The 60,948-nt window shown below is 36.1% G+C and overlaps 4 protein-coding genes across 10 annotated transcripts; 3 read left to right on the top strand and 1 right to left on the bottom strand.

Moving 5' to 3' along the window:
• The first annotated feature begins 217 nt into the window (after positions 1 to 217).
• Positions 218 to 1,972, top strand: Aatf (Apoptosis antagonizing transcription factor). The gene is made up of 2 exons (XM_073965070.1): positions 218 to 1,669; positions 1,732 to 1,972. Exons 1-2 carry the CDS (start codon positions 345 to 347, stop codon positions 1,832 to 1,834), a joined length of 1,428 nt encoding a protein of 475 aa, XP_073821171.1. The 5' UTR covers positions 218 to 344; the 3' UTR covers positions 1,835 to 1,972.
• A 2,152-nt stretch (positions 1,973 to 4,124) lies between these two features.
• On the bottom strand, positions 4,125 to 8,033 carry homer (protein). The gene is made up of 8 exons (XM_073966703.1): positions 7,857 to 8,033; positions 7,042 to 7,330; positions 6,911 to 6,971; positions 6,481 to 6,850; positions 6,340 to 6,418; positions 5,994 to 6,272; positions 5,783 to 5,923; positions 4,125 to 5,365 (listed from the first exon to the last, which is right to left on the bottom strand). The coding sequence occupies exons 1-7, from the start codon at positions 7,859 to 7,861 to the stop codon at positions 5,816 to 5,818; spliced, it is 1,191 nt and encodes a 396-aa protein (XP_073822804.1). The 5' UTR covers positions 7,862 to 8,033; the 3' UTR covers positions 4,125 to 5,365; positions 5,783 to 5,815.
• A 6,974-nt stretch (positions 8,034 to 15,007) lies between these two features.
• Positions 15,008 to 24,442, top strand: Liprin-alpha (PTPRF interacting protein alpha). Of its 7 annotated transcripts, none has more exons than XM_073966697.1 (17): positions 15,008 to 15,209; positions 15,757 to 16,033; positions 16,101 to 16,202; positions 16,269 to 16,508; positions 16,571 to 16,633; positions 17,862 to 17,963; positions 18,053 to 18,220; positions 18,319 to 18,438; positions 18,527 to 18,655; positions 19,118 to 19,854; positions 19,916 to 20,096; positions 20,158 to 20,780; positions 20,843 to 21,045; positions 21,114 to 21,221; positions 21,288 to 21,607; positions 21,690 to 21,806; positions 23,173 to 24,442. In XM_073966697.1, exons 2-17 carry the CDS (start codon positions 15,785 to 15,787, stop codon positions 23,260 to 23,262), a joined length of 3,552 nt encoding a protein of 1,183 aa, XP_073822798.1. In that variant the 5' UTR covers positions 15,008 to 15,209; positions 15,757 to 15,784; the 3' UTR covers positions 23,263 to 24,442. The 7 variants fall into 7 exon arrangements, with proteins under 7 accessions (XP_073822798.1, XP_073822801.1, XP_073822796.1 ...); XM_073966695.1 differs by having other exon boundaries at positions 15,020 to 15,209; positions 18,527 to 18,667; XM_073966699.1 differs by having other exon boundaries at positions 15,026 to 15,581; positions 15,696 to 16,033.
• A 12,656-nt stretch (positions 24,443 to 37,098) lies between these two features.
• LOC141393574 (uncharacterized) lies at positions 37,099 to 53,751 on the top strand. The gene is made up of 12 exons (XM_073966689.1): positions 37,099 to 38,945; positions 47,025 to 47,210; positions 47,272 to 47,500; positions 47,557 to 47,758; positions 47,840 to 48,270; positions 48,329 to 48,845; positions 50,748 to 50,930; positions 50,991 to 51,310; positions 51,379 to 51,923; positions 51,989 to 52,428; positions 52,493 to 52,576; positions 52,987 to 53,751. Exons 1-12 carry the CDS (start codon positions 38,635 to 38,637, stop codon positions 53,133 to 53,135), a joined length of 3,597 nt encoding a protein of 1,198 aa, XP_073822790.1. The 5' UTR covers positions 37,099 to 38,634; the 3' UTR covers positions 53,136 to 53,751.
• The last annotated feature ends 7,197 nt before the right edge of the window (positions 53,752 to 60,948 follow it).

Raw genomic sequence — 60,948 nt, 5'->3', positions numbered from 1 at the left:
AGCAAACAGTCCCCAGAACATTATTGTATCAAATAAATTCGTAATACCCATTATGGCCTATCACTGCACAAATGTAATGCATTTCTCCTCTCAATTTTACATTTAATTTTTGAATTTCTTTAAAATTCCTGCATTAACTTTGTAACGGTTACACAAACAAGTAATCGTTACTTGCAAACAAACAAAAGCCCAATCTGGCATCACTGATAAAAAAAACGTGTCTTTTCTCTCTCGAGAACATCTGTTATTGTTTTGGTTCATTTAGGAAGAGTTGAATAAAAACTAAAATTAATTAAATAAAAATTATAAAAAATTACAGTAACTTTCATAAATTTCACTTAAAAATGCTAAAGAAAACTAAAAGCAAACAAAAATCTGTGGCAGAGAAAGTTGCTGAAATAATAGCCCATACCAATCAGAGTGATAGTGACTCGGAAAGTGAGGCATTGTCAAGAGTGCGTGTGGAAGAATTTGATGAAGATGAATATCAATTGCCCGAAGCTGGAACAACAGAATTTAGGAAACGTAATGTCAAACTACTTTCTGAGCAAAGTTCCAAATACAAAGGGAAAATAGCATCAAGGAGAGATTTTGAGAAAGAAGATGATGATGACGAGGAAGATGTCAGCTATGAAGAAAGTGATGATGATGAGGAAGCACTAAAGAAATTTGGTGATGCCCTGAAGAAGGGCCAAGTTGGGTATGATGATAGTGAAAATGAAGGAGAGGAAGATTCCGGAGAAGAGGAAGATTCCGGAGAAGAGGAAGATTCCGGAGAAGAAGAAAACGAGGAAGATTCCGCAGAAGATGACGACGACGAAGAAGATGATGAGGAAGATGAAGAAAATGAGGAAACCCAAGTCATCAGCAAAGTAAATCGTGATGCTGAAATACAAAAAGGCTTTTGTGTACAAAATCAACTGAAACTATGGGAACGTCTCTTGGAAATGCGTATCAACTTTCAAAAAATCCTCGCAAAAACCAATCAGTTGCCTTCACCAACAGAGCTAAAGGATCTGGAGTCAAAGAACGACCAAAACAAGTCCACAACACAAGAGGTCACCAGGCAGACACAAAATTTACTACAAAATTTGTTAACCCTGCAAGACACACTCTATGGACAATATTCTGAATTGAGTAAAACCATAAAACCCACTGCCACCAAAAGACCGTGGCCATTTAAGCAAAGCAATGCCAATGGAGAACCTCCCATTAAACAAATGAACAATTATCTGCAAGAACGTTTTGATAACTTTCAATCATATCGTAACAGTGTCCTGCTAAAATGGGATGATCGTACCAAGCTATTAACACCCGGTGCTGGGGCTAAGAAGAAATCACTGAACGAAGAATTCGATATTATCAAAAAGATCAACAATACCCTAATGAATAAATCACTGCTAATACAAAAATCCCAACAAATCAAAAACAATCAACAAAAACCAACCAATGTGGAGGATATTGAAAATCAAGATGCAGAATCGCGTAATGTAAATATTTACGATGACAGCGATTTCTATCATCAACAGTTACGTGAACTTATAGAATATAAGGCCAATACCACAAGTAATATGAGTGAAGTTACCAAACAATATTTGGAGCTGCAAAAGTTAAGGCAGAAAATGAAAAAGAAAGTCGATACCAGAGCAAGTAAGGGCAGGAAGCTAAGGTAAGTTGTAATGTTTAACAATTCTTTGGTAGATTATTGTGTGCTTAAAATTTGCTTTACAGATATGTGGTCCACAATAAACTTATTAATTTTATGGCGCCCCATGACAACAGCACCTGGAATGATGAATCCAAAGATGAATTGTGTAAATCATTATTTGTTTGAGGAGGGAAAATGGGTGAATACGTTTTTTTAAGTAAAGAAATGTTTACAAAGCAATAAAATACCTACAAAGTTGATACACTAAAAATGTATCGGAAGAACTGTTTAGAGAATAAATTAAAAGTGAGAGGAATTTTTTTATATTACAATTGTTTTACTTGCAATTTTAAGTCGGTATAGTAATTCACTTTTAGATTCAATTTGTGAAGAGTTGTGGTACCTTGTTCGCGAGATCTTCAACTAAGGTGAGATTACACTTGGGAAACCACATTACCGAATAAGATGATGTTATCAATGCACAAAACGGCTGACAGAAATGGGCAGATAGTGAAAATTTTAAACGGCAGCTTTGTGGTAGTTACCGCTCCAAACATGATCAGTTCTGAGCAAAAAAGAATACAAGCTATCGCTAAATAAAATTTACACCATAAAAAATCTGATACATAAACCCTGTCCAGTTCTACGACTCAGAACATGGGTACTTCTTACTCGATTAGACACAAAATTTCCATTAAAAATCGATGTCATAGGAAGCGTTAGCTATCGCCTAATTATAAATGCTCACTTGTGGGGGGGAGGGGGGAATTTCTCAATTTTTCGTCCTATTACGATTGAACAGGGAAAAACAAAATAAGAACAAAAACTTAAAATTTAAATAGTGACCGACCAACGGTTACCCACGAAACGGTATCCTACGAATTATAGATCCCCTAACGCGGGAATGTCAGTGGAACTAGTGCCTATCGGCCATCTCTACGCAGAACAGACTTCGTTGTCTTGTCCTTGTCATGGTACTAAATAGCTATTGTCATGGTGAACCTCCGACTATTCCCCTAGAACCTTTTACATGACTTGGAGAAGAACTACTCTAACATACGTAATTATGAATGTACCTCTCTGCTGATTCAACTCAAAGGAGGGTGTGAGAAAACTCACGGGGAGTTGATATTCATGATTGATATTCATGATTTTGATAATTTACCGTTATACTATGCATTTTCTTGTCAATTTGTTTACTCATCGTTTCTTATCTCATATATGTATTACTCCTACTCGAAGCCTTATCCCTTGTGTTAAATAACAACACCTCATTTTAATATTTAATAATAATTAGTTTTATTTTCATTCTTTTATTATTTAAATAATAATCAACTAATAAATAAGTTATATTCATTCACATGTTGCGTTCGTAATACGCCCAAAATGAATGAATAAAGTCGTTCCAATGTTCTGTTTTTACGCCATAATTTCTTGCATTTTTCCGTTTCCTTTTTATTTTCATAATTTTTGTTTGACAAATAAGAACGTTTTAACTTGTAAACTGGTTGCACAATTTATAAAAAGTATTTAAAAAAAGGAAATTTTAAAGGGGAATGGTTATTATTGCTTTCTTTTGAATTAAAAAAGAATTCAGGATGTTAAGTAGAAAAAAAGTAAAATGTTTAAGGTTTCTTTTCGGGATTATTTTAAACGGTTTCTCTTGGGTTTTGTGTTTGTTTGTCTGCTTGCTGGTTTTGCCTTTTGTTTCATTTAGGTATAAATAAAAACTTAACAGTTTTCTTTTTCATTTCGTTTAGGTTTACTACAAGTATAAATATTTTATGTAATTATAGGTTTTGTGGTTTTTTGTTGTGTTTTTTATTGTTGTTATTATTAGGGTTATAATAATATTGTAGTTGGGTTTAAGGTTCCTACATTATTTTTATATTTCTTGTTTTTTTTTCTTTCTTCTTCTTTTAAACAAACAGTTGATGATGACGGTTACATTTGTTTTTATTGAGTTGTTGTTTTATGGGTGTGTTGTTGATGTTGTTAATGTTGTGAGTATAAATGTGAGTTGCTTATTTGTTTTCTTGCGCCTTTGTGTTGTATGTTAATTATATAAATACCATTATTATTTTCTATTTAAATTAATATTACTTTTTTATTCGTCGTAATGTTCTCAATAATATTATTTAGTTTGTCTTCTTCTAAACGCCACCACCTGAGACACCAATTTTCATTTATGGTTGAATATTAGGGTGCCTAGGATTTACCTTTTTCGTTTACATTTGAGTGAAAAAAATATTAGGGTGTTTTTTCTTTGTCGTATAAATCACTTATTTAAATGAGTTTTAATGTTGAATGATTTTGAATTTTCCATGGTAGGTATGATGTTAGTGGGATTGATGACCATCAAACAAACACATGTTTCCATTTTTTTAGTTTGTTGCAGCAAAATGTTGAGTCTTATTAAATGCTAAATCAAATATAAATAATATCAATTTTGTTTAATTTTCCTTTTGCTTCTTCGTTTTCGTTAGTTTTGATTAGTATTTGCTAATTATTTATGCTATAATCGAGCAATTATCAATTTGTTTTACACAATACACAATAACGTATATATTTTTTGCATTTAAATATGAATTGTTTTAATAGTAAAAATAAAAACAACATAAAAAGTTTTATCGAAATATATAAAATAAATTAAGGCTTTTTTGTCGAGAGATTCGTTAAGCAAATAATTACAAATTGATTAAAAATAGGTGCTAAGAGACTGTTATAGAATCAAATGAATAAAATTGTTCACAATTTCCTTAGAAAGTTTATGAAATTTCCAATGGCTTTGGTTCTAAAACAGATCCCCTTGCATGTGATGACTTGTAGATTTGTTGTTTAAATACATTGATGAAAATAATGAGGCATATATAAATTAAAAAATAAAATTTCGAGTATATAGGCGAATACTTTTGGTACACAATACACAAATATTAAAAAATACATATTGCACAAAATACTAAATAAAAAATATTCGTTTTTTAATAAATACACTAAGAGACATAAAAAAGTATATATAATAGTCTAAACATCGTCCTTTTACAATGTTTAGAACATACAAATATATATATGTTTTTTCCTTTAATTTATATAAATAACTATAGCACAGAGATATATTCTAAGGAAAATGTGTGTTTGTCGTCTGAGAAACTGGGCAGCGGCAAAAATATCGAATTCACTGATTGCATGTAAAGACCTTTTTATCAAAGAAGATTTATCTCATTTTGTTAAACGCTATCCTATGTTTTTCTGGGTTTTGTTTTTAACTGTGTCCTAATTGTTAATGGAATTTTTTAATAGCAAAGGTAAACCGGTTTTGGTTTTCGATTTTGAAACCAATATTGTTGCAGTTTTACCCGTACCACCTGCACCACCAGCGGCACCACTGCCAGATACCACATATGTACCTGTATTACTGGCTAAATTAGGTTTTTGTTGTAAATCTTGCAAAAATTGAGTATGCTTGTCAAGAGCTTTTTGTAAATTGGAGGTTTTATCACTGGTTGCAGCACTGCCAGCAGCAACAGCGGCGCCGGATGTTGCAGGGTTTTGTGGACTTTGATAGATTTTCATGGGATCATGACACGTTTCGTATAATGATTGTAGTTGGGATTGTATGGATGTGATATTTGATAGTGTACTTTCTGAATCTGCCAACGCTAAACCAGATGTAGGCTTTAAATAATTACGTATAGATGCAGCATTTTCTTCAGAAATCTGAAAAAACAAGGTAAATTAATAAATAAATATTTGCTGGGAGTTAAAAAGAGGCATAAAAAAGGCTGAAGAGAACTTTCAACATTTGTTATCACACGAGAGCCAAACCAATGTGTGCACGTAGCGCATTTGCTGGCCAAAAATATAATGTTTTTTGGTGGACTTCCCCATAAGTAGCCGGTATAAGCTGAAGGACTGAATCACTCCAGAGAATTGCGTTGTTCTTTTCAGAAATTCAATAACTGGCCTTTTGTTTTCAAGGCCAGCTAGATACGCTGATCGTTGTACAACGATGGCGCCCTAAGAGGTACATAAATCGCAAATTTGTCCAATTTGTCCACGAAATATTTTATAACTACTGGTAATCAGCACATTGTTGCAGGTACTTCACAACATCCAAATATACATTCCACTTACCTTTTTGTAATAACTTGGGACTGATTCTGTATCTCAAGTACTTTTTGGAGGATGTATAACATTTTCCATATCTTTTTGCACGGCAAATAGTTCCGACAAGTGCTTAGCAAACAAAACATTCAGTTCACTCATTTTGGTCATCTGGAAAAATACAAACAAAACAAATCATTGTTTATATCATTTATATACAGAATGTAACCCCCCGTCTTACCGCTTGATCATTGCATTTCTCTCTTAAATTCATATTGGCTGTTTTAAGTTCCAATTCTTGATTCATAAGCTCATTTTGTAATGATTCATTGCGTGCTTTTAGAACGGCCAATTCACGTTTTAGCTCCTCAACCAATTCACTGCTTGCAGTTCCAGCCACAACCGAATTTGGTACTGGTGCACCGGAACGAATTAATTCAATTTCACGTTTTAAACGTATATTTTCTTCCTTATATGTATGTAACTGACGTTTCCATTCATCAACATTGGCAGTTGATTCCTAATCAAGAAACAGACAAACATGTGATCAAAAAACTTTTGAATTGCATCACACAGTTGTTACTAACCTGAAGGGCGCTGGTCAAACGTAGATTATTGTTTTTCAAAGTGGCCAATTCGATTTCCCATTTCTTGGCATTAGCACAACTAAAAAATATAAACAATAAATTAATAATCACTATTTTAAGTGAATTGTGGATTTTGATTACCTTTGAGCCAAAGCCATTTTCAAACGTTCGTTTTCGTATTTTAATTGCTGTTCACTCGTTGCTGCACCACCACCGGTATGCATGCCAACCACACTACCTCCACCGCCACCACCACCCGCACTAACATTTACCATAGGAGCAGGGGAGGGAGCTGATGTCACATGCTCTGGCTTTGAGTCTGCAGCAGTTGTTAATAATTTGTGTGATGGACTATCCGGATTTGCATTTTGAGTGTTGGTATTTGACATATTTGGTGGCTCGACCGAATGAGGATCAACCATGGCGGCATTGTCATTTTGTTGCATGGCTGCAGTGCGTGAACTAATGGGCGATGTATTTGCTGACGTTGTTGGAGTTACAGCTGTAGAACCTGTCGGGCGAAGTAATGATAACTTTAAATAAATTAATAGCCAAGAAAAAGTAAACTTACCATTGGCCGATTTTAAGGCATTCTTTGTGGCTTCCTTCACCTCTTGGAACTTCTCCACAAACTAAGGAAATTCAAGAAAATGTAAATTAAAATAAATGAATATGTACTTTCTTTCACATACTTTCACTTACCTTTGTCAGTTCCGCTTCTGAAGCGAATCCCAAACCATAAACCGTATTCGCTCGTACATCCGACCATTGGCCAAATTTCTGAGATGTTTGTGTAAATGTCATGTTGGGTGTAATGGTTGAGTTAATCACCGCCTTTGTACCCTCAACACTTATAATGCGATAGAGGTTACGTGAAGAATCATAGAAGAAGCTAACATTGACCGCCTTCATACTGGCTGTTATCCAGGTACGCTTGGTCTTCGGATCAATATGGAAGACATGCGCTTGACATGTAAATATCGGTTGTTCGCTGGAAATGAACAACAACAAGGGTACATAGGAAACTTAATTAAAAACATGGAAATTATTAATTATTAACAAAAGAAACATGAATCTTTCTTGAAACGCACACACATCATCACACACACACACTCCATTCTGCCAGCTAATGCAATCCAAGCAACTCATTAAAATTTGTAGTTGTTACATATTCCGAGGGGACACGTAAAAATCTTTGTCAACATGAATAGGCTTTCGGTGTGAAAAAATCTAATTAAAGCCTGAAACAACAACGACACCAACAAAAAAGAACAATGCCCTACACTCTAGAATTTTTGCACATTCCATTCCGTTCATAGTGTCTTTTAATTTGATGAACTGCTGTTGGCGTTGTTTCTCCCATTTTTTGTAATTTCTTTGACTTCAAACAACTCCCTTACCCCGTCATTTTTTCTTCTTTTCTTAAAGATTCTTATGTTTACACTTCTTGAGTTTTTGGATTAAAATCGCCCAAAATATCAATTGATCTCCATGTTCGACACTCTGGATAAACTTACCCCATTTTTTTAAAAATCAATTGTATAAATTTTATGCAATTTTTCTGTCTTAAAAAGTGGTTCTGAAGTTTTGCAAGAACAAAATTCTACCCAACCAATTCGATTTTTGCTGTCGACGAATCTATTCTGCCACTGCTCTGCTTGGTATTTGCTCTTCTTCTTCTTCTTAAAGTTGTCAATTCAAATATCAGGGTGGAAATTACACACTGAAATTGGTGTTGCCACACTTATGAAAAAATAGGGATCCACGATCCACATTTACAAGGTAGTTGCACAAGTGAATAGATTGGCATTTTTTAATTTGCTCTTACACGTATGAACATTAGGTCTGTTCGATAACCCAAAAGTTTGCACAAATTTGTACAAACTTTTACAAAATGCTGTTCGATATCAAACTTGTTGAGTGACAGAGAAATGAGAAATACTAGCAAGTACATAGTTGCAAGAACTTGCAAGTACTTTTACTATTTTAAATGCCAAAACTCTACAATAGAACCTATACATATATACCAATAACGCGCTAAAATAATTATTTTTCTCCACCTCATACATCATACACTATCAAATTAGCTTGTCCAGCCGATGAACTCCTTCTGGACGTGTGTGCCTTAAATCTGCAACCGAAATTTTCAATTTTTCCTCTAAAAATTAATGAACTTAGTGTATGGGCCGCTTAAAAGTGTCTTAAATGTAAAATACTAAAGGCCTGGGTACATAAGCTGCTTTGCTTGATTGCCTTGCTTTCCTGCTTCATTTTTGACATAATACAAATAAAAGAATAAAGGAGGCCGAGCAAATTTCGAACTGGGTTGCCCTTTTCTTTTTTATGCCATGTTCATACTAGTACTATAATTACGTTGTTCGTTCTCAAAATTATGTATACGAATTAATCCGTTCATACGACATGTTACATACTTCATACCAACATAGTTCATATTTTCATAAATTTTGTTTGCTGATTTTAAAGGAAGTTTCAACCAAAAGCCATGCAAAATTAGTTGATATGAACTGGAAAAATAATTGTCTTTCCTTCAAACATCTATTTTATTTTAAATTCTATTCTTTTCATTCATGTTTTCTATTTTTTCTTAAAATTGTGGTGTTTTCAATACATTTTTCAAATTTTCTATTTTCAAAATTAACGAGAGGGAGACCTGCCAAAATAACTTTTTGGTATACAGACTTTCAGGCAGGCATTTGATTTTAGTTTCTAGATTTGCACGCGAATTTGAAACAATCGGCAAGAAATGTAACTGCATTGAAAGAGAAGACAAAATTTACTATGCTTTATATGTATACTAATCGTTCCACCGTTTACATTTTATTCATGTTTTACAGTTTTTCTACAAATGTTCGTGTTTTTCATAAATTTTTATAATTTGAATTATGTCTGTCATAATTAATTTATTTTGATAAATACTCTCATTTGCTAGAGATGGGACATATTTTGTCGTCATTCGGAGAGTAATTTAAATTGAACAATGTACAAAAATAGTTCTTCGTTCTCAGAATTTTGTATGGAAAATGAAGTAATTAATACATTATTTGGCCTCGAACAACGAATAGAGAGCGAATTACCGTCAGTATGAACAAGGCATTAAAGGCCTGCGTACATAAGCTGCCTTGCCTGCTTACCTTGCTTACTTCTGATAAAAGAATAAAAAAGAAAAGGGCAACCCAGTTCGAAATTTTCTCGGCCTTCTTTATTCTTTTATTTTTATTATGTCAAAAATGAAGCAGGAAAGCAAGGCAATCAGGCAGAGCAGCTTATGTACGCAGGCCTTAAGGGGTGAGTACATAAGCTGCCTTGCCTGCTTACCTTGCTTGCTTCTGATAAAAGAATAAAAAAGAAAAGGGCAACCCAGTTCGAAATTTGCTCGGCCTTCTTTATTCTTTTATTTTTATTATGTCAGAAATGAAGCAGGAAAGCAAGGCAAGCAGGCAAGGCAGCTTATGTACGCAGGTCTTTATTCTTTTATCAGAAGCAAGCAAGGCAACCAGGCAAGGCAGCTTATGTACGTAGGCCTTAAAGCCCTGGGTACATAAGATTCCTCGCCTGATTGCCTAGCTTTCCTGTTTCATTTCTGACATAATAAAAATAAAAGGATAAAGAAGGCCGAGCAAAAAAAAAGAAAATATAAAGAAATAGTTGTTTACCCTGCGTTTACAAATGCCAGTATTGGCAAGACAATAGCAAAAATACAAACCTTTTTCACTAATACATTTATAAATTTTTAAATATGTATAGAGAAAAGTATGAATGTATTGGTGAAAATGGTTTGTAAGTTTGCTATTGTCTTGCCAATACTGTCTGTGTGTAAACCAGTGTTCGAAAATAAACACTATGATATCGTACCGTACCGTTCTGTACCGTACCAAGATGGATAGGTACACTACGATAGTTTACCGCTCCGGAACACAAACACTAAAAAATATTTTAGTGATACTGTACCGGAACACAACGATAATCGTAGTGTACCGCATGCCGGAGCACTAAAAATCGTAGTGCTCCGACTGCGGAGGACTAAAAATTTTAGTGCTCCGACTGCGGAGGACTAAAAATTTTAGTGTTCCGACTGCCGGATCACTAAAAATCATAGTGCACCACGTGTTGGAACACTAAAAAATAATAAAGGTATTATGTTTTCTTAGGAAAATTAAATATTTGGTTAAATTTGATCAAATAAAAATTAAGATAAATTGTTACATCCATGTATGATTAAATTAATTAAACACATTGCGAAATTTGGTCAAATTATGAAAAAACAATATTCAGTTTTTGTGGAATGAAGAACAAAGATCGTCGTGCCGGAGCACTAAAAATAGTTTTGTACCACGTTTTGAAACTATAAGGTAATGAACCATACATTAATTTATTATGATTTCTGAGGAAATTAAATATGTATATATTTTTTTAATAAATAAAAATTAAAAGAAAATGTGAAAAACATCTGATTTTTGGTTTGGACAATGGAGCACTAAATCGTAGTATTCGACTGTGGAGCACTAAAAATCGTAGTGTTCCGACTGCTGGATCACTAAAAATTGTAGTGTTCCGACTGCCGGATATCTAAAAACAATAAAAATCGTGGTGTTCGGTTGTGGAGCACTAAAAATCGGAGTGTTCCTACTGCGGGATCACTAAAAGTCGTAGTGTGCCGACTGCCGGATAACTAAAAATCGTAGTGTACCACGTGCAATACAATAAGGTAATAGCTTCGTTCCAGAACTAAAAAGTTTTTACACATTTAACACATTTTTCCCCAAAATGTGTTCCCGTACACCAAAAAAGTTGCAAAACGTTCACTTCTCTTTGAACAAATATGGCACTGAGTAGCTTTCTCTTTAGAAACTTTTTACACGACAAATTTGGGCGAGCAAAAATGTGCAACATGTTTGAAGGCTTCTGATTGGCTGACATGTCGACTTTGACATTTGTTCCAGATTTGTGACATTTCTGCCATTTTTCCGTTCCCGTACATTTTGGAAAAATGTTTATGTTGGGCTCATTTTCGACAGTTTGCTCTTTTGACACTTTTATTATTAAAAAAGTACTGGAACGAAGCTAATGTACCACACATGAGTTTATTATAATTCGTGAGGAAAATTTAATATTTTATGTTTTTTTAATAAATACAAATTAAGAAATAAAAATTAATAGGAAATGTGAAAAACACCTGACTGGTTTTTGGACAATGGAGCAGTAACAATTTTACTGTTCGACGTTTAGGTAATCATCTGTTTATTATGATTTATGAGGAAAATTAAATATTTGATGGCTTTTGGGTCAAGTAAAAATTAATAAATACAAATTAAGATGAGCATGTTATATCCATGTACTAAAAATTAGTTACAAAATTTGAGAACGTTAGTAGAAAATATAACAAGATGTATTCGGTACAAATTTTTATAAAATACTATTTATTACATTTTTTGTTACATATAATCTAAAATATTACACGTTACTGAATATTATATTATATATTACACGTAAGTATATACGTATCAGAATAACAATACTTAGTGTCATAAAGATGTACATATTCGTATAAAATTTGTCTTCTTGATCTTCATGAATTACTTAATTTTTTTAATGTGAACAAAAGAAATAAGGAACGGAAAATATTGATAACAACACAATGTTTGCGGAAATTGTACCTGTAACTTTTTGTATCAAAAACAAAATTCCTCAGTGAATGCAGTTGAAGAAAGTATGTGGCTTTTCCCAAGTAGACTTGTACGTTTGAAGACACTTATTATTTTGGGGAAATTGTACCTGTTGATATTTGTACAACAAACAATATCACTCAATGTGAATATGCTGATTTTCCTCAAGTAGGATTGTACATTTAAAGTAAAAATTATGATTTCGGGATAAATACAACCACACACTTATCATTTTGGGGAAATTGTACCTGTTGCCATTTGTACAAGAAACAATATTCATCAATTAATGATGATGATTTTTTTTCTAATTTTCTACTAAAGCTCTCAACGTTTGTAACTAATTCAAAACACGTACATTTTATTTATTATTTTTAATTTTTACTCGTCCCACAACCCATAAAATATTTAATTTTTATAATTAAGAGCGTTTCGATTTTTAGAGACCCGGCAGTCGGAACACTACGATTTTTAGTGATCCGGCAGTCGGAAGACTACGATTTTTAGTGCTCCGCAGGCGAACATTACGATTTTTATTGTTCCATTGTTTCGATTTTTAGAGATCCGGCAGTCGGAACACTACGATTTTTAGTGATCCGGCAGTCCGAACACTACGAGTTTTAGTGCTCCGCAGGCGAACACTACGATTTTTATTGTTCCATTGTTTCGATTTTTAGAGATCCGGCAGTCGGAACACTACGATTTTTAGTGATCCGGCAGTCGGAACACTACGATTTTTAGTACTCCGCAGCCGAACACTACGATTTTTATTGTTCCATTGTTTCGATTTTTAGAGATCCGGCAGTCGGAACACTACAATTTTTAGTGATCCGGCAGTCGGAACACTACGATTTTTAGTGATCCATTGTCCAAAAATCAAATCAGGCGTTTTTCACGTGTTTTATTAAAATTCATTTTTTTAATTTTTGTTTATTAAAAAAGTAAAAAATATTTAATTTTCGTCACAAATCATAATAAACTCATGTATCCACAGTCAGAACACTACAATTTGTAGTGCGCCATTGTACAACAACCGAATCAATGTTTTCCATATTTTCTACTTAAGTTCCCAACGTTATTCATTAATATGTATACACACATGGATCTAAGAAGTGTATCTGAGTTTTTATGTCCTAATGTGTGTGTGGTACATTATCATTACGTTATTTTTTAGTGTTCCGACATGTGGTACACAACGATTTTTTAGTGCTCCGACTGCGGAACACTACGATTTTTAGTGTTCCGACTGCGGAGCACTACGATTTTTAGTGTTCCGACTGCGGAGCACTACGATTTTTAGTGCTCCGACTGCGGAGCACTACGATTTTTAGTGTTCCGACTGCGGTACCCAACGTTTTTAGTGTACCAAAATGTGGTACACTACGTTTATCGTTGTGCTCCGGAACAGTATCACTAAAATATTTTTTAGTGTTTGTGTTCCGGAACACTAGCGCTAAAAATATTTTAGTGATACTGTTCTCGGAGCGGTACACTATGTTAGTGTACTGTTTATTTTCGAACTCTGGTGTAAACGCCTAGTTAATAAAACAGCCAAGCAATGTTAAAAATAAAGGCCTCGACACATAAAAAGTATGGCATTCTTGCTTAAGTCATATCTGATAAAAGACTAAAGACGAAGTTCGACCTAATTAAAAGATTTCAGAATCACATTTGAATTAAGTCGAACTTGGTCTTTAGTCATTTACCAGATATGACTTAAGCAAGAATGCACCGCTTCTTATGTGTCGATGCCTTTAAGAAACATTATTTTTTACGCTCAGTTTTATGTAAAAGATTAAGGGCCAAGTACTACCTAATTCAATGAATTAAGTAGTACTTGGCATAAAAATCCTTTATTTTTGTTTTATTCCACATTCATTTATTTTGCAATTATTTAGTTGACACAACAAAATCGTGTACTTATCCTTTTTGCCCTTTGTTATTGTTGTATCCGATCGATTTCTGCATTTATTGGCTTGACGTTGTTATTAACAGGTAAATCAACAGATATGGGAACTCCTTTACCGACCCAACGCAGAAAATTATGAAAAAATTACCACGGATAGTGCTTTTTACACCGAATCCAACGATGTATTGCTTTTGTTGCGGAAATGCATACTTCCCAAGATATGGGCCTTAAAAGATCCACAAAGGCCCTAACCTATTTTTCTCTAAATAGCCGGCCTTCGGCCGGGATTTAAGACTTTCTCTTATGGACAGGTGCAAACCTCGGGAATGGGAACAACATTTTTTTTAAATTAGATATTTTTTTCTAAATAGCCAGCCTTCGGCCGGGATTCACGACTTTCTCCTATGGACGTGTGCAAATCTCGGGAACGGGAACAAAATTTTCTTTTAAATTTAATATTTTTGAAGGCCTATATCTCGGGAAGTATACATACCCTTTAACAAAATAATACATCGTTATCAGTATAAGCATCACTATTTGTGGTAATTTTTTAATAATTTTCTGCGGTGGTTTGCCAAAATTTTAGACTAGGGCCTTTGTGGAACTTTGGAGGCCCATATCTTGGGAAGTATGCATTTCCGCAACAAAAGCAATACAACTTTGGATTCGGTGTAAAAAGTACTATCTGTGGTAATTTTTTAATAATTTTCTGCGGTGGTTTGCCAACATTTTAGACTAGGGCCGTTGTGGAACTTTGGAGGCCTATATCTCGGGAAGTATACATTTCCGCAACAAAAGCAATACATGGTTGGAAACGGGATAAAAAGCACTATCTGTGGTAACTTTTTCATTATTTTCCGAGGTGGGTCGGTAAATGAAAGATAAGCCAAAATCATCGTTTGCAATAATTTAGTTGACTAACTGTATGTATTTGGCCCTTACTAGTAATTCGCCGACGCAAGTACCACCTTGTAAATTTACCTTGGGCACGAAGATGGTGGCAAGACAGAATCAAGGACGAAAATTGCGAGAAAATAGAATCAAGAAGGATCCTTACACTTTTCGATCTATAGATCCCAGTCAACTTTCTAGTTTCGCTTTGAACCGTCATTCGCAGAGAATGACGTACAGAATAATAATCCACACAAAAAAAAAAGAGAGTTTTGATGAAATAACCAAAATATTCGTTTTTATAATGTTTCTTCAAATAAAATAATAAAATTTTTAAAATACTTTTGCAAACGCATCCTTCAATGTGAATGATTCGCCCGACAAAATACGTAAGTGTGCCAGAAATAAATTGATTGGATATGTGGATTTGGATGTAGTGTAGAGACTTTGGCTACGAAAAAACGAAGAAGAAGAAAGGTGCATATGTCAAAATTTGCGATAGACGATATGATATTTGGCGATTTGCTGAATGACTGAACTAGTATTGAGTAAATCTCAAAATACAAATAGAAATGATGTGATTAATGCAAATAAAAACAAAAAACTCAAATTCCATATGATGGAACTACAAAAAACGGATGTATGCTCCAATGAAATGTGTGGTTGCTAATAGTTTTTGTGAGTGTTGGAGAAGTTGGTGCTGTATGGGAAGTTTTGCCGTACAAAAAAGGTGGTGGTTCTCTTACCCGAAACATGTAAATGTAGGTTGCGTTGGCGTTAAGCAAAAAATTCCTTTCTATAACTACGCCCATGCTGTGTGTGAAATCCAAACTAACTTACAAATATGTTTTGTTTTGTTCTAAACGAAAAAAAAGAAATGTTGCAAGTGTATTCTAATGGTCGATATATGTTGATTGATTCTACTCCTGGTTAAAGTTTTCTATTTGAATGCGGTATACATAAAATGTGGAATATGATGTGCGACGTGATGCCAACTATATCGGAGGATAGCATCTCCCAGCGATCCTCACAGTTTAGCGGCGAAGATGCTAATTTTGAGCAGTTGATGGTGTCCATGCTGGATGAGAGGGACAAGTTGATGGACAGTCTAAGGGAGGCCCAAGAACGTTTAAGTGAAACTGAACAAAAATTGCATGACACCGAAAAGGAAAGGGACAGTTTACAACGCCAAATAAATGCAAATTTGCCACAGGTAATTTTGGACACTTGTCCGTCCTATATGATTTCTGCGATTCATATTCTCATTTGTTTTCTTATAGGAATTTGCAACACTGACCAAAGAGCTTACACAGGCCCGTGAAACTCTACTAGAACGTGATGAAGAAATTGGGGAACTTAAGGCCGAACGCAATAATACTAGGGTATTTATTAATCAATTAAAATTCCAATATGTTTATATGTTGTTTGCATATATCCTTTGTATATAGCTTTTGCTGGAACATTTAGAGTGTTTAGTTTCCCGGCATGAACGCTCATTGCGTATGACCGTTGTAAAACGTCAAGCAGCTGCTCAAAGTGGTGTCTCAAGTGAAGTGGAAGTTCTGAAAGCCCTTAAGAGTCTCTTCGAACATCATAAAGCTTTAGACGAGAAAGTTCGTGAACGGCTACGAGTTTCTTTGGAAAGAAATAATGCTTTGGAGGCTGAGCTTAATACTATCAAAGAAGAGGTAAACCATTTATTTGTTCATATTTCTTTTGTGATTAATACTACAATTTTTATTTTTTTTAGCTCCAACAGTATAAATCGGGGGCAATACAAGCCAATAACGAAAATGGTGTAAATGGAGAGAAGGTAAAAAATGTTGGGCGGTAGAGTTTAGATTTGGACTCCCGAATGCTACGATACATTTTCTTTTTAGTTGTGGGCTCTAACCCCCAGTTTTTGTAAAAACTTTTATTCTTCTCACACGAATTGTCAAATTTTGTAGATCGATTTACTCGCTTTAGCGCAAATGTAGAGCGCTGATTTTTAAATGAGGAATCCTTAACGATATATGGAACTGGTATACAAAAAATTAGATGTGTATGTCATCTGGGGGCTGAGCTAGGAATGCCTAAATTATTACGAATATAGACGAACGAACAAAAATAAGTTACAAAAACTGGGGGTTAGACTACCAAATGCTCTCTGTTGCCAAGGAATTCTCAATTTTTTTCAAAATAGATTTTAGTATAAAAGATCCATTCGCATAGTCACGAATGCTGTACAGCTACATCAAGGCACATTGAGTAAGGTAGCCTATTCACGCCAGCTGATTGAACATGAAATGTCAAAACAGTTGTTTTAAACTGAATTCTTCATTCCAAAACATAACTAAATTTGACTCTTAATGTGAACAACAAGAGATTTTTTGTTGTTGCCATTCGACGAAGGTTAACTGTTCAATCTACCTTTGTCTACATATTCACATAGAGTTGTTCTGAAAGTCACGCCTAAAAATTGTAAATAACGCCACTCTTTATAAATCTGAAAAGTCAGCATTAAACGATTATGATTCTAATAATGGCCTACGAATTTGAGTTTAAGTCAGATAAGATCTCTAAAGTTTTATTAACAATTTCTTTATGAATTCTACATTTTAATACCTGATAGGCATTTTTTCTACACAGATCCACTTTTAAAGATCACTTGATTCCTTGAAAATTGTCCTAAAACGCTTGATTCCTATTCCTCCAGAATAGATTTTGGGCGACACCTCAAAATTTTTATAAAAATAAGCCTAAAAAATAGCCTCTCAAAAGTTGTATTGAAAAACTTCACATTGGCATATCTGATTGTCTCTCATACGTTCTTATTAAAAATTCCTTATTTCAAGATCTGATAGACTCTTAAATAATTTTTTTCTTATTTTTCTGTATAGCTGTGATTATACCTCAAAATTTAGCAAAACCCACATAAATGGCTCAAAAGTTTTCTTAAAATATCAAAAGAAAAAACCTAGAACTATTTTTTACCCCTCTTTAAATCCTAGAAAATATTTTTCTAAACTTTTTTAAATCTTTAAAAAATATTGTTTCAGAATTCCACAACCGTCAACGGGGAAAGCAATGAATCTGCCATAGCTGCTGCTAATGAGTATGCCGCAAAAACACATGAATTACAACAAATCATTGAGAAACAGGTGAGTTTAAAAATCAATATCGCCTACCCCCCCTTTCATTCCTAAAAATAACTTTTTATTTGTTTTTGTTTGTTTCCTCAACGCTTCAGACTTCTGAATTATCTGAATGGCAGCGTCGTGTATCTGCTTTGAAGAATAAATGTGACGAACTTGACGATAGTCTGGCAAAGGTTCAAAAGGATTATATGAAATCGCAAGAACAATGCTCGAAATTGCAACGAGATTTAAGAGAAAATGTAGCACAAAAGGAAGATCAGGTATTTAATCAGGAAGTGTTGTATACAATATCTCACTTGTCACTTATACATTTGCTTATTCGTCCTCCTCCTTCTCCTCCCAAAAAACAAAAACCTAGGAGGAACGCATAGCTACCCTAGAAAAGAGGTACTTAAATGCACAGCGGGAATCAACATCATTGCATGATTTGAACGAAAAGTTGGAACAAGAATTGAGGCACAAAGAGGCCCAATTGAAGGTATTTATTCACAGCATTTACACCAGCAACAACAAATTCCTATTAATGTAAAATCCCTTCCCTCCAATCCCACTAAAAACCAACACAGTTACACGAGGAAAAAATTAGTGCCATCGAAGAGAAGTTGGAATTGGCTGAACAAAAATTGGCCCAACAGGCCAAATTACAGCCAGACATGGAGGAACAGCTTAAAGCACGTATGGAAGCTTTAACAAAGGTAGGAAATAAGGTATGAATACGATCTCACATGCGTCAAAGAGGAATTAAAAAATGAGTAATTTTCTTAACAATTTCTTAATTGTCTTAATTTCCTTTACAAAATAGAACTTAAGCAAAAAACAAACCAAAAACAATTCAAACCCGAATACTTGGTTGCGATATATATAAATTCAGTCCTCTGTATACAACATAGTTTGTTTTCCAATTAAATTTATTTCTTCCTCTGAACGCACAAAACCCTCAGTAATACTCTCAACTCAACAATTAAAAAAACAACAACAAGTAAAAACATAATTGCACCAACAAAACAATCGACCACCAATGCACAACCATCAAAAATTCATTTCGCTAACATTTTTCATTTATTGCCTATATTTTTTAATCGAAACTCTCTAAACACTGTTTTAATGTTGATTTATTTTTGTCCCCCTTTCTATTGTTTTTCTTATGTTAACCTTAGGCCCAAGAGCGCCACGGTTCAGCCGAAGATCGCATACAACGTTTGGAGGCTAATTTAGATGAGAAAAATGCCGAAGTTGTGAGATTAAACCAAAGACTTAAAATGAACGAAGAACATAATCTACGTTTATCCTCAACTGTGGACAAGCTGTTGTCAGAGTCGAATGAGAGACTGCAGGTTCATCTTAAGGAACGTATGCATTCGCTTGATGAGAAGAATGCCTTGACTCAAGAACTTGAAAAAGCAAGAAAGGTAGCCGAGGAATTGCATCATGAGAAGAGCGATATAATGAAGGAATTATCAAAGACACGTTTGGAAATTGAAAACTTCAAACGTCAATTGTTGCAGCAAGAGATTGCCTACAATATTCAGCAAACAGAGGCATTAACACGTAGTCTTTCTCCCAGTAGTGTAGTGGATGGAGGACAAGCATTTTCTCGTAGTGCTTCCCATGCCAGTTTTGATACACATTCACTGAGGCGTAATAAATCAAGACTTCAAGAGGAGAGTGAAAACTTTGCCCGTTCCATGGCCGAACAGGAATGGGAGAGTATACAACAGGCACATGCTCAGCAGGCGGCCTATGAAATATCAGCTGCCGTGGCAGCAGCAGAATGTGAAGAGGCTCAGGTTTTGTTTGGTGATGCGGATATAATGTCGCCCACGGGACATACGGATGCTCAGACATTGGCCATGATGTTGCAAGAGCAACTAGATGCCATAAATAATGAAATAAGGTAGAAGTTAAGGACTTTCTTTGTTATTTTCATCTGTTGACATTTTTTTTTTGTGTTGCAGATTGATACAAGAAGAAAAACAATCAACTGAGGCCCGTGCTGAGGAACTGGAGTCACGTGTAGGCAGTTTAGAGCATGTAAATTTATTGGCCCGCGGTCGTTCCATGGATCGAAGTCCACCAATGAGTGGTCGCAGTACACCTAATAGTCCCAATCGAGATTTCATGCAGAAATATCACACCGTAAGCGAACATACTATTTACCCAGGATGAGCTTTTGGTAACACCGTTAACTCTTTTTCAGCTCAATCTACCCGTTTTATCCAGTGATGTATCACGAGATGATATCCACGGCATGACAACCACCACAGGTGATTCTAGTTCTGGCGGTGCCGCTTCACCACTAACGGCCCGTTCAATGCGTTTGGAACGTGTTGCTCAAGCATTGGCTCACAGTCAAGAGGAGCTGAGAAGACGCTCTATGGGTTTGTCACCCAATCAACAAATGGCTAATAACTCAGGTCACATGACTATACCTCATTCAGGTTATGGTCTATCGCCGTTAAGTTCACGTTACGGCAGTCAAGAATCATTGAGCCGACACTTTAATACTATGGGTTCAATGTCTATGCTTCCACCTGCAGCATCGGGAGTTCATCGTGTCGATGGTTCATCGTCGGTGCAAAAGAAAAAGGGTATTAAATCTAGTTTGGGTCGATTCTTTAGTAAAAAGGAGAAAGTTAAGGGTGGCAAAGATACACTACCGGATGGTTCCCCCAGTATGATGTCCATTGGTAATTTATCAATGGGTCTAAGTGAAACGGAATCCAATTATGATGCAATGAGCATGACAGGTGGTATGATGCCTCGCATAGCCAGTGTACCGGGTTCAAAAATATCTTCCGTAGATTATGGCAGACAGAAGAAGTGAGTAATTTTCAATGTATAAAATGTGTCGCCTTTGTTATAAATTCTCTTCCGAATTGCAGGGAACATGATTATCGTAACGATTTATTGGGCGAGGCCATGAAGGCCGGTACACCATTTGCTTTGTGGAATGGACCCACTATTGTTGCCTGGCTAGAATTGTGGGTGGGTATGCCCGCCTGGTATGTAGCAGCATGTAGAGCTAATGTCAAAAGTGGAGCCATTATGAGTGCTCTTAGTGACACCGAAATCCAAAGGGAAATTGGTATGTAGCCCAGTTTCGGGAAATGCTTTACGTTCTTTAAAATGAATATTTCTTTTATTATTCTGTAGGTATCAGCAATCCTTTACATAGGCTTAAATTACGTCTTGCAATACAAGAAATGGTTTCATTAACTTCACCCTCTGCGCCACAAACATCACGAACAACCTTGGCATTTGGTATGACCGTCTTGTAATGTTTTACTTTTATTTGAAAGTGTTAATTTGTTGTATTATCTTCCGTAGGAGATATGAATCATGAATGGATTGGTAATTATTGGCTACCCGGCCTTGGTTTGCCACAATATCGCACAACATTTATGGAATGTCTGGTAGATGCTCGCATGCTAGACCATTTAACAAAAAAAGATTTACGAGGACAATTAAAAATGGTTGATAGCTTTCATCGTACAAGTCTGCAATATGGTATTTCCTGTCTAAAACGTCTAAATTACGATCGAAATGAATTGGAACATCGGAGGAAAATGTGTGAAAATGGTCTATGCGATGTTATAGTGTGGAGTAATGAACGTGTAATACGTTGGGTCTCCAGTATTGGTTTAAAGGTAGTTTGAATTTAAATAATCTTCTCTCATTTTAATACTGATATCTTATCACATATTAATTGTATTTCTGTTTATATTTTAGGAATATGCCAATAATTTATTGGAATCCGGAGTTCATGGAGCTTTAATAGCGCTGGATGAAAGCTTTGATGCAAATGCAATGGCTTTGGCCTTACAAATACCTACACAAAATGCTCAGGTAAGAAATAAATAAGCAGAATAATTCTATGAAGTAGATTGTACAACAATATTGTGAAGGTTGCCATTTTATATTTCGGATCAGCGTAATTCTAGATGTCAGATGGTCACAGTGGAATTCATAGATAAGAATTTTTGACATTTGTGAGGACAAGAATTTTTAAATATATTTTGATGTTTTATTGAAAACACCGAAAAGAAGTAAAGCGTGATTAAACTACCGGTAATTGTTCCAAAAAAGAACACCTTTAAATTGGAAATTCCTGGTGTCAGAATATTTGGTGAACCGTCCAAGGACCGACCATCAACCGTCAATTATGTTAAGCTAAGCTGATTTAAAAAAAAAAAAAAAAAAAAAGAAAATACGGTCATAGAGTCAACGGTGACGGGTTCTACGACACCAGCTTGCCCACACTTCTGTTGCGACCAGCGGCATAATGCATTGGGGACGACATTTTCTCCAGTTTTATTTGCATTGAAGAAAACCTCTATGGATAAAATCAATTTGGTGAGGTAGTTTAGTTGATTGGATTTTTTTTTTTTGATTGTTCGTCTACCTGTATCGAAGTATTTCCCGGTAAGATTTGATGCATGGGAAGAACAAGTTAATAGTGCCTGCTCTAGAAACCAACATGACCAACAATTAATGCTGTCTACATCGTAGTGTTGGTTACAACGAACTGAAGTGAAGGATTAGTTTTCTTATTGCAGCCATCTCCTTGATACAGTCCTATCTCGCTTGAACAAGACTAAGAATTTATTGACAGGTTCACGTTATGCACGATGAATGGTCCTACCAGGATAAGTGAAGAGTAACACAGCTCATCAAACTAACCTATCGTGCCTGGCTAATGTCGTTAATTGACATCTCCCTACCATCATTTCAGACGTTTTCAAATACCCTACATGGAGTAAAATTTCCATGAAAATTGCGGGGGACTAGATATATAGCGTGATGAGCGTTGCTAGTCCAAACCCAATGACCTGATCAGATTCAGCAACACCTACGAAATTTTAAGTGTTGCAACATTGGTGTTGGGATATGAAAATTGTGACATGAATCCAGTGAAAAATTCTAGATAAATATAGTACGGCCTAAAAAGGACAACATACGGGTGCCAACAACGAAAACTTCGTGTAGGCACTCTTCGGCCGATTTTTGTTTTTTTTTTTTTTGTTAAAGTAAGAAAACTGTTTTTAACGCAGAATACGAAGTTTTTAAAAATCTTATTCGAATTGGTAAAAGTTACTCGAAAAATTATTTGAGAATCGAGACGATATATAACTGGCAATCCTCGTATTATTCGAACTCCTTCACCTAGCACACTTTACTAATATTTTTCTCCTTTTTTTTCTATTTTTTATAGGCTCGCCAAATTTTAGATACAGAATTTAATAATCTATTGCAAATTGCTACTGATCGCCGACCCGAAAATGAACATCTTAACAAGTCCTGATCTTGCTCTCCTACGAATAATAGTAATAACACAGCAACACATGTGCAGCTATTTAATACTAGCGAGTCTTAGGTTTTTTTACGGCAATATCATTATTATCATCAGCATTCACAACAACATCATTAAGAAGTTACTGCGCGGGACCACAACAGTAGAGGATACTGTGGCCGCAGGTGATAGAACAAAGAGTGGTTGTATAGTTGAGATGAGAAGCACTTTTTGCACAGTGTAATATAGCCTGTGATCAAACCTTAAGGCCTTGAAGCAATGAAAAAGCAAACACAAAAAGGAAACAAACGAGCAACAGTTAAGGAAGTGTGGTCATTGTCAACGTGTTCATGTTTAAACCAAATTTATAATAGAAAAAAAAAAACAAGCAAAACAAAAGTAAACAAATCGTGAAAATTATTATGATACTACTACGGTTACAAACAAACAAAAAACAAGTTGTTATACAAGCAAAAAGATAATACAAACATACTTAATTATTTTAAGTATGGCGTTAAGTGGATAAATAACCCAATAACAATTTATACAATATACCTAAGAAGACATAAAATCAATAACAAATAAGAAACATGAAAGTCATACTCGAAATGCTACACTACACTACCCGCCCTTTACCTTTACACCCCCATATCCACAAAAACAACTACAATGCAGATTTATTAACAAAGACAGTATTTTTTCCTAAGCCTCCTTAAAATATTTTTCAGTTTTTAGTTTAAACACAAACGTATAAAAGCTTTTGAATATTATAATACACAAACATAAGCCCAATGAACTTTCCTATATCTGCTGCCAAGCTTTAGCCCCTTTCCTCCCCTTTCCAACTATATATTACATATATTACGAAAATTTTCTGGTAAGATTTTTTCAAAATTCTAATCTAAAATGTTACATATTTATTATTTTGTTTTTGATGAGTACATATAAACATACATACATATATAGGCAAATGAAACCAATGCAAAACCAATAACATTTATACATACACACATACAATTAAATAGCTAAAATCTAAAATTGTCCCCCTTACATCTCTCCATTAGAATAATAACAATAACAACAAGGAGAATTAATTGATGTTAAAGAACAAGAAACAACAAGTATTAATCACAACTCTTAACTAATTAACAGCTTTAGGGCCAACATCTTTCACTACAAAAACAAAAAGAAACAAGCAAACAAACAATAATTACGAAAAAAACTACCTTGAATTTATAAAGAACAAAACAACAACAAACCGGAATTCGTAAACCAAATAAGAAAAAAATTTAAAAAAAATACCTAACCTAACATATAATACTTGTAGTTTCGTATATAACTATTATATATACGCCCATATTAAACTAACAAAATTCATTAAGCTTAAGTTAAATTATACATATTAAGCTAAAAAACATTTTTGGACAAATCTAATCATATTTGCATGACTACTACTTCATTCTCTCTCTATCACTCCTTTTGGATTTTGTGTTAAATGAAATCGCCGATTTTTAATTTTTTGTTAAAATAGTTTAATCAAGTTATTCAAAATTGTCATTATTTTGAATTATACATAATTAAGGACTAGCAAAAATGTACGAAGAACAAACAAACAACCCAACAAACCAATTTATACAAAGCGAAGACAAGTTTGTAATTGTGAAAAGAAGAAAAGTGAAACAGAAGTGTATTCATGTAACCACCACCTTTCCACATATTATTTTTATTGTTTTGTTATAATTTTTTATATACTATTAAACAATATTTACAAAAAAAATACAACAAATCTAATTTATTTGTTTTAAACAATTCATTGAACCCCCCCCTCTCCTGACTGGCGCTTTCCAGTTCATTGATTACTGTTTTGTAATATATTTTCTTCTAACTTAGCTCCCTCCTCCCTCTCTTCATTGCTATTGATTTCTGTCATTGTTATGGTAAGCATAATTTTGTTAATAGTTTTCTTTTTTGTTGAAGATTTTTAAGTAATACCAAGCTAATCCTTTAATAAGTAGTTATACATACTCCTCCTACAACACCACCCCACCCCTATCCCCCTTAGACCTAAATATTTACTATAAATGCTAAACTAATACTAAAAATTACGTCAACAACAAAAAACAATGCACTCCCAGATTAGCCTTTAAATTCTTCATAACCAAATTAAAACAAAAACAAACAAAAAATAGCATTAACTTACTAAAAACCAACAACAAATTAACTCATATATTATTATAAACTATTATGATTATTACATGCATACTTATATATACATAAAACAAGAAGCAAAACAAACAAAACATATATAGTGAAGAAGACATTTGTATGTACATACATTATAAACTACTTATAGTGTGAATTAAAAAAAAAAAAACAAACCTTTTTAGGTTTATTTATGTAAAAACAACAAAAAAAAGCAAAAACATATACATATAATAAAAAAATAATAATTAAAAAAATCGGTTAAAACTGAATAAAAAAAGTAAATAACACAAACAATCCCGGTGTACTTAAGAAATGTTTGGATTTTTTCTTAAGTTGGAAATAGCCGCTCTAAAAAAATATTTAATACAATAACAACAACAAAAATGAACAAATATATGAATATTAATACAAAAGAAAGAATATTATTTATCAGTTTGATTTGCAAGCCAAAGAAAGGTAAAGTTTAAGAAATAGAAAAAAAGAAATCAGAAATCTATCAACCATGATGATGCAATATGTATATTTACAAAATTGGGAATCTGAAACGTGTACACACCAGGTAAGTTCATCAATATCAGTATATAGTGTATTTTCTTATTCGAGAGATGTCTTCCATATTATTTTAATAGTTTTCTTATAGTAACGTTTTTTGGAACAAACCTAAACGATTATAATTTCACTTTGGATATATTATTATATTTATACATACATAAAGGACAACAAGAGACTTCTCTTATATCAATGAGTGCAGATGGATTCTGTATTTTGCTCAATGTTAAAAAATACTCAGGAATGTTTCTTTCCACTGTTTTGGTGTTGCCGAGCCCGGGAATCGAATCCACGCATTTAGCGTTCAAGGCCGACATGCTAACCATTGCACCACGGTGTTACCCATAAATTTATAAATGTTAATATGTAAAGTATATCTATATACATATTTATTTCCAAATATATTTCTTCGATGAACATTTCATTAAAAAAGTATTAAGCAGGACGGACACTCAATATTAAATTGATTGTTCATCCGGTGAATCCCTTCTGTACGTGTTTGTATTATAAGCGTGTAGCAAAGCATTCAAACAAAGTTCAAACTGCAATCGAAATCTTAAAATTTTCTTGAAAAAAAAAATGCTTGATAGGCTCGTTGATCTAGAGGTTCTCTCTTGCACCTCTCTGTTTGTAGATCATGAAGATCTCTCGTGACGTGCTTGAGTGGGCCTATCCACTGTGGCAGGGAATATTCTTTCTCTGCCGAGCGCTAACATTTGCAAACCACATTGATTTATAAGAGGTCAGTACACCTAGTGCTGCCGGTCAGCAACATGAGGACCTTGTTCCTACTTCTGATCTTGTCGCAAGCTGGGGAATGCGCGGACGACTTAAAGATGCTCTCGAATGTTACACCCAATATCATGAATTGGAATCAGGACACCATTAACTAATATGTTTTGTGGTAGCCTCATTTCAGCCGTTTAAGTGGGGAACATAGAGTGTCAGGAGATTTTGTGGCGGATATTTTCATATTCCTCAGATGGAAGAAACGCCCTATGTCAGCTATGTAGATATTTAACACACATATCACATATGTCACCGACGATATACAATAGATATCTATACCGTCTGCAGGGTGTGGAATTTCAGGAAGGTAGAGGTTAGATAATTCCGGAGATATCACCCCGCCTTGGGGAACCCTTTGTTTCACACTACGGGTTTTGGACATCTGATTTCTGAATATCACAAACTACTGCCTTCCACACATATGGAAGACTTCTCTATTAGCCTCATTCTGAACGTAATCCCCCTCGAGTTATGTGTCTCTGCCGTTCCAACATAAAGAGGAGAGTGAGAAAACTCACGGTGAGTTTCCGTTCATAAAAAGGCTGTCTCTCCTCGACAAGCTTGGCATGGTTGACGGTATAGAGGCCTTCGATAGGATTCGCCTCTGCTAGCATCTTTGCATGACTTCAGTAGCGGGATCACCCTGAAAACTTTCCTAACTTCTGCTACTAATCAATGGGTTACTAGAGTCAAACTCAAACAAGATACAGTATACTGGACAGACTGATGTATATATGTCCTCCTCCTCCCCTTCTCAATGACAAATTTAATGAAAGTTGACAAACGACCTAACCTGCCGACAAAAATTATACCCAAACAAAACGTCGTTTTAACAGTAACATATTTTGTTAATTAGGCCAGCTTCCGTATTGTCAGTTGCTTTGTATTCGTGCATGAAACTAGGGATTCTTAAATCGATTTCCCCACTACTGCAATTTCATAAAATTACTCTAATATGGAACTCGATTTAAGAACCCCTAGTTTCATGCACGAATACAAAGTAACTGACAATACGGAAGTCAGCATTAGTAACATAATCGTGACTGTATTAATGTACCATGTGACGTATGAAAACGTACGATACTGATTAAGTATACACCATGGCGACCCACCGTGTTGTTATGATTTTGTAAAATTTCTTCTGTTGGTTCCTTTATATGGAGGAAGAGAACTGCAATTCGAATAATTTCAGTTTAAATTCGAAACATTTCACTTGTAATTTGAGAATACCAACTGAATTTCGAATTCTTTCATTTTTTCATTTCGAATTTTTTCATTTGTAATTCGAATTGAAAGTCGTGGGTTCGATTCCCCAGACAACATAAAACATATCAACGGTGGAAAAATACCCCTCAGTAATGTTGGCGACATTTCCTGAGTATTTCAGCCATGTAAAACTCCTCTACAAGTGGTGTCTTAAGACACGCCGTTCGGACTCGGCAATATCTCGGTTTGAATATTTTCAGTTGAAATAACAAATGAAAAAATTTAAATTACAAATGGAAAAATTCCAATTAAAAATGGAAATATTCGAATTACAAATGAAATAATTCGAATTACAAATGAAAAAATTCGAATTTCAATTAGAATTCTCAAATAACAAGTGAAATGTTTCGAATTTCAAATGAAATATTCAAATTACAACTGAAATTCTTTGAATTATATGTGAAAATGGTGAAGTTCGGTTAAAAATTGTAGCTGAAACCCTCAAAATACCGAAAATCGGGGATACCGTTATATGTGGGGCTATACCAAAACATGGACGATTTTTTGGTGGAGATGTTTCGTGACCTCAAATGTCAAATTACAGCTAGTTCGGTCAAAAAATTTAGCTAAGATTCCCAAAGTTCCTTAAATCGTGAGGTATCGTTATATGGGGGCTATACCAACACGTGGATCTATCTTCGTAATTTTTAGTGGAGAAGTTTGTTTGGTCATTGAGAATCTCATATGTCAAATTTCAGCTAATTCGGTAAGAAAATGTATCTAAAAGTCTCAAAATACTTTAAATCGGAAGGTGCCGTTAAATGCGGGCTATACCAAAACGTGGACCTATCATGGCAATTTTTAGTGGAGAAGTTTTTGGTCATTGAGAACCCCAAATTTCTGTTAATTCGGCCAAAAAATGTAGCTAAAAGCCTCAAAATACCTTAAATCGGTTGGCAGCCCATCTTCGAACTTGACCTTCCTATGGAAAAAAGACACTCGGTGCATTTTAGCGTTCTATCTCAATTATTGCGGACGCTAGAGTGATTACAACGGACGGACGTGGCTAGATTGTCTTAGAATTTTATTCTGATCAAGAATATACATATGAATATACTTTATACGGTCGCAAATGATTAGTTCGATGTGTTACAAAAAGAAAAACAATCTTGATATATCCTCCATATTATGGTGGAGGGTCTAAAAGGGTCACGCACAAACCACATTCCTTGGACCTAAAGAAAGCAAACACAAAACAAACACTTCTGGCGTCTCAAATGTCAAATTACAGCTAGTTCGGTCAAAAAATTTAGCTAAGATTCCCAAAGTTCCTTAAATCGTGAGGTATCGTTATATGGGGGCTATACCAACACGTGGATCTATCTTCGTAATTTTTAGTGGAGAAGTTTGTTTGGTCATTGAGAATCTCATATGTCAAATTTCAGCTAATTCGGTAAGAAAATGTACCTAAAAGTCTCAAAATACTTTAAATCGGAAGGTGCCGTTAAATGCGGGCTATACCAAAACGTGGACCTATCATGGCAATTTTTAGTGGAGAAGTTTTTGGTCATTGAGAACCCCAAATTTCTGTTAATTCGGCCAAAAAATGTAGCTAAAAGCCTCAAAATACCTTAAATCGGTTGGCAGCCCATCTTCGAACTTGACCTTCCTATGGAAAAAACACACTCGGTGCATTTTAGCGTTCTATCTCAATTATTGCGGACGCTAGAGTGATTACAACGGACGGACGTGGCTAGATTGTCTTAGAATTTTATTCTGATCAAGAATATACATATGAATATACTTTATACGGTCGCAAATGATTAGTTCGATGTGTTACAAAAAGAAAAACAATCTTAATATATCCTCCATATTATGGTGGAGGGTCTAAAAGGGTCACGCACAAACCACATTCCTTGGACCTAAAGAAAGCAAACACAAAACAAACACTTCTGGCGTCTATAGGATTTTTTGAGTTTTTGGGCCAATTTCTCAGGAAGTATGGATTTGCACCGTCGTAACTAGGGTCGCATACAAAACATGTTGCCAACATTTTAAAAACGATCCCAGATGAGTCCTTAATCTGCACTCTTTCTAAACTTTGTATGGTACTTTCCATGAGGGTGGTCCGATGTAGTCAATATTCGGACTTAATTCGAGGCTGTAAGAAATAATACGATCTACAATCAAATCGGATTTTCCATTCGAGGTTTATCTTATGTACTAGCCAGTTTAGTTGGTGCCGTCAAGGTTTCTTGTAGCTTCTAGGCGATCATCTCAGAAAGTATGGACTTGCCACCGAAAAGATTGTACCGTTGAAAAGCGGGCTGCACGGACAACATGCTGAAACAATTTCAAAACGCTCTAAGAGGAGGTCTTCTTATTCTTTATTTGCCTATTCGATTTTCGAATGTTGGCGACCAAAATGCAAATATAAGAATATTATTACAATAGTTGTATATTATCATACTTAGGGCCATTATTACATGGTTTCTTTTACTATTGGATGGATTTGAAAACGCAAAATAAACCTATTTGGAGGCATTAAAAATATAATTTTCACATTAAAAGTTAATGCCAAGAGGGTCCTCCTTGAAATTGAATCATCACTTCTAAGTTTACGTTGACCGGAACGCTATAAATCTGTTCGGAAAATCCAAACTTTAACAAAAGAAGACTCATAATAATGGGGGTTAAATTATTAAATATTGTTTATAATATCGGCAAAAGTCTCTCTCTGAGGAGGTCTTAAACTTTACTTTTTCCGAATTTTGTGTGGGAGGTACACAAAGGAGTAGACCGAAATAGTTCATTGATCAAAATAACTCGATTACGTATGCGAGAATTAGGCCCCTGGAAGGAATAATACGATGTGCAAAGTTTAGATTGCTCTCTTCGAGTGTTATCATAAATGCTGAGGGTATAATAATGATATGATAAAATTAGTGAGAAACAAACGGTTATGTCAGTTTGGTTATGTCGTGTGGCCCTAATGCTTGTTTTCAATGATATATCTGCTTAAAGTGCCAATGTTCTGAAAAATAAAAACTTTTAAAGTTTTTGTGTCCTAACCCTAATGCACACCCGCCTTGCACGTTGAATGCCCTGGTTCTATTCACAGGCCAGGCAACATCAAATGTTCAATAGTGTAAAAAACCACTCAGTGAAATGTTAGCGACATTTCCTGAGTATTTCAGTCATGTAAAACTTCTCTCTTAAGACACTCCGTACTCGGCGATAAACTATAGGTCCCGTATCATTGAGAGAAATATCCTTTGTCCCTTCTCAGATGTTTGTTTAACAATTATAATTAGTAACAAAATCATACTACGGATTCGTAATCCGATGACAATACTTCTGTGCCATATGACGTATTAAAACGTATGTTACTTATTAAGTATACGCCAATCAAGCTTTTTCAAGTAATTTGGTTTCTCGTAATAAATTAATAAATAGTAACTGATTTGCAATAACTCTTTAAGCGAGTTTTCAAAACTAAAACATTTTAAGTCAAAAATGTATGCCAATCATGTCTAATATTCTACCCACTGTCTGTCGCATATTCTAATTTTCATATTGATGAAGACGAATGGCAGAAAGCAATCAACATCAATTTTGCGTGACCAACCAACGATATGTATAAAATAAAATAAACATTGTTAATCATTCATAAATATTAGTTTGTATGTAAACATATTGTTTTTTCGTTTGCTTTGTTTTTTTGCCTTTGTGCAAACTATACGTGAGCGGGACAAATAAACAAATCAGCAGCAGAATATAACACTGTTTGCCAGACAACGACGATACGAACCTATTCTACAGAAGTTTACATTCATGTTTAACGCTTTTCATTCAACAAAACTTGAATACGCACAGATGGTGGGGGGCACAGACCAACAGACAAACGTACTCTTCGTACTCTTCTATGCAGTCAACATGTGATATATTATGGCGATTTTCATGAATGATGACGATGGGGGGAACAAACAGAGGGAGATTGTATGGCAGACAACATTTGATTTAAATTTATGTGCATACCCATATCTACATATGTATGTGCGTTTCTTTGTGTGTGCGGCTTCTCATGGTGAGGAGAACTTTGTAATGACACAAAACCCCCAGCTTAAATATTTATTTTATTATTTTTCCATTTACATTGTTACATTTTTATATCATTTCATAAATCTACTCATCAAAGTCTCCATTGCTCCTACTCTCCACGACTCTTTTATACTTAATAGTGAACAGAGAGGGGACAGGGGAGAGAGATAATTCTTCTTGTTTTATTTACTCCCCTACTCTCATAATTTATAGACAATGTTTGCTGTATGATTTGCTCTAAGAACAATTAGACAGAGTACAGACAGCATCCATTGAGTGGCTCGCTGCTTCCTAGATGTACGGGTTGGTCGGCTGGCTGTTTGGCTGATGATATGTTCTCCATCTCCCCCCAAGATTCAACATTGTGTTTATATAGACAAACAAAGGAATACAACTGTTTTTGGCACATGCTGAATATGGCAATGTATGTAATTATGTACATATGTATGTTTGTATGTAGTTGTACATAAGCAAATACACACCAAAAATATGAAAAATGAAATGAAAAGCAAATGAAATTTTACAAACTATATGTGTTGGAATGGAGGAGGGACAGACACATGATGTGTAATTGCAGTGTTGCAAGATCATGGCACTGATTCACTCGTCTTTCGATTTATTTTTAGTTATTTAGGGATTTAGTTTTTACACATACATACATATGTATGTATGTAGCACCAATAAATGTGTTGTTTATTCTTTTAGTAAATTGTCAAACTAGTGTGGATGTAAACAGCAAATTGGCAAAATGTGTGTTTTAAAATATTTATTTTTATAAAAGAGAAAGTGGTTCAACTTCAAAATCATGTTCAACGAAAACTTTTCCAAACAACTTTTCGTCGTATTGAAACAAGCTGCTGAAAAATTGTCTATGGACTTTTTCGTCTACAGAAATGTTTATGCTCCCAGCAAATTTTCGACTATTGAAAAATTGTTGCTCCCAACAACTTTTCATTTAAAGAAAAGTTGTCGCTACCAAAAAAAGTTGTTGCTCTATAGAAAAGTTGTTGTCCCCAGCAACTTTTCGTCTATGTATAGAAAAGTTTTTGGCTCCCAACAACTTTTCGTCTATAGAAAAGTTGCTGCCCCCAACAACAACTTTTCGTCTATAGAAAAGTTGTTGCCCCCAACAACAACTTTTCGTCTATAGAAAAGTTGCTGCCCCCAACAACAACTTTTCGTCTATAGAAAAGTTGTTGCCCCCAACAACAACTTTTCGTCTATAGAAAAGTTGTTGCCCCCAACAACAACTTTTCGTCTATAGAAAAGTTGTTGCCCCCAACAACAACTTTTCGTCTATAGAAAAGTTGTTGCCCCCAACAACAACTTTTCGTCTATAGAAAAGTTGTTGCCCCCAACAACAACTTTTCGTCTATAGAAAAGTTGTTGCCCCCAACAACAACTTTTCGTCTATAGAAAAGTTGTTGCCCCCAACAACAACTTTTCGTCTATAGAAAAGTTGTTGCCCCCAACAACAACTTTTCGTCTATAGAAAAGTTGTTGCCCCCAACAACAACTTTTCGTCTATAGAAAAGTTGTTGCCCCCAACAACAACTTTTCGTCTATAGAAAAGTTGTTGCCCCCAACAACAACTTTTCGTCTATAGAAAAGTTGTTGCCCCCAACAACAACTTTTCGTCTATAGAAAAGTTGTTGCCCCCAACAACAACTTTTCGTCTATAGAAAAGTTGTTGCCCCCAACAACAACTTTTCGTCTATAGAAAAGTTGTTGCCCCCAACAACAACTTTTCGTCTATAGAAAAGTTGTTGCCCCCAACAACAACTTTTCGTCTATAGAAAAGTTGTTGCCCCCAACAACAACTTTTCGTCTATAGAAAAGTTGTTGCCCCCAACAACAACTTTTCGTCTATAGAAAAGTTGTTGCCCCCAACAACAACTTTTCGTCTATAGAAAAGTTGTTGCCCCCAACAACAACTTTTCGTCTATAGAAAAGTTGTTGCCCCCAACAACAACTTTTCGTCTATAGAAAAGTTGTTACCCCCAACAACAACTTTTCGTCTATAGAAAAGTTGTTGCCCCCAACAACAACTTTTCGTCTATAGAAAAGTTGTTGCCCCCAACAACATTTCGTCTATAGAAAAGTTGTTGCCCCCAACAACATTTCGTCTATAGAAAAGTTGTTGCCCCCAACAACATTTCGTCTATAGAAAAGTTGTTGCCCCCAACAACATTTCGTCTATAGAAAAGTTGTTGCCCCCAACAACATTTCGTCTATAGAAAAGTTGTTGCCCCCAACAACTTTTCGTCTATAGAAAAGTTGTTGCCTCCAACAACTTTTCGTCTATAGAAAAGTTGTTGCCCCCAACAACTTTTCGTCTATAGAAAAGTTGTTGCCCCCAACAACTTTTCGTCTATAGAAAAGTTGTTGCCCCCAACAACTTTTCGTCTATAGAAAAGTTGTTGCCCCCAACAACTTTTCGTCTATAGAAAAGTTGTTGCCCCCAACAACTTTTCGTCTATAGAAAAGTTGTTTCCCCCAACAACTTTTCGTCTATAGAAAAGTTGTTGCCCCCAACAACTTTTCGTCTATAGAAAAGTTGTTGCCCCCAACAACTTTTCGTCTATAGAAAAGTTGTTGCCCCCAACAACTTTTCGTCTATAGAAAAGTTGTTGCCCCCAACAACTTTTCGTCTATAGAAAAGTTGTTGCCCCCAACAACTTTTCGTCTATAGGAAAGTTGTGGCCCCCAACAACATTTCGTCTATAGGAAAGTTGTGGCCCCCAACAACTTTTCGTCTATAGAAAAGTTGTTGCCCCCAAACAACAACTTTTCGTCTATAGAAAAGTTGTTGTTCACAAAACTGTTCGTCGTATAGAAAAGTTATTGTTGTAAAAAAACTTTTCGTCAATAGAAAAGTTGTTGTTTTAAAAAACTTTTCGTCGTATAGAAAAGTTGTTGCTCTAAACCACATTTCTTCGATGGAAAATTTGTTGTTCCAAACAACTTTTCGTCTATAGGAAAGTTGTGGCCCCCAACAACATTTCGTCTATAGGAAAGTTGTGGCCCCCAACAACTTTTCGTCTATAGGACTTTTCGTCTATAGAAAAGTTGTTGCCCCCTATAGACGAAAAGTTGTTGTTCACAAAACTTTTCGTCGTATAGAAAAGTTATTGTTGTAAAAAAACTTTTCGTCAATAGAAAAGTTGTTGTTTTAAAAAACTTTTCGTCGTATAGAAAAGTTGTTGCTCTAAACCACATTTCTTCGATGGAAAATTTGTTGTTCCAAACAACTTTTCGTCGTATAGAAAAGTTGTTGTTCTACACAACTTTTCGTATGAAGAAAATTTGTTGTTGTAAATACATTTTCGTCGGTGCTCCCAACAACTTTTCCTCTATGGAAAAGTTGTTGTTTAGTACCCCCTTTTCTATAGAAGAAAATTAGTTCAATAACTTTTTGTAAAACGATAAAACTTTTGCTATGGCCCCCGCGAATCATGCCAGTGGGAAGTTGTGTTTCGCGTGTTGAGTTTTTTGTTAGTTAGCTATTTATTCCACATATTCCTTTTCATTTTTTATATTCCGCAATGGGTCTGTGTTGCGAACATAGCTAATTAATGCGCAGGCGTATTAAAGAAGAAGACGACAAGTCACAAAACAAAGCAAACATAAAACATTGCGAGAAATACAACATACAACTCCTCCGGTAAGTATCAACAGAAATAACTCAGAACAGAAGAATATTGTGAGTTTATCTGAGCACATTAATAAATGTATCTGAGAGTGTGTACATACAAACGAACATACTCGTATGTCAGGGGGAAGACGAACGAACATCCGTGCAGATTATTTTGCAGAGCTAAACATAAAGAAACAGATTTATTTTTGCGCCATCAATAAACGACTATTAGAACTCCCTATTGGGAAATAAAATAAACAATCAATCAATGCCAACAAAATGGGGGTGGAAGTGCAATTTTTGTAAGAATTGCAAAGAAAGGTTAGGCCTACACGAGGGGGTGGGTGGTTGATGTGGTAGAGTACATGTAATGGCCATTATGGGCTATAAGGTAAATTTGTAGTTGGCATGTACTCAACTTAAACAAATAAACAAACATAAACATTTGCCCAAAGGGAGCAAATGTAAAGAAAATCTCTTCTCTCTGTGCTCCGTTAAAACACTACAATATTTTATTCTCACTTTGTTATTTTAGTTGTTACACTTGGGACTCTTTTTACAGAAGAGTTTTATGTTACCTTTGTATTTACGAAATCCACTCGATTTTAACTGTCAATTTCGTTGTTTAAACGTCAAATGAAATCTATTGGATTTCATATGAGTTTTTATTTGACGTAAATGTAAAGAAAATGACAGATGAAATCTACTCGATTTCTTAAATGTAAACGTACTATTAGGTGAAAAGAATTTTCATACAAGCCTTAGTTAGAGTACGTTTACATTCACGAAATCCAGTGGATTTCAACTGTCAATTGCATTATGTATACGTCAAATGGCATCCACGGAATTTCAGATGAATTTTTATTTGACGTATACGTAATGGAATTGACAGTTGCAATTCACTGGATTTTGTCTGAGAAGAATTAGTTATGTGTGACACTACACTGCAGATTATATTCACGAATTTCACAGACAAACTTAGTCTTGTGCCAGACTATGAAAATTTTCATGAAAATGTTTTGAGCTTATGGGTAAGAAGGGAGAAAGGGAGCTCCTTCACCTCCACCCTCTCCTAAAAGCTAAAATATTTTCATGTGTTATTTTCAGTGTCTGGCACAAGAGTAAGACCAACGGTCTCCACTCCCAAAAGTATACAAAGTTGTTCATGTAATCTTCTATCGTAAAATGAGTCGTGAGTGTAAATTTCATTGTATATTACTATGTATGTTGTGCTTATTTTATACAGATAAAGCTAATGTTTCTATTGATTGTCATTCGTTGGTTGTTTAAATGGTTCCTCCGTGTGTTTTGTTTCTCAACTCTCTGGACTCTCCTCTCCTGACTGTGCTGACTGAATGGCTGGCTGGCTGGCTGGCTGATTTGACAGTAGTGTGTGTTTTTGCATGCATTCTGAGACAAACTTCAGCAGTCTAATAATATCATCATCTAAGAAACGATTGCCGGATGAAATATTAAACGGAATATGACATTACCTACGAAGCGGCTAAGAACATCAACGCGATAATACAAAACGTCGTCGTCCACCACCGCAACACGGCAGTTGTGATACACATTCTTCTTTCCACACAATGTTGTTGTATATAAAATAAAAGTTATTGTATGTCGGTCTGTGTCTGAGGTGCTCTATGTGTGTTGTTGTTGTTTGTTGTCTATCTATTTTTTCGGCTAAGACCCGGGTAAAATGATTCCGGCTGCTTGTGCGTGAAATCAAATAAAATTTTATAAAAAAAAAATAAATGGCAAAAGTCAATGCTGCTTCTGCTGCCCACACAACGAAATTTCTGACACAAAAGGTAAACTTGTATTTCAGCCTCCAACTCTCATCGCACCACATACAGACAGTATGAATGCCTCGCAGCTGGCTGCTGTTAACTCGTTCGATTTCATTATTTAATACCGAACAGCTACTAAAACAGCCATTATGTGGAAATGCATCAATGATACAACCTTTTAAACTATAATACGGAGGAGTCAGCACCACCAGTCCACCATAGACACACAAAACTTTTCAAAGTCTGCAACATAGAGATACGAGCAAAGCAAGACGTCGTCGACAACGACGAATACAACGGAGCGAGAAACTCCAACCAAATTCAATTCACTGCTGTGTGGTATGGTGTGAACGTAAATTGAAAATGAAAGCTCATAACTTCTAGACAAGAAGAAAACGCAACGCAAAAAATAAAACACACACAGAGCAAGCAATACCAAAAACAAAAAGCGGAGTAACAGAAATGTATAACAACACGACAACGACTACAACGACGACGTCAAGGAGTATAGAGTGACGGACGAAGGTGCCAAAGTGAAAAATTTTCAATATTTTAACAGCAGCAGCAGCAGAAGCAATTCAATTTGGCTACCATACCAGACAGTCACTAGTGATATTAACAAATAATAATAAAAAACAACAACAATAACCATAAAATTCCCATTTCCACAAAGTGTTGCAATAAAATAAATTCAAATTGTTTAAAGATTTCAAGAAAAAAAAAGATTCAGAAGATGTTAAAGTGAAACGGAAAATCGATGCTCTAAACTCAGTGTAACTTCCTTTATGTGGACAACTACCTAAAAGGACTTTTTCTTAGTCATATTTTGTGTATGTTTTGTGTATATGAATGAATGAATGAGCGCTTGGTGGCCAGACATTGAGGATTTAGAGAAAATATATAAAGTGAAACAAAAAAACGGAAGTGTATAAAAATTGAAATAACCAAACACCCAAATATCATACAGCAACAACAACGAAACAACAAATTCATTCTCATCTCGAGAAATATAAATTAGATTTAATTAAAATTTCCAACTCGAAAACAGGAAACTTGTCGCCTTTACTTCTTTTCCGCAATTTGAAAACATGTCCTGTTACAGTAATGGCAACTGTATCCGGTATTGACGAAGCCGATAACTCGTCAGCAGCAGCAGCAGCATTACAACAGCAGCATCAGCAACCTTGTAACAATATTTCCTTGTCGTCAAATAACACAACAATAACGCTGGAAGGAGGAGATAACATTAAGACACCATCGACCACATCATTGACATCACTCAACCACGAGGAGGCGTCATCAACGGATGTTATAGCAGCAGCAGCAGTTCAGGAACATCAAAATCACAATCAACATTGTCAAATTCTTCTTTCATCTTTGTCTAGTGGAAATCCTTCTAAACAAAAACCGCAAATGTATGTATGATTATCTTTCTTTAATATTTATGTTTGATTGTATGAGTGTGTGGATTTGTTCTCATAGAGAACACACACACACATTTATAGTAGGGATGTCGAATAGGAGTCACTAAACAAAAATCACCACATTCAAAGTAAACAATGGCGGTTATCATGAACGGCAATTCCCCGTGAATTTTTTCACTTTCTCCCTTAAGTTGCAACGGCGGAGAGACGAAACTCACGGGGAAATTTCATTCATGATAACCCCCAATAACATAATTGGATCATTTCTAGCTTTATTTACCGATGTAAATATCAAATTATTTTTATATGTATCCTCATCTTTTAGTTACCGAACGAAGGTACGTACACTTTAATATTATAAAAATGTGCCTCAATTTCGAGTTGGTTTCGAACTGATTTTCCGATTTGATCAAAAATTGTGTTCTCGTAATATTTTGTCCAAAAATTAATAAAGTTCCGTTCAACATTTTTTTTTTTGTAATATATGTTCAAGACTTAGATCAGCTTCAAATATTTGTTACACTCTTTCTGGTATCTTCCACACAATGGTTCATTTTTTGTTAAAATGGCGTGCACGATAACTCTCGAACGGATCAATAGATTTGATTAAAAATTTGTTCATCATAATATTTCTTCCAGACATAGATCTGGTTCGAATGTGAACTATATCGGTCCACGGTCTTCTAGTACATCCCACATAAAATTTTAAATTGTTCCATTCTTTTTGAGATAATAGCCCAAAAGCTCTAAAAACCTGTGTGTCCGGAACTTTACACATCGTAAAATCTCTTTTAAACGTACATAAAGTTTCAGAAGGTCTATATAGTAACACCTTCGGGTACCTCGCCCACAAAAGTCAAAATTTTTCGCTTAAATAATCCTGCTTTAGTTGAAACGGCGGAAAGGCAAAACTCACGGTGAATTTTTGTCCAGAATAAGGCTGAATGGTTTTCGTGTGCAATCCATACATCCTGACATAATGGTCTAAAATATTAAAAAATCCTACGGTGGCCAATAAAAATAGCTGGCGGGCGTTTAAAGGAGTTACTCACATTTGTGTAACCTTCGCACATCGCAATATTTGTTTCAAACTTGAATCAATTTGGAAGATATACTATATCGGACAACTCCTTCAAGTACAAGGTGGCGCAAAAGTAATCTTGCGAAGTTTTCTGGCTGTAATTTAAAAAAAAAAAAGAGAAACTTTGATTTTTCTTGTGGATTTTTTTTATTTGGTCTTTTCATTTTTTTTTACATCAAGTCGAGAATATGATATCAGATAAATGGCCGCTGCCACAGTTTATTGTCATTTGAGCACTTTTTATGGCATTTTACATCACTTTGGCCAAAACTTCCGGCGATAGGTCCTAACATTCTTGGCGGATATTGTCTTTAAGAGCTGAAAGAGTCTGAGGCTTGTTGACATAAACCCGCGACTTCAAAAAGACCCACAAAAAGAAGTCTGGAGCGCCTCATCACTCATGATTATTTTTTATGAAAAATCATCTTCCTCTTGGTGGTGATTAAGGATGGATTAATCGTATGTTAGACGCGATTGGCGGTCAGCATTTAACAGCAGATGCACCGTCTGGACTTTGTACGGAAACATCTTCAAATATTGTACCAAAATTCGCTGTAAAGACCGTCAACTGATACCCATTTTCCTGGCACGTCGTCTGGTCTATGTCGACGGCGCTTCGGTGACATCCTCGTCTACAGCAGCAATATTCTCTGCAGAACGGATACTCCGGGGTCTGCCAGTCACCAATATTCCGCGTTCTGGAACAGTGTAGCGTAACATTGTTTATTAACGTGTATTTCGAATGTGTTTACTACACAAATGTCAAAACAGAACTGACATTAGGGACCAATTTATAGCATTTTCTGATAGGAGGATTACTTTTGCGCCACCTTGTACAGCCCTCCCACACAAAAGTTCATAATTTTCGCCTAAGCGCAGTTTAAGGGCTTTTTGAAATTTTTATCGAAGATAGTCCTTGTTACAACGATTTAATTATCACAATTATTATCGAAAGGAACGACACCCGAAATTGGATCCACTTCCAAAAATAACATTTGTGGACGTTCCGACAAATGTCCCAAAAAGTTATACATATATCATTCTCCGCAAATACATAACTTTTGGGGAGACAAATTTTGAAGGTGTTATCGGCCAATGTCCGTAGCTGAAAGTCTGAATTCACACAGGCTGAGGCTATCTCTCTATCGGTAAAGCCGACTGATACTTTTTTACTTGCTTTTTTTAACTCTATGATCCGTTCCCGATTTTCCAATATCACTTATTTCGTATGAGCCGGTCTTCTATGGAACAGAATTATTTTTTCCTAAATTTTTTAGTTATTTGTAAAACATTTTGGGCGTTTGTGGGCAATGTCGTTTACGCAAATAATGAGTGACCCTTGGGGTCGTTTTTCCTGTGGAGGTTTTGGGCTTCACATTACGGGGCATAGTAAGTCGAGAGAGCTTGACTGTCAGAGAATCCATTGTCTTCTGTGGGCCTTCAGAAGAACAAACTCGTTTCACAGTATTGTACTGTTGGCATTAGACTTTTCAGATGACAACTATTTACGGATTTTGCTTGGTTTTAGGGCATGTTCTTTGGCCACCTCCAGATTCGGCTTCGGGACAGAAACTGACTCAACCACTTCATTCACAGCATCAGGTTCTGACTGCACTTGTTTTGTTGTCGTCACCGACTGAGAGACTTTGGCTTCCGGATTCTGGAAGGATGATTTTATCCGTCTGAAATTCTGATGTAGAAAACTGATGATATTATCTGATGTTGAAAACTACGTTCCCAGTATACAAATTCGAATCTCCTACACCGAATATGCGGAGCTACCTCACAGCATTGTTGTAATGCTTAATATCTCCGGCTTCTTTTGCAATACTGTGTTTAGGGGCATTTGCTCTTCTTGGATGATCCTTGGACTGACCATCACTAGTCAATGTGTGTTTAACACCCTGCCTCGGAATCAATCAATATGTGCCGATATCTTCCTTATTAGACCTGGTCATCGGATTACGAAACTCCCCTGTCGCCTGATTATGAGACTTCCCCGCAGTCCCCTCGACAACAACCGCACATGCAGCCTTTAACACCAGCCGTTGTTGTCCCAATCCCGGAAAATGCATCCTTTTTTGCAATTTAATTGCAATGGACTCCGAGGTAAGATCGAGGAAATAGTAGATTTTATGAGTCGGAGGAATATCAATGTCCCTGCGGTGCAAGAAACTAAGCTCAACAAAAACTGTAGGTTACAACGCTGCTATGGTTACAACGTGCTAAGGAAGGATCGCACCAGAAGTGGAGGTGGGGGATTAGCTTTCCTATTACACCAGTCTGTCCAATACAGACCTCTGGTACTGGGGGACTTTAATGCGCATCATGAGATGTGGCATTCGGCACTCGGAAACGACCAGAGAGGTACAGCGCTGGCTGAGCAGATTGACAGCTCTACGTTTTGCACGGTCAATGAGGACGTCCCTACCAGAATTAGAGGAGAGTGTCACAGCTCGCCAGACATAACCATCGTGTCACCTGGTCTGACAAATGACGTTACCTGACAATTCCCTTGGATCAGACCATCTCCCCATAATTGTCTCCATTAGCAGACCAACCAATTTCATTACCTCTGAACGCCGCACATTCGTCAATCATAAGAAAGCTGATTGTTCGGGTAGCGGAAAGGACGTTCCGAGACATCATCACTGCTGCAGCCGCTCGCCATATCCCTGCTGGTCGAATACCCGAAGTAAGACCAAACCTCCCAGCAGAGCTGGTCCCACTACGGAAGCCCGGCAAGGATGCCAGCAAAAGTGAATCGTACAGGCCGATTTCGCTTTTGTCGCCCGTTGAGGCCTTAGTCCTCCCCTGTATCAGAAATAGCTATGTATCAAGTTGCCGATCATCAGCATGGAATCCGTAAGCAGCACAGCACGACAACAGCGCTGCACGCCATTACCACACATATTTGTCAAGGACTCAACCAGAGACGGCCGTGCGATAGAACAGTGATGGTGACGCTTGACTTATCAACAGCCTTTGATACAGTCAGACACTCCACGCTGTTTGAGGACATTGAGCAGACAACCCTCCGGCCAAGCTTGAAACGTTGGATAGTCAATTATATGTGTGCACGCCAGTCGTAGGTGGAATTCAGGAACAAGAAGTCCAAACCACGTAGAGTGAAATTGGAAGTTCCCAACGGCGGGGTGATATCTCCGGAACTGTTTAACCTCTACCTCTCCCGTATTCCGCCCCCTCAATACGGCATCGAGATCGTAACGTATGCGGATGATTGCACGATCCTGGCGTCAGGTACCTATCCTGATGACATCTGTGAGAGACTGAACAACTATTTAACCGATCTTACCGCCTTTTTCCATTCGAGAAATATGCAGATTTCCGCCACAAAAGCAACAGCCACTCTGTTCACCACATGGACAGCGCAGTTTGGAAGAGAATTGAATGTCATGGTCGACGGTAGAAGAATTCCAACCACAAACTGCCCCAAAATTTTAGGGGTCACATTCGACACTACTTTTACGTCGTGCGCGCACGCCACAGCTATCTGCGACAAACTGAAAAGTAGGAACAAGGTCCTCAAGTCCCTAGCCCGCAGCACTTGGGGTGCAGATAAAGAAACCTTGTTGACCACATAGAACGCGATAGGTCGGTCTGTGGTAAGCTATGCGGCTCCAGTCTGGTCCCCGAGATTATGTCATACGAATTGGAAAAACATTCAAACATGCCAGAATGCCGCCCTGAGAACAGCAACAGGGTGCCTCCTCAAGTCTTCAGTGGACCATCTACATGGGGAGGCAAAGATTCTTCCAGTAAAGCAATACAATGAGATGTTTTTGTTGCAGTACTTGCTTGGGTGTTACCGTGAGAGCCATCCCAATCACAATCTTCTGGCTAGGCCCGACACATTCAGGCATATCAGGAAGGATATTCATGCTCTAGAGGGAGAGGTCCAACGATACAGGAGAGAACCCCTAGATCAACAAGCATATCAAGCAGGCCTTAAGCAATTATAGTGTGAATAAAGTACTCGGAGTACATCCCCAGTCTATCGCAGCTGAGGAGCGTCAGCTGCCACGACAAACTGGAGTAGTTTTGGCTCAACTACGCTCGGGATATTGCAGTCGCCTAAATTCTTATTGGGCGGAAATCGACCGAGCGGTGCAAGACATCTTCCCAGTAGGTGGCATGGGCCCGCACGACACAAAACACCTATTCAACTGCCCAGCCAAACCTACTCATCCAACTCCAGTGGATCTGTGGTTACATCCCATCGAAGCAGCCACTTTCCTGGAACTGGAGATAGACCCAGATTGAACAGAAGAACGAACACTGTTACAACAACAACATGTCTCTATTGCATTCTGCCTCGGAAATCCTATATCAATGAATATGTGTCGATATCTTCCTTATTAGGCCTGGCCGTTTGTGGGGAGTTACCAGGTACCTGTTGCGCGAATAAGGAGGTTTTTGCATTCGCAGAACTTGGCTTTTTTCTTGGCTTTCTTGTGAAGGACGGCAGCATAGGAGGTCTACCAGAGAAACAATTGCCTTCTTGTGTGAAAGTTGCGGAACACGTTTGACAGTATTGTGCTGTTGGTTCATCTTCTGAGTTGACAATTGTTTACAGATCTTGCTACGTTCTTTGGCCTCCTTCTTACCTTTCGGGTTCGGCTGCTTTGCTCTGAACATCAGTTTTTTTCTTCCCCATTAGTTAGTTCGTCGTTGCCGCTTGAGAGACTTTGGCATGAACGGTTTCAGATTCTGGAAGGAAGAAGCTCACGTCTAGGCGCATGAGGATAAATTCTTTCGAATTTACTCAAGAACTTGAGGTTGCTTTTGTTGTGTCGTATTTCTTCACAGCAAACCAATTCTTCCGAAATCGTAATGAAATCGGTATGAACCTTGGTGCTTGACAACATTTCGGAACGAAATGGGCGAAAAAATTTCCTTACGAAATTCGAATCGAAATTGGAACGATTTTTTCGGAACGTGCTTTTGAAATTGTTCACACGAGACGTGACGTGTTTGCTGGATTCTAGCTAATTTGCGTAGATACTGCACTGCAGCATATTTATAATGCATGGTGTCTCTTACTTCTTTGTCTTTACTGTCACTAGATGCATTGTTGGATGCGTGTTGATGGATCATCCTTGGATTCTCCATCACTAGTCAATATCTCTGTTGCATCCTGCCTCGGAATGATTTTTGTCGGCATATGAAGATATAGGGCTAGTCGGGACTGCAGTTGCTGTCAGTTGTGCTCCTTTCAGTTATCCATGTCTTCTGGTGTTATGTCCTTTGTAGCAACCCTCTCCAGATGGTTGATTTTTTAAACTATCTTCAATAGCATTAAAAGTTATGTGTATGTCGTCGCCGTCTATAATTGCGGTCCTACCACTCCGACCACTGGTTCCAATCATTCTCGCCTTTATCATCGGCCATAGAAATTATCACGTCGACAACTTTTCTATTACTAGCATCTAATAAATGCTCTTGTAGCATATAGAGATCCCTAAGGTTAGGGGATATGTTGAATCATCTCTGTTTGAGGATTTTCTCACGCAGGTAAGACACGAACATTAGGAACCATTAGGGCATCTTCCTTAAATCGCAGTGGAAAAAAGTTATGTTATCTTGTCGCAGACTCGATTATTTTTAAATCGGGGTCTGACAACAATTGCACCACACTACCACCAACCAAAGTCTTAAGTGTTGACCAATCACCAAGTTCAAAAGTCAAATATACTTTGAATTCTCGAAAAATGTGGGTATAATGGGTTTTGCCATAGGGAAATTTGATATTCTTGATCGAACCACGATGGTAGCTTCGATCCACCGAAATGTCAACTAAACATCATGTCGTTTTTTATAGAAATGGTCATCTTTTGTAATGGCTACTCCTATATTTATTATATACTTCTAAGGAAAATAAATCAGGTCAATGGAGATTGCAACATTCCATCGTAGATCCTCATTGGTAAGGTTAAATCGATACATGGGGTGAGTGCTTTGTAGAGGCCGCCTGGGATTTTTAGGATAACTGTGAATGAACAACACTGCAGTTTTGCTCAAATATCGCTTCTTTACCTGTCTGATCGTTGGTGTTTGCCAGTCATAAGTCATCCACGAAAATGTTGGTTGTGCACTCTTCACTTAAGGATTCATTTGACACGACATGTGACACAAAAGTAAAGTTAAGCGTGTCACGCGTGACACGACAGGCTCTACTCTGCACTAACGGTCCTAGAGTGATTTTGATAAATTCTTTCTGTAGATTGAATGCTATATTGCAATGGTGTTTGTCAGTCATCGGCAAAATGTTCGTGCTTGTTGGATTAAATTTTAGGATCGTTTTAGTTGATATCGTACACTAAAAGATTATGTATCCGCGTGAAATGATGAACATGTCTCCATTCATTTATTTCGGGAAGAATTTATTTCTTTTTGCTGAAAAAGTTAATCTAGACCCCAACATAATTTATTTAGACAAAACATTTCTGGCGATAATTGACACATATCCCGCATATGAATAAGGATGAAACTTCCCACACTAAAGCCACCCACTTTTTGTATTATGGGCCCAGTTTATACAGATCCTCAATTTACGTCATAGTGATAACTTGGTTGTGACATTTATGATTTAAATCAATAAAAATTAAACATGTCTGAGTCAATTCTATAGAAAATCTGAACTACATATGTGCCAGAACTTGTTCTGTACACTTTCACTCTCTCTATCTTTCTCTCATCATGACAACACCACTTGATAGTGCAATTGTGGCTTATATACCCTAAGTAAATCATGAAGAACAACACTTGAACGCTCTGAAAATAAGTCCGAATAGTACACCACTTTATTCAAATAGCTGTAATGGCTGGTCTTTTTGGCCAAATTATTTCCACTCCAAATCATATAGCGATGTTTTATTTATATAGAAAAACTCATCATCGACATCCCTACTCCTTATTGACTTACTTCCTTTTCGTTCACTATGTATTATGCTGTTTTATCCTTATAGGGAAATCGAAGAGGAGGAATTGTTAGATGCTGTTACATTTCCTGTAGATGAAATACCCGAACCGATCAAAGTATTGGATGATATTATTTCCGAATTCGAAGACAACATTTCGTTAAGGCCACAATTACAAAATAGTGGCGAAAATCAATCAGAAGACGATGGTTATATGAGTCTCAGTCGTAAAAAGTAAATATCTATAAATTATTTTATTTACAAATATGGGTAATTTAAGATTAATTACTTTCAGCATGAAGGAGAAACGAGATTCGGAAGAAATGTCCCAAACCAGCTCCAGCTGTGCTCCCGTTGTTACACCCAATGAAAGTTTTGATGCTGTCGATTTGGTGCGCTTTGAAAGTAATGGCAATTGTCATAGCAATCAATTGGAATCGAAAACAAATTCAACCACAACCACAACATCTTCCTCCACAAATGCCAATAGTACAGATCCCAATAATTTGGAACAGACTACCTTGGTAGGGAAAACAATATAGATTTTATGATATTTAATGTTATTTCAATATTTCTTTAGCCCAAAGCCCGTACTACAACAGCAGCAGCATCAAACAATTCCAATTATTCAAGTCTTCCATGTTGTGGCCAGAAAACTGGTAACATTTTAAACGATAACAAAATTCGTGTAGGCAGTTGTAATGGTGAAAGGAATGCTTTGGGCATTGATATCAGTGCTGTGCATAAAGCTGTTTTGAGGGGAAGTGTTGCCAAGTTACAAGGTTGGTCCAGTTAATTTGGATAAAAAAGTTTATGTTCGAAACAATCACGCAAACATATAAAAATATCCATATTCTTTTCAGAACCAATGCTAAATGAACATCCCGTTACCATATATCCCGGTCCAAAAGATGGTCCCGCAAGTGGTCGCAGCAATCGACCAAAACGTCTACAGGCTTCGGTGGACAAACATAAAGAAGTGTGCCATATACTTAATCCAGGCTCAACTTCGATCTCTTGCTCATCATCATCCTCTTCACCGGCCAGTACAGGTACTGGCACAACATCAGATAATGCCAAAACTCACTCATCTTCATCCAACAATACCTTGGATAAATATTCCAATAAAAATAACACCGATGAGGATGATGATATTTCCGAAGATTCTTTAGAAGATCCTTCAGGTATAACCGTTTCATCAGAATCCACATTATTGACACCAAGAGGCATAGCATGGGAGATACATTTTAAAGATTTCAAAAAGAAAACCAAACAGCAAAATCAGGGTGCCAAGGTATGTGGAATGAAACCCTTAGTCTTGAAACAAATATTAATTACAACATATTTTACAGTCTAAATCTGGAAATTCCAAAGGTAGCTATGGTAATGCTCCTCTACGCCACTCTCCCCCAACTCCACAAAATCATTTACACATTCAAGAAGAGGAATTTCGCAGTTTCGAAGAGAGTCCTGAAATACAAAACTCTTGTGTCTATCGTCATTCGAATAGTATGCTAGGCAAGGGAACCTTTATTATTCGACGTGGTTCCATAAAAAAGCCACCCCGTGCCATGGATATATTCTCCAATTATGATGAACCAGTCAAGCATGGTCTCAGCGAAAGCGAACCCGATATGGACTCTGAATCGGAACGTACGCCACACTATAAGCCACAAGATGCCGCCGAATGTAAAACATGTGATACCAAAGATGCCAACAATACTCGTCATAGCTTTGATATAGGAAAACCCATAACTTCGCCAAGAGATAGGTTATCATTAAATTTGGAACCAATCAGGCCAGCAATTAGTTCAATAAGGAAAGATTTATCGCCCATACAGTTGCTTAATAAGACATCCAGTTTTGAAGGTAAAAATTACTACTCACAATCTTAAAGAACAATTTCTTATACATAGCGATTATGAATCTTCACGTAGGGAGCTACTCACAAGTGAGTTGCAGTTCACTTTCACCTGCTCGAGCTATTATGATTGAGCAGGGAGGAGCACAAAAAGTGAACAAGGGTTGACAAGTCGGAAAATGGAAAATAATGGCGCGACTTGTGAACCCTTGAAATAATAATTTGTGTTGCCATACCGTCATTTTTTGCACAAACAACTTTGAGATTAATTAATTCTTATTTTTTGTATAAAAAATAAATAAATTTTCAAATTAATAAACATTTCTAGCAAGAAAAATGTCAGTTATTAACAATCCACTGTAAAAGAACATGGATATTGGTAAAAGAAAATACAACATTAAAACAACATGGCAACATCTGTAACAGCTGTTCTTTTGTTTTGGCAGATATGTGAAAATTGTTTATTTACACTGAAGAATTCGTGAAATTTATTGGAAAATCGTAAAAAAGTGAACAAATGTCGTTTAAAAACGTCATTAAATGGCTACAATAAGTAAATGTTTAATGTTTCATTTTGGGTGATAACAGAAATGGCAAATTCTGAGGAATACCAAGGAAATGAAGTGGAAGTTGTGTTTAGCACCATCTCCCATTCTTTCCAAGACTGCGACCACAAAAGATCCAAATCGTGTACATTACTCTCTCTAGGAATAACAATTGCAGACATGGGTTGCTCCTGATTGGGTCCTTGTATAGTTGTGAGCCGCTTTATGCAGAATGTACCTTTTTGATCTGTCCATACCTGAAAACTCGATTTAGGCCTTCCTTCACTGATACATACCACGGGCAACGTTTTAGTTACAGTACTTGCTCGGGCATTACCGTGAGAGCTCGGGCATTACCGTGGGTTGGCCCGACACACTAGGTCCATCAAGAATGATCTTCACGTTCTAGAGAGGGAAGCCCAACCATACCGGATAGAATCCCTTGCTCAACAAGCATTTCAAGTAGTTTTGAATAGCTTTCACATAGTCGCAGGTTGTAATGTAAACAAATATAGTGTGCATAAAGTCCATAACAAACCAGAGTAGTTTTTGCTCAACTATACTTGGGATATTGCAGTCGTCTAAATTCTTAGGCAAATATTGATAGCACCATGCACAGCACTCTGCGTCTTTTAATGGTGCGATGCCAAACCTAGTCATATAACTCCAGTGGATAGTTACATGCCATTCTTGGAACTGAAGGTAGACCCAATTTTGTACCAAATTCTGAAAGAATTCAGAGATTCAGACCGAATTCGTAAAGAACTCTGAAAAAATGTTAGCGGTCAATGTCCTAAGCTTTAAAAAACAAGAACATTCGTTTTATGCAACTTAAACATTATGGTAGAAATTTATAATAATGATATTTCTTTCTTTTTATAAGAATAAAAACAAAAACGCCCATTTGTTTTTAAATTTTTAAGTTGACCTCAAGCCAAATTAAAACCAAAGAAAATAGCGTCCAAAGGTCAACAATAACCTCACAACATAAAAAATCTCTTATTATTTTTTGTTACTTTCAACCTAAAATACAATTAATTATCATTACAGATACAAAATATTCGTATTTTTTAAAATAAATGTTCACACTTAAATTTTTTTGTTCAACTCACTTTGATTTCGGTAGTGAGAAATTTCAGCAGAAATTTGCCTCTTTTTCTCACTTTTTTTACATTTGTAATAGCTAATTTTTTCACGAACGTGAGTTTTGCTCACCCTCTTGTTGTTTATAATAAGGGAACAGTGAGAACATAACATCACTCACGGCGATATGATGTTTATAATAGGGGAGGAGGCGAGAAAGAGAAAACTCACGGTGAGAGGCCGTTCATAATTGGGCTGATAAATTTCTAAAATTCTTTGTAGCATCCAAAAAGGGCAGCTTAATTTCGCTGGAAGCTCGTTGCAGTCAAGAATCCATACATGGCACACGTACACCTTGCCAAGAGGAACCAGCCCCGGTTTATGATATAAAGGGCTTAGAATCTCCAGGCCTATTTGTATATAAACAAGCCACCAATGGACCCATTAAAACATCGGAGTTTAATGGTAAGTTCCTCCAAAAATACTCAAGCGCAAATTTTTGATTGTGGTTCTGTTAACTTCCAGAAATACGCTCAACTTCTACTACACCCCGCACTGATCTCGCCCCCACCCTTGAAGAAGATGAGGAACAATTGAGCGACTTAAGTTTTGGCTGTGTACCATTGAAACAGCATGGAGCTACTGGCAGCAGCAGCAGAGGAGGAGCAGCTCATTTGCGCAATGACATGGCTGTGAGTAAAATGACTGAACAACCCTTACATAAACGTCCCCTGGAGTTTCGTCCTGGAGTACATAAATCTGAGAGTGCGAAAGAAATGCTACTTTCACAAAATACCTTTGGTCCCTTGCCTCCATCTCCTCCGTCATCTAATCCTGATATGTTTGTAAGTTTCCCAATTTGCTAGTAAGGTGACATTTCTTACATCAACGTTTCCAATACAATTTCATGTAGGATTACAACGATTTGCCTTTACCACCCTCACCATCGGATGATACATCAGTGGGCGAGGATGATATCAAACCTCCTGCCAAGTCATATGTTCAGACTTCGGCCGAAATACACACCCATTCCGTGACACGTGAAGAGAAACGCCATCCGCGAACCAAAGAACGTGAAAAACCTCTAGGACGTCCGGTACATCGTCATATGTCGGATGAGTTGCCATTACCACCACCGCCACCACCTTCAGCATTTGAAAATATTGCACCAGTGGTACCACCACATCGAGCCGGCCATTCAATAAATACCATGAAATCATGGTCTATAGATTCGAATTATAAAAGAAAATCTCCCAGGATTACAGGTGGCTATGGCAGTGGTGTAACTACGCCTACAAGTTCACATGGACCTTCGTATGATGGTAGTAGTGGTAGTGGCTATGGTACCAGACGTTATGTTTCCTATGGCACAAAGCGCAGTTCTAAGCAATCGCCACGAGAAGAACATCGTCTGCAGACATCCTGTAGTCTGCCGGAAACACCAATCTTTGCCCGGGGGTATATGCTCTTAACCAATTCTAGAGTATTTTTAACTAACCATTGGTTTTTTTTCATTAATTTAGCTGCGACATACCACGAACACCATATCGTCGTCAAACTGAAAATGCACCCAGTGGATCAAGAACTGCGCCAAGATCTAGCACCTCGAATAACATCAATTTGGGTAGCTCTATGGCGGCTATGTCCGGTGGCAACACATTTGGCGGTGCCATGTGTCGCCAGCGTTCCATAAATCATGCATTGGCTTCCAATGAAATGTTACGGCTAGCCGGTGCACCTCAACGTGGTTGGTATCCCAAACAGAGGTCAATGCGTCCAGCATCTACAGAAAATATAGATCGTATATCAACAATGCGTATATGGGATGGTACGCCGGCTATGCCCGGAACTGGTCCTGCTAGGAAACCCCTTACATTGCCACCTAATTTAACGCCATCATTTTTAAATAAATCACCCAGGGAAGCTTTACGTCGTGTCACCAGTCTACTAATAACCAAAAAGAGTAAGAGAGTTGTGCGGAGATGTGTTGAAGGGGGAGACTAATATTTTTATTTGTTGCTTTGCAGAAAATCCCAAGGATAAGAAAAACAGATCAGCTTATACTGCTGATCAATGTTTGGAGGCTAGCTATTATCATGATATTGATCGGAGTAAGTTTTGTCGATTGGCAAATATTTTAGAAACCACCAAGTTGTAGTGCTATTAAAGGCATGTGTGTTATGGCACATATTCGTTTTGTTTGGTGACCTATAGTGAAAAGTGATGTAGAATATTTGATAAATTGTTACCACTTCCCTATAATGGAGTTTATGGGAACTGGTTCCAATTCTAATAGTGCAAATATAGACTAAAATCCTGTTTATATTTTTAAGTTAGTAGTGCTATTAAAATGATGTTTGGCACCCTTTACAAAATTCGACAAACGTTATTAGATTCTTTGACACCATTATCCTTGAGTTAATCATAAAACAATACGTTGCTTTATGCTTTTATTTTATGTAAAATGAAATATATCAGCAAGACGTTATAATTTTTGTTGCTTTTCATTACTATTTTGCAGATGCTTGTTCTACGATACCAAATCCAAAGGAGTTAAAACAACAAAGAGGAGGAGGAGGTGGTCAAAGCAATACAACTGAAAAACCCAAGAAGAAGGGAATTTTCAAAACACTTTGGAAACGAACGAAACATTTTTCACTGGATCAATAAGCCGTTAATTGTTACAGGGATTGCCCTCTTGTACAAGGAACTAGTGATGGACTAGAAATTAAGTAAATAAATAGATATGATATCTAGGATTATTTCAAAGGTTACATTGTCAATTCGTTTAGAACATTGGAACTGGTGAAAAGGTATATGAGTTAATATATGACCAGTTCCTGTTTTTGGAGAGATTTTTAGCTCTCATTTTTTCATGATATGGTGAATTGGCTTTGGACGCAATAGCAACTAGAAGAGCTTATAACTAGTAACAATATGGATTTGTCACTTTTCCGTACAAGCAGGGTAGTATACCAAACAAACACACTTAAACAAAAATAATAATTTTTATGTTCATGCCCTCCAAAATCAACAAGAAAGTTTCACTGAAAATACAAAAAAAAAGAATAACCTCTTGTCTCTCTAGGCGTGATTAGTAAGGCACCTACATATGTAATATCCCTGTTATCATCACAATTACTTACATACACACATACTTACAAAATTCATAATACATACTTACAAAAATAATGAGAAAAAAGGTAATTTTTGATAAAAAAAAGAAAAATTCTTAAATATTACAAAACCAAAAATAAGAAAATAAACAAAGAGATATATAATTCAATATTATCTAAATGCACAAAGGCGGGAATCTCAAAAAGACTGAAATTATTGCAATTTGTCAAAAAAACAAAAAAAGCATTTTATTTAAATTATATATACAAAAACAACCACTTCTAATCAACAACTAACTAATGCAGCAAACTACAGTTTCAATTTTTACCGAGACTTACAATCTACTTAGATGTATGTTGTGTACGTACTACAAATGTTAATAAATCTATGGTATCAAAAACATAAAAATTCTATCACCAAAATACAGCATATATACCGAAACCCTTTCCCTCCCATACTGTACTATGTATGTAAATCCATCTTTGCATGTAAAGCTGGAGTTTAGACAAAGTAATTTTCCTTGAACAAGTTATAAAATATAAGGATCAAAGTGAAATTGCTCAAGTGTGTATCGATAACTAACTTAAATGTTTGTCTGATCACGTTATGTCAAGTAGTGAGCACCAACAATTACTTTGTACGGACTCTAAGAAAGCAAACTCCTCTATTGAGATAATTGATTGTCTCTCTCCCTAACATCCTCTTCCATGTTTTGCTGTACATATTACATGTCATAATTGTCAATCAAAAGACTACGTTTTGCAAATCTATCACTTAACTGTCAAAGTCTAACTGGATTACTATCACACACACACACATCCACACTATTTATAAATAATGATTAAGAAGACACTTGCAACCCACAAATTAGCAATTTTACAAGAAATAAGGAAGAAAATGTTTTTTCCAAATGTATTTTACGCCATAAAGTGAAAGGAAATAACAAATATGTAATTGGATATAGAATGCGGTAAAGGGATGGGTAAGTGACATAGAGAGTAGTAGTATTTATATAAGGAAAATACAGTTAACAGAAAATAATGGGTTTTGTCAGTTGTATAATAAACATGGATGAATAGAATGAAACAAAAAGAAGTAATTGAAGAAAGCGTATTATGAAAGATGTTTATTAACAAAAAAATAAGATTCTACAGGCGATATACATACATACTTACATAGATTTTAAATGTAAAGTAATTATAGGAACACTTAAAAAACCAAACGTTGACCTTTACTTTACTTAATGGTTCTAAAATGGAATTTTGTTTTAAAAGAATTGTGAAATAAAAATGTGGCATCAGCGTAGGAATTCAGTAACTTTTATCGATTGAAAATTTGTTGTTTGCAATTTACTGACTCTTCTTAATATTCAATTAAGTTTTCAAATACCCTCTAATAAGTGAAAATCCTTTTTTTCAAATTAAATTAAGAGATAATTCTCCTTGGCCTACTCCCTAGTTGTGCGGGAGTTTAAAGCCATCACCAATTATGTAGACCTTGTCTACTTTTATTTTTTAATCCGATCGGATATTATTTCTTTACGAATTTTCGTTGTTTTATATAATAGAGTTAAAAAGTCGGCTTTGTAGCACTTGGGAGCTACGAAGTCTTCTTCTGCGAAGACATCGTATATTTAGGAATAAATCCTTGATAATTAAAACACGTGGGATGCCAAGCGAGAACTTAACACCGCCATTTTGTCAATTTTTTAGCCCGTAGGCGTGAATTCAATAGAAATTTATGTCTGTGCTGTGGGCCGTCTGAAGACAAACTGGTGAAAATCCTTTATTTCCTGGCTTCTACATTTTGACAACAGTGTTGTGTACAATAGCTTAACATCTTTTAAAGGTAATGGATTTATGTCGCGAGTTGCGGTTGCGTCCCTAAGGTTTTACACATTTGAAATAATATTGGCAATCGGCATTATGGAATTCGGTGGACCCGAATCTACCAAGGCAAACCATAAGCAAACTAATATTGATGCAACAGATCTAGTTATTTTTGGGAGAAGAATTTATGGCAAAGCGAGCAGAGCACGTTGTTTCTTTATTTTTTTTTTACCTAGCAGCCGAACGTATTGAAGCAGGTGGATAAAAGGTTGGTCAAATTTATTGTAGGTCCGCAGAACTTTTTGTATTGAAAATGGGCTATATAGGTCCATGTTTTGTTTCATTTGCCCACCTAATTGATTGTAATTTGAGATTTTGTGTTTTCAGAGATAAAAAAATATCTCTGCCAAAAATTGTCTATATTTTGGCATAGGTCTCATGGAACGGTACCTCCCAAATTTAGCTATTTTAAAGATTTTAGCCGAATGGTTGGAATATGGTATTTAGTCTTCGTTCGTTACCGCCGTATTTTAAAGGTTTTAGCCGCATTATCCCATCGAAATGGGTGAATTTTGGCATTAAGTCTTCACTGGCGGATATAAAAAATGCCTGCAGAGAAATGTCGGTCGGCCCAAGTTTTCATATAGCCCACATAGAACGAAAGATTTTACCACATTATCGAGCCGAAATGGCTTAAATTTCGTATATAGACTTCGTTGGGAGTTTATTCGGTATAGGTCTACGTTTTCATATAGACCACTTAGAACGGTTCCTATTGGTACATATTGGAGATTTTTAAGGTTTAGCCACATAATTAAATAGAATTGGTATTAAGTCTTCGCTAGACGTATACGACATTTCTTCTGAGAATCGTCGGTAGAGGTCCACGTTTTGATATTCTCCCTACTGAGTGATACCGACTGAGTTTCGGTATTTTGAAGGATTTTACCAAATGATCGAACTGAAGTGGCTTAAATTTTGTATATAGTTTTCGCTGTATGTATAAAACATTCCTGCAGTGAATTATCGGTATATAGGGCGGCACCGTCTAATTTTCGGTATATTCGGAAGGTTTTATAAACATTATTAAACAGAAATGACTGAAATTTGGGACTACAAGCCTTTCTCTCGGTAAATTGTAGGAACATGCCCACTATAATATTGCCCGCTTTGAGTGGTGTATAAGTAAGATACTTTGTCCCTCAACTTCCCCTGCTCGATCAATCACGGATGTGATTGGCGCACTGGCATCTCCTCTACAACTCCCTCTGCGGAGACCGTAGTGTGCGGATCGACGCTGGGCATCGGTTGTTGTCGGTTTGCTCACTTTCCCAGCAAACCAAATGTCGGATGTCCGACACGTCTGAACAATTTCGGAAGCAACGTCGTTCAGATTTCTAAACGATTTTTCGGAGCGGAAATAGTTCAGATTTTGTACCGATTTCGTTCCGAATGTCGGAAAGAAATTGCCTTTCCGAATTTCCCAAGGATTTTCTTCAGATTTCGTTACAAAATCGGATCGAAATCGATACGATGTCGCTACGACATTTCGTTCCGAAATTATGTCAACCACTTCATACAACTTTCGTTAAGATTTCGGATCAGACATCGGACGTATCGTGCGAATTTTATTCCGATTTCGTTAAGATGTCGGTACGATTGGTTTGCTGGGTTGTTACACTCTTACTCTCACTGGAATAATTGTATTAGTATATGACATTCACTTGTCATTAGTCGAAGAATAACGTCTACGCGTTATTGGCCTCTGTCGCCACTACCACCGATTACAAAAGGTAATCTCTTTGTTGTTAGAAAAGAATTGAAAACCATAATCATACGAATAACTGCTACACTTTTTGTTTCGATTCATACATTTGTTAAAAATTCTGATAAAGCAAAATTCCTATTTGGCGCCATTAAGCTTTATTAAGTATTTATATTTATAGAAATTTATAAAGAAAAAATGCAGGGCTATATGTAAAATTCCGGTTTTATTATCAGAATTTTAGGCTGGTCATTAAACTCATATTAAAATATGGGAGAATTGATATTCCATCTTAAAGCTTTTTGTAAAAAATTACTTAAAAGGAAAGTTGTTGACTTGCATGAATCGATATACAGGTTACTTGACATTGGTTCCATTAAAAAAAAACTCTTACTTAATTGTTCTAAATTACTAGACTGACAAAGTTTTTTGGGCCAGAATAATGATTGTCAACAGCAATTCTTGACATTTATGATTTTACTAGGAAACCTATTGTTTTGAAGACGACATTTTTTCTCACAACGTAATACGTATTTACAGCATATTTATACGAAATATGATGAAGGAGTTCAGGTAATATAAAACGCAGTTGTTTCAAAAACATCCTCTTTAAAGAAAAAAGAAAGATAATTGTATGTATAAAAAAAAATAAAAAAAAAACATAAGATCAAATAATACAGGTGGCATATGGTTTGAATTATTAAATAAAAGACATGATTTCTTTATTAAAAAATTAATTAAAATTACATTTGGGAGATCCAATTTGAACCCAAATTCTAAATTCCCATTTTCAGCGTACTTCCCTTAGTTTTCAGTCCATATGTTGCCATCATCAAAAAATGCCAACATCATTAATCGCTTTAATTAATAAAAAACAAAAAAAAAATTATTGAAAGTAACAAAAACTAGTCGTTGATATAAACTTACAAAAAAAAAACAAATTGTATTTATTAGTGAAACCCAACCCAAGAAAAAAAGTAAAATTATTATTATTAAAATAATAGATTTTTCACCAAATAAATAAAAGATCTAATTGAAGAAAATAGTGAAGCATACCTCAGTAAGAGACGATGATAATAAAACAAAATGCATTTATTAATTAATAAAAATAAAAATGATAACAATAAATTGAGAAAAGCAGTTGAAGCAACAGTACTTATATAATGTATTTATTTGAGAAAACAATTTAGTGAAACGATAAAATATGAAATTATAAACAATACGAAAAACATGGACTCAGTACCTCTTGGCTGAACGTTATTCAAGAAAGGAGTGCCACAAAATTAAGGTCTAATGAAGATATATTACATTATCATACGGAGGTCACTAACGCAGGCATCAGGATTTAGCAAATTTAACGTTTAAGAGCATTTTTATTAAGGAGTTACCCATAGGTTTAAAGCCCAATAAACACAATTTTCATGTTTTTTTTTCAAGAAAACTTCCAAACTTTTTAGTAGAGTTTTCAGCTGAACATACCGGACAACAAACTTCGTTCACCTTCCTCACAGCAGTTCAAATTTTTCACTTAAATGCAGTTTGAGAACAGTTTTGAAATTTCCTTCCAATTTACTCCTTGTGTTTCGTGCATCCAGAAATAATGGTCCAAAATGTTTAAGCCAAGGTGACCAACTTACATTAAGTCCATATTTATATTAGGCAATTTCCTTGCGGCAATTGTCAGTTTGTAGGAGAGAGAAGTGAGGTAACCCTATGCCTCTCAACACCCTCTCTCACCGACAGACTGACAATTGCCGCAAGGAAAATTGCCTAATGTAAATATGGACTAAGTTCCAAGAAGGTCTACATCGGACAACATCTTCGGATACATCAATCACAAAATTTCTAAATGTTTGTTTTGAAATTTCCATCGAGAACGCATGAATGATCCGATTACGACATAATTGTTTTTACTTCCGACATTATCATCTACGTAAAAGCTCAAAAATCCTACGGTGACTAAACAAAATGGCTTTTCGAAACGATAGCTATCGAAAGTAATGCCTTCCAAAAATATATCCAGTTCCACGATGGACTATGGCGTTTGGACATTTTGATAGCGGGTTATCATTTTAATTATGACTACAACATTAGGTGTGTTCCGTTACTCAATAATTTGCACAACTCCACTAACTTCTTGTAAACGACTAAAGTCTGACTGACTTCGGAAACGTCAGTGAAACTCGATCTGAGAACGCCTAATTTCATAAAATTTGTTCCATGGCAACAAAGCAAGGCTGACTTGCGAAACGTCAGTTGCTTTGTAGTCGTGCATGAAACTAGGGGTTTGTCGATCTGGAGTAGAGTAATTTTATGAAATTGCAGTAGTGGGGAACTCGATCTATGGGGTCTATTATCGATAGTGGAGTGAGTTGTCAGTTGTCAAAATTACTTTATGAATGGCAACCTTCAACTGAAGTTGCGAATCTCAGTTGACGAACCGGCTATTTTTCAGCAACCAGTTATTTTCAGTTGCAGTGAATATTTTCGAAGAAACAAGAAGTAAAATTGAAAGGAAAAAAACATTTTCTTAACAATTACACTGTGCAACAAAATGGTGGTGAAAGTCTGGGGCACGGAAAATTCCTCTTGGGGAAGAATGGCCTTGGTGAGTATATTAACTCCGAAGGACAGATCCGCCGTGAGTCGAACGTCCGCGTTATGACGTGATGACGTTTTTGCTAGAGACCCTGTAAGCCATCAGGAATTTGCTTATCAGGCATGTTCTGGCATTCACCTCTGTACCTCACGTGTATCGAACACACCTAAAGCTGTTCTGCAACACACTTTACACCTAGTTGGGGTGTATTCCTCACACTGTAATTTTGTTGGCGAGAGCTAAGTGAATTCTTATTTTTTAAAGAAACTAATTGAAATTTTCTACAAAATACTGCATAGGACTAAAATTTAATATGTTTTCTATTAGCATTTAAAAAATATATTTAATTTTCTTAACAAAATATGATTAAAAAATGTATTTTTTCTTAAAGTACCAAATTCAACATGTACGCGCTCTTGTAGAAGTTCGTTTCTTTGTTTACGTCTGCTTCGTAAACAATCAAACGAACAAAGCGTACATACCCACACACGCATGTTTATTCGTTGATGCGCCAACACAGACTGATATTTTTTCATTGTTAATGATAAAGTTTGAAAGCTCTAATAAAGCTTTCCAAAGTTCTTTCGTGAAATATGAAAGCTCTTTTCACGTGAAATACAGAACATCTATTGCTTTCACAAGTGAAGTGTATGTGTGATGTGAAATGGATACACGGTGAATTCCAGAACATGCACGTATATCTTTGTTCACTGTTGATTTAGCTTATTTTTGAGATGACATGTCTGTCAAAACGAATGAGGATTACTTTCGTAAAACACTTCGACCTTCTAACTCGCTTCCTTCAATGTCCTTTTCGTCCTTTATTTTAAGAGCTCCTATAAAAGTACCACAAGATGACGTTTTTCAGCTTCGAAATGTTCTGCAAAAAAGTCGCTCAGAAAATTTTAGGTACGGCTCTCATTGACGACTAATCGATTTTGTTGCGTTTTCATAGTCATTTTTGACATTTACCCCTGTTTGCTTAGGCCGCCATCAGACCATCTGCTTTTTCATATGTATGCCATCAGCTGTTCTGTATATTAGTAAACCCAAAGTTACAACACACAATGTGAAAAAGCAGATGGTCTGATGGCCGCCTTAGAAAAAACTGTGTTTGTGTATGTTCTGAAAGTCCATATTTACATTAGGCAATTTTCCTTGCGGCAATTGTCG

The sequence above is a fragment of the Musca autumnalis genome, unplaced genomic scaffold (genome assembly GCF_047663935.1).
Source record: "Musca autumnalis isolate F117 unplaced genomic scaffold, ASM4766393v1 scaffold_2, whole genome shotgun sequence".
In the NCBI taxonomy this organism is placed as follows: domain Eukaryota; kingdom Metazoa; phylum Arthropoda; class Insecta; order Diptera; family Muscidae; genus Musca; species Musca autumnalis.
Note: the sequence above shows the minus strand (reverse complement) of the source record. Positions and strands in the feature narration are given on the sequence as shown.

Coding starts and splice junctions, on each gene's coding strand:
- LOC141393574 (XM_073966689.1), top strand. CDS start 38,635: ATGGCAACTGTATCCGGTATTGACGAAGCCGATAACTCGTCAGCAGCA. Junction 38,946..47,024: donor TCTAAACAAAAACCGCAAAT/GTATGTATGATT, acceptor TTATCCTTATAG/GGAAATCGAAGAGGAGGAAT. Junction 47,501..47,556: donor ATTTGGAACAGACTACCTTG/GTAGGGAAAACA, acceptor ATATTTCTTTAG/CCCAAAGCCCGTACTACAAC.
- Liprin-alpha (XM_073966695.1), top strand. CDS start 15,785: ATGTGGAATATGATGTGCGACGTGATGCCAACTATATCGGAGGATAGC. Junction 16,509..16,570: donor TTAATACTATCAAAGAAGAG/GTAAACCATTTA, acceptor TATTTTTTTTAG/CTCCAACAGTATAAATCGGG. Junction 18,439..18,526: donor ACAAAGAGGCCCAATTGAAG/GTATTTATTCAC, acceptor AAACCAACACAG/TTACACGAGGAAAAAATTAG.
- Aatf (XM_073965070.1), top strand. CDS start 345: ATGCTAAAGAAAACTAAAAGCAAACAAAAATCTGTGGCAGAGAAAGTT. Junction 1,670..1,731: donor AGTAAGGGCAGGAAGCTAAG/GTAAGTTGTAAT, acceptor TTTGCTTTACAG/ATATGTGGTCCACAATAAAC.
- homer (XM_073966703.1), bottom strand. Junction 6,972..7,041: donor CAGAAGCGGAACTGACAAAG/GTAAGTGAAAGT, acceptor GAATTTCCTTAG/TTTGTGGAGAAGTTCCAAGA. Junction 6,419..6,480: donor AAAATGGCTTTGGCTCAAAG/GTAATCAAAATC, acceptor TATATTTTTTAG/TTGTGCTAATGCCAAGAAAT.